The 72089-nt window shown below is 36.7% G+C and overlaps 1 long non-coding RNA gene and 1 pseudogene across 3 annotated transcripts; both read right to left on the reverse strand.

The window, feature by feature from the left end:
* Positions 1 to 5756: 5756 nt before the first annotated feature.
* LOC112655604 (60S ribosomal protein L26-like) lies at positions 5757 to 6195 on the reverse strand (annotated as a pseudogene).
* A 1689-nt stretch (positions 6196 to 7884) lies between these two features.
* Positions 7885 to 38005, reverse strand: LOC112655611 (uncharacterized). Of its 3 annotated transcripts, none has more exons than XR_003133811.2 (3): positions 37896 to 38005; positions 8273 to 8356; positions 7885 to 8085 (listed from the first exon to the last, which is right to left on the reverse strand). It is a non-coding gene; the product is annotated as an uncharacterized LOC112655611 (long non-coding RNA). The 3 variants fall into 3 exon arrangements; XR_007409358.1 differs by lacking the exon at positions 37896 to 38005 and adding an exon at positions 18436 to 18541; XR_004812944.1 differs by lacking the exon at positions 37896 to 38005 and adding an exon at positions 15841 to 15894.
* Positions 38006 to 72089: the final 34084 nt, after the last annotated feature.

The following is a 72089-nucleotide window of genomic DNA, read 5'->3' on the forward strand; positions in this document are numbered from 1 at the left end:
ACAACCATATCAAGCCCTATCAAACTGTTAACATTATATCTTCTATTCTGAGTGTTATTAAAATGTTCTACTTTGAGTGGTATTTCAGTGCCACTAGGACTAATTTTTATTGATATTTCAGTCTAGGTTCTAATTTTGAATGGATATACAGATTTCTTTACTCAATTTCCCTAAAGTAAAGCATTGTCACTGATGAAATGATTATGACAACAGGGGGCATTTTCTTGATTTTCTCCAGAGGGTGTTTCCTATTTGTGATTTGTTTTCTCTGAAGATAATCCTTGAAATATATCTTGAAGAAGAGATTGCTTCTTTCTTTCCACAAACTTATCTATATGGGTAACTAAATCCCAATGACACTGAAGTTTCCTAGTGTCCTCGTCTGTATAGGCTTGTTTGTTTTTCTTTGGTTATTATTATTTTTTCCTATGGAGCTAGTAAAACCAGATTTAGAGCTCTATTTCAAGACTACCTGGGAATTCCACAGGGAACATTTTGATCTGAAGGAAAAGCAAAGTTTGCCTCTTACTTCAAATGGCTCAAACAGAACTGGGATTCTAGTTAAAAGAAGCAATGCATTCACAAATCCATCAACGTGATACATCACATTAATAAAGAAAAGGACAAGAACCATTTGATCCTCTCAATAGATACAGAAAAAGCATTTGACAAAATACAGCATGCACCCTTTCTTGATTAAAACTCTCCATAGTGTAGGGATAGAGGGAACACATCTCAATATCATAAAAGCCATCTACAAAAAGCCCACAGGGAATATTATTCTCAATGGGGAAAAACTAAGCTTTTCCCCTAAGGTCAGGAATACGACAGGGATGCCCACTTTCACCACTGCTATTCAACCTAGTACTAGAAGTCCTAGCCTCAGCAATCAGACAACAAAGAGAAATAAAAGGCATCCAAATTGGCAAAGAAGAAGTCAAACTCTCACTCTTCACAGATGGCATGATACTCTATGTAGAAAACCCAAAAGACTCCACCCCAAAGTTGCTAGAACTCACAGAGCAATTCAGCAAAGTAGCAGGATATAAATAAAATCAGTGCACAGAAATCAGTGGCATTTCTATACACTAACAATGAGACAGAAGAAAGAGAAATTAAGGAATCCATCTCATTGACAATTGCACCCCAAACCATAAGATACCCAGGAATAAACCTAACCAAAGAGGTAAAGGATCTGTACTCTGAAAACCATAAAACACTGATGACAGAAATTGAGGAAGACACAATGAAATGGGAAAATGTTCCATGCTCATGGATTGGAAGAATAAATATTGTTAAAATGTCTACGCTACCCAAAACAATCTACACATTCAATGCGATCCCTATCAAAATACCATTGACATTTTTCACAGGGCTGGAACATATAATCCTAAAATTTGTATGGAATCAGAAAAGACCTCGAATAGCCAGAGGAATGTTGAGAAAGAAAACCAAAGCTGGTGGCATCACAATGCCAGACATCGAGCTATATTACAAAGCTGTGATCATCAAGACAGTATGGTACTGACTCAAACTGGTACAGTATGGTACAGACACATAGATCAATGGAACAGAGTAGAGAACCCAGAAATGGACCCTCACCTCTATGGCCAACTAATCTTCAACAAAGCATGAAAGAATATCCAATGGAAAAAGGACAGTCTCTTCAACAAATGGTGCTGGGAAAATTGGACAGTCACATGTAGAAGAATGGAATTGGACCATTTTCTTACACCACATACAAAGGTAAACTCAAAATGGATGAAAGGCCTAAATGTGAGACAGGAACCCATCAAAATCCTGGAGGAGAACACAGGCAGCAATCTATTCGAACTTGGCTGCAGAAACTTCTTGCTTGACACATCTCCAAAGGCAAGGGAAACAAAAGCAAAAAAGGAACTATTTGGACTTCATCAAGATTAAAAGTGTCTGCACAGCAAAGGAAACAGTCAACAAACTATAAGGCAACCTACAGAATGGGAGAAGATATTTGCAAATGACATATCAGATAAAGGGCTAGTATCCAAGATCTACAAAGAACTTATTAAACTCAATACCCAAAAAACAATCCAGTCAAGAAATGGGCAGAGAACATGAACAGACATTTCTCCAAAGAAGACATAGAAATGGCCAACAGACACATGAAAAAATGCTCCACATCACTTGGCATCAGGGAAATACAAGTCAAAACCACAATGAGATGTCACCACATGCCAGTCAGAATGGCTAAAATTAACAAGTCAGGAAACAACAAATATTGGGGAGGATATGGAGAAAGGAGAATGCTTTTTAAAAATTTTATTTATGTATTTATTTTTTAAATGAAAATAGTTTTTATTTTATTGTTTTTTATGCATTTTTTATTGGAGTTCGATTTGCCAACATATAGTATAACACCCAGTGCTTATCCCGCCAAGTGCCCTCCTCAGTGCCTGTCACCCAGTCACCCCATCCTCCCGCCCACCTCCCCTTCCACTATCCCTTGTTCATTTCCCAGAGTTAGGAGTCTCTCATGTTTTGTCACCCTCTCTGATTTTTCCCACTCATTTTCTCTGCTTTCCCCTATAAAAAAATAAATTTTTAAAAATTCAGTTTGCCAACATGTAGTATAACACCCAGTGCTTATTGAATCCTTTTACACTGCTGGTGGGAATGCAAGCTGGTACAGCCACTCTGGAAAACAGTATGGAGTTTCCTCAAGAAGTTAAATTGAGCTATCCTACGACCCAGTAATTGTACTATTAGGTATTTACCCCTATAATACAAATGTAGTGATCCGAAGGGGCACGTGCACCCCAACGTTCATAGCAGTAATGTCCGCAATAGCTAAAATGTGAAAGGAACTGAGATACTCATCGACAGATGAATGGATAAAGAAGATGGCATATTAGCCATCAAAAAGAACAAATACTTACCACATACATTGACATGGATGGAACTGGAGGGTATTATGCTGACTGAAATAAGTCAATCAGAGAAAGACAATTATATGGTTTCACTCATATGTGGAACATAAGAAACAGATCAGAGGATCAAAGGGTAAAGGACAGAAAACTGAATGGGAAGTCATCAGAGAGGGAGAAAAACCATGAGAGACTCTTAACTATAGGAAACAAACTGAAGATTGAAAGAGGAGAGGTGGGTGGGTGGATGGGATAATTGGGTGATGGGCATTAAGGAGGGCACATGATGTGATGAGCGCTGGATGTTATAATATGCAATTGATAAATCATTCTATATGACATCTGAAACTAAGTATGTACTTTATGTTGGCTAATCGAATTTAAGTAGAAAAAAAAAAGAAGCCAATGCAGACATACATTCCATTTGGGATAAGATTCACTGTTAAGGAATTTGTCTTATGGTAAAGATTGGAAATAGCAGCTGTTTATAATTAAACAGGTGACTTGTAATTTCATTTGCAAGTGAGTCATGACACATGGATTTTATGGAAGCTACATGAGAAACAAGTCTTGTGCTTAGCATTTCCTTTATTGTACCTCTTGGGTTTGTCATTCTATTTTTGTTGCTGTTTAACAAATAAGATTATAACAAATGAAAATTCAAATTTTGTTTCAAAAGCCAAAAACCAGTTAACATTTTTAGAAGGGCAACACAGACAGCGACTCTAACCTAAAATGATATTTTGTGTTCACAAGCTAGGTAAATTTTATTTTTTCAGTGATAGGAAGAGCTAGAAAACCTAGTTTCTGCATTTAATTGAATTCTTCCTGAGGATGTTTATTGTGTCTTTTATGGTTGAGCCTTCCTGATTAGACCAGGTGACTATTGTACTGAGGAGAAATGTAAAGAATATAACAGTAAAGGATTTAGGATTATCTCAGCAGGGCCATAATACTAAAGAAGGAGTTCACCTGAAGAAATAGTTTCACAACTAGCCAATATGAAGAGAAATGAATGTTTAATATTTCAAGGTCTGATTTCTTTTTATTACAAATATGAAAAAACGTATTATAAACTTAAAACTCTCAACCTCAACTCTTCTATTTTGGTTTTCTAACATTTTACTTTAAGACATGTACTTTTTATTTTTATTTTTTTTATTTTTTATTTTTTATTTTTTTTAAGACATGTACTTTTTAAAGGAAAGTATTAATTTGATGTGATATGTAGGGGAAAAGGATCCATTTTAATACATTCCTTTATAAACAGAGTCATAAAATGACAATGTCTTTCCTACTTCCTTATTTCATCATTTATGAAAATACTGTTTTTATTTTTTTCCAGATCCTTTTGTAGTCCCAGTCCCATGCCTATATGTAGGTACTTTGTTTTAGGATGCACATCAAAGAAGATACAGTTTGTAATCTGCTTTCTCCATCTAATACTATATCATAATTGCCACAATCATTTTAAGTAGCAGTCTCACTATCTGGTAATTTGCATTAATAGTTTGATTATCTGTTAGACATTTATGATTTTAACTATTTTTAGTGTTGTAAGAAAAACTCATATGTAAAGGGTTTTTTTCTATTTAATTTTTTTTGTTATTTGGCAGCTATATTAGTCAGGATAGGCTGGGTTATGTTTCAGTGATAAGTTGACCTCCAAATATGGCTTAATACAATAAGTACTTGTTTCTCATTCATACTGCATGTTCATCATGAGTCAATGAGGTCAGGGCACACAGTCCTCAGAGACCTAGTATAATAGAGATTTCACAATATTGTAGCTGCCATCTGCAACATGTGTCAAGGTCAATTATCATGGCAAAGGAAGAGATGCTGGAAATGTATGCCCAGACTTTTCACTGCATCTACCTGGAAGTGACACATGTCCCTCTATTCACAACAGATTCTAAATAGCAGGGGTGTTGGAAAGGGAAGAAAGATTATTTTCTTAGAACGAATTCTTGATCTGTTGAAATTCCTTGGTCAAAGGAGACATATATGTACTTTTGGAAACTTCTTTGCAGAGTGCATCACAAAGAAAAATGTTTTTGTTTGTGGGGCTGGTGGTATAGAGTGATGGCAAAGAGCATGTGCTGGGGTCTGCGGCATAGCTGTTTCTGTCCTGACATTTAGTGGCTACATGTTCTTGGGCAAATTAGTCTTTCTAACCCTCAGTTTCCTAATTTGCAATAAGGGTGTGATTTTATCTATTGCACTTGTTTAGGATTAAATGAAAAATTATGTAAAATGTTGGCACAGTGTGTCAAGCCTATGTTAACTGTTCAATAAATGGTAAATATTACGGTTTACCACTTTTCATTTTGTTTTTCATTATGAATACATCTTTTCTAATTTTATATGTATCAAATATGAAACATTTTAAGTTTAGATTATTTAGTGGGTTCAATAATTGATGGGTTTAGATGTGGTAATTATCAATGCTTTTAAAGCAATGAGGTGAGGGATCAGATCTTTTCCCTAGTCATAGTGGATCTGACAAGGAGACTCTGGTTTCTGATCACCACACTCAGAATTACCTCTTCTTTAATCCTAATGGATGGTGAGAACATAGAAAGAAGAGGGTGTACCGTGTTATCAAGATTCTAGCTCTTATTTATAAGACTAAGCCCTTATGTATGTATGGATGCAGGTTTTGAGAATCCCATTCTTGAGATCTAGAGGCAAAATTGGGTGTCATGATGCAGATGGGAATAGATGGATAGTGTTTTATAGACTGTAGTATTAAAAACATGAAATCATTCATTTTATATTTTTCACAAAGGCATCAAACAATTTTTTTTCATTTTAACAGTTTTTATTTAAAGTCATATAAAAGATTAGACTTTATTCCTGCATCTTCTCCATTGTTTCTTCCTTATATTTGCCCTCTTCCTTTCCTACTTGATGAGATTTGGTTTTACCTTCAAGGATTTTTTTTGTGGTCTTTGTCCAGATTCAGTCTAGTGATAACCACCTTGTTAGGATGAATGCCCACATGGACAGTTATGTCAGTCACCTTTCTTGCTGTACTGTTTCAGAGTAGATGACACATTTCTTTCTGATAAACCTAGACTACTTTGCCAATTTGCTGACCTTTGTAGTGTCCTTGCACAACCTATACTTCATCATCCTTTCAAATGGGTATTGATTGAACGTTTTACTTCTGTCTCAGCTCTTTGGAAAGAGGGAAAGACATAATCTTCCTGTGAATGCAGGAAGGTACATTGAAATAGATTTTGTGGTTCTTGCTCTGGTCAGAAGTCACAAAGGGATCGAACTTCATTTCGGTTGCTGGCATTGCAGGGATGGTTGCCAACAATTTCTTACTTAAATGTTTCCTTGTAATTTTATCAAATAGGTTTTATTTATATGATATGCCATCTGATACTGAACAAATGTTAGTGTTCTTTTTATTTGATGGTACTAATAAACATGTTTAAAAATATTTTTGAGGGCTTTTTATGTAGTCTTGTACCAGGTGCTCTGGTATATAAAACTTATGATTCTTACCAAAAATAAATATATCATAGAGCTCTGGAGATAAATATCTATGGATACAGATAACTCTTATTAACAGTGTGATAGGATAAGGGCCAAAGTAAAGAAGAAATGTATGGCCCTGAGCACAAAGAATTGGCTGATTTTACCTGGATGTTTTGGAGAATCTTCAGGAAGGAGAGACTTTTGAATTGGGCCTTGAAACATGAAGAATGCTTCAACGGTGAAGCAGGAAAAAGTACATAACAGAAAAAGAGAACAAAAGGAGCAAAGACACAGAGGGGAAAAGACCTATTGTTTGTATCCTTTTCTATAGGCATTTGGAAGTCAAGAGAAGATTTTGAGTAGGAAACTGACATAATTTGATCAATGTTCCAGCCATATGGAGGCTGAATTAGATGGGAGAAAAAGAGGTAAGAGAACACCGTTCAGAGGCTCTTGTAACAGTCCAGGAAAGAAGAGTGAGAGAAAGACAGGTTTCTAAAAATTAAATTCTTAAACTTTAATTCCAGTATAGTTAACATAGTGTTATGTTAGTTTCAGGATAGTAATTCAGCACTTCCATACATCACCCTGTGCTCAGCACGACAAATGCCCTCCTTAATCCCCACCACTTATTTCATCCATCACCCTTACCTCTGGTAACCATCAGTTTGTTTTCTATACTTAAGAGTCTGTTTCTTGGTTTGTCTGTCTGACTCTCTTTCCTTTTGTTAATCTGTTTTGTTTCTTAAATGCCACATATGAGAGAAATAATAAATTTGTCTTTCTCTGACTTATTTTGCTTTGCATTATATTCTTTAGCTGATAGGACAGGTTTGCCAGCACTGGTGAAAGCATTGGCTTTGGCAAGGTAAAAGGCATGGCTCTATGATTTGGTATAACAAGCAGAAGATGGATGAAGATAGAGAGAGATGAATTCATAAGGCAGAGCTCTATTTTACAAGAAGCAAGTATTAATTTTTCAATTTAAAATACTAATTATAACATAAATTAATTTTAGACAACGAGGTTCCTACAGAAGTATACAGAACTTGTGGCTCAGATCTAAAAGTAACATATTCTTTTGGAGTTTAGAAAGTCTAGATTTACAGTAGACCCTATTGATACAATGACATATATTTCCTCTAGCTGTGCTTGGCAGCCTAGAAGCTGGGATGGAGAAACGATTGGGGGAATTTATCTGAAGTTGAGATTCCATAGAGTAGATGCAGCAGAAACTCAGATGCATTGATTAATCTAGATAGTTGATAAGGGCAAAACTGAGGTTTTTGCACATGACATCCAAGTTGGGTAACCTGCAGTTCCTTTAAGCTGTCACACAATAGGGAATTCCTACACCACATGCCTTACTTTTTAACGTTGTTCTATCCTGTCCTCTCTTCTTTGAAGAGTTCTTTGACTCTTCATCTTTTTTCATTCTCACTACTTTTTAAGAATACACTGATGTGAGTAACAGAAAATTCTCACTCAATTGGGTAAAGAAAAAGGAAATGTATTATCTCATATGAAAGGAAATGTATTCTCCTATAAGAAGAAATGTATTAAATCACATAACTGGAAGTGCCAGGATAGGGAGGCTCCAGGGTTGCTTGATTTGGCACCTTTGTTATCATTAATTCAAATTCTTAACACCTTCTTTTCCTGAGTCTTCAATGTTGACATTATCACCAGGCTGAGAAAAATGAGAGGAAAGAGACTATGTCATCCTGTGGCACTTTCTAAAGAGTAAGAAACCTTTTCAGTGGTGCCCAAGCAGGCCTCCCCTCAAGAATCATTGACCAAAATTAGGTCACATGTCTGTTTTTGAACCAATCTCTGTCAAAGGGAATAGGATTATCCTGAGATCACACAGATCTTACTTTGGAGTCGGTCAGTAGTGCTCACTTCCCCTGAAGAACATGGCTGCATGGGGGCAGGGTGGATCCCAGAACAAAATTGAAGTTCTACAATGAAAGAAGATGGGAGAAAAGAATCTTGTATACAAAAGCAATATTTATTACTCTTTCATTTTCAATTTGAAGCTTTGCATATTTGCCCTGAGAAAAAACAGTAGTCCCTGTCATCTGGCAGCTGGTCTGATACGATACCATCAGCTGGGCCTTGGTGTTATTGTAAGCTGGCTGGGCACTCACAACTGAGCTATCGTGTTTTCTTATTGAATATAAAATATTACCTGAACAACAACATAAGATGAGGCTGCTCAGTGGTCACAGTTAGTCAAAACATAAACAAGATCACTCTATAATCAGGTTTGAACACAGATAAAACATGATCATCGCCCAAGCCACAAAAATGAACCAACATGTTCCTCTTTCTGCTGATCTGAATGACTATTGCTTCTTTACCAATCACAGCTTTAGTTTTATTCTAATCCTCCCTCTTTCTGCATAAGATTTATTAAAATAGTAAGTTTATTTTCATGTGTGGTGTAAGAAAATGGTCCATTCTTCTACATGTGGCTGTCTAATTTTCCCAGCACCATTTGTTGAAGAGACTGTCCTTTTTCCATTGGATATTCTTTCATGCTCTGTTGAAGATTAGTTGGCCATAGAGGTGAGGGTCCATTTCTGGGTTCTCTACTCTGTTCCATTGATCTATGTGTCTGTTTTTGAGTCAGTACCATACTGTCTTGATGATCACAGCTTTGTAATATAGCTCGATGTCTGGCATTGTGATGCCACCAGCTTTGGTTTTCTTTTTCAACATTCCTCTGGCTATTCGAGGTCTTTTCTGGTTCCATACAAATTTTAGGATTATATGTTCCAGCCCTGTGAAAAATGTCAATGGTATTTTGATAGGGATCGCATTGAATGTGTAGATTGTTTTGGGTAGCATAGACATTTTAACAATATTTATTCTTCCAATCCATGAGCATGGAACATTTTCCCATTTCATTGTGTCTTCCTCAATTTCTCTCATCAGTGTTTTATGGTTTTCAGAGTACAGATCCTTTACCTCTTTGGTTAGGTTTATTCCTGGGTATCTTATGGTTTGGGGTGCAATTGTCAATGAGATGGATTCCTTAATTTCTCTTTCTTCTGTCTCATTGTTAGTGTATAGAAATGCCACTGATTTCTGTGCACTGATTTTATTTATATCCTGCTACTTTGCTGAATTGCTCTGTGAGTTCTAGCAACTTTGGGGTGGAGTCTTTTGGGTTTTCTACATAGAGTATCATGCCATCTGTGAAGAGTGAGAGTTTGACTTCTTCTTTGCCAATTTGGATGCCTTTTATTTCTCTTTGTTGTCTGATTGCTGAGGCTAGGACTTCTAGTACTAGGTTGAATAGCAGTGGTGAAAGTGGGCATCCCTGTCGTATTCCTGACCTTAGGGGAAAAGCTTAGTTTTTCCCCATTGAGAATAATATTCCCTGTGGGCTTTTTGTAGATGGCTTTTATGATATTGAGATGTGTTCCCTCTATCCCTACACTATGGAGAGTTTTAATCAAGAAAGAATGCATGCTGTATTTTGTCAAATGCTTTTTCTGTATCTATTGAGAGGATCATATAGTTCTTGTACTTTCTTTTATTAATGTAGTGTATCATACTGATTGATTTGTGGATGTTGAACCACCCTTGCAGCCCAGGAAAAATACTTGCATCCCAGGAATAATCACAATATACTGGTGATAATCCAAGCTGGAATAACCACTATAGAAAACAATATGGACTTTCCTCAAAAAGTTAAAAATAGAGATACCTATGCCCCAGCACTTGTACCACTAGATATTTACCCCAAGGATACAAACATAGTTATCTAAAAGGGCACCTGCACCCCAATGTTATAGGAACAATGTTATAGGAGCAAAATATATAATTAATTAATTAAATTTAAATAAAATAAAACATTAAATCATAGAATTACTCCTGCTTCCTGAAAGCAATCAATCTAGAGCAAAGCCCTGCTTCTTCAAACCCTCCTTCAAAGCACCTGTCACAGGCCAATTCCTATGATAAATCTTTTCTAGTATCCTCTCACTGACATTCCCCATGGTGATTTTTCTCACTGCAATGAGTACTAAACTGAGCTTGTTTAATTTTATGTGTGTTCCTGGTGGTCTTTGTCTGGAATGAAGCCTAATTTCATTCTGGTCTAGACTTCTTTTGGCCATAATTCTCATGTGGACCTCAGCTGTGCTACCATAGGGTGGTTTTGAGGAATCATTGCTCTGTATTGTGGACTCTAAGTTTATCCTATCACTCTGCTTGCCATGGCCCCAAGAATTGACTGGTCATATAGAGAGACAAAGGAGGTCAGGATACATTTGACATAATGGAGGAATCATGGGTAGGATTGAGGGCATAGGATTCTTGAATGAATTCACATGATCACTTATAATAGTGTCTAGCACACAGAAAATGCTCTAGAAAATTTATGCCTCATTATTATATTTGTTACTATTATTACCACTATAATGATAATGTCAAATGCTAATTCAGTTTTTATTAAAAAGTGAAATAAGTTGAAGGTAATTGGTTATGGCCACAGATGGAGATTGTAAATAAATCACCGTCCCAGGGCCAGATGATGAGATATGGTGTTTTATGCTTGTGGATTGCTAAACTGTATTTGAAGAATAGTCAAGGAACTGGGTGAGCAGCTAAGTTAGGTTATCTCAGAATCAAACCTTGAAAATAATTTTAGTGTAACAGTTTATGTGGGAGATAATCCCAGGAAACACTGATAAGGAAATGACACAGAGAAGAAAACCTTTAAATAAAGGCTGTATTAATAAACAAGTTATTGGTGTGGGTAAATGGGGCCCAGTCCTGCTGGAGACCTCTGGGAGACTGCAATGAGTATGCCTCAGAGATATTTTGCTTGAGGGGAAGGAAAGCTGGAGTATTTATCCATCAAACCCCATTCTTCCTCAGTTGAGGATTGCTCCCAGAGAGGCATTAACTCCTTGGCATTTCTACATTTTGGCATGTTCCTGCAGCCAGAGGAATCCCTTAGACAGAGTCACATAGTTGGTACTTGTAGTGAAGTTTGGTAGAATATGAGTAGAGAGTGTCTACTATGGCATTTCATGAGCTAGATGAGTCATTACTACTTTTTGAGGTAGTACAAGATTACAGCAGAGAAAAGTTGCTGCTTATATTATTAATGAGAAGCATTGATTTTAATTATATCCCTAAAGGTAAAGCTTTTTCTTCAGTAACTCATTTATATGTTTGTTCAATGTTTCAGAGACTGTGCTAGATGCTATGGATAGGGTGATGAACAAGACATGGTCTTTGACCTCATGAAGCCTATAGTCTAGCAGAGGTAGTAGCAAGGAATAGTTTTTTACATTACTGGGTGAAACCTCGCACAATATGGTAAGTTCAAGGTGTTATAGGAAAGCTAGAAGCAAGATGGTCAGACAGGTGTTCTGGAGGAAGAAACAACTAAAGACTCTAGAAATGACAGTTATGCAGGTGAAGAGAGGGAGGGAAGGAGACAGTATTCCAGGCAGAGAGAACAAAGTATGCAGAGTCTGAGAGAGAAGAAGGGAGACAAGAGAGGGACAGGGTGAGAGAGAGCTAGAGAGCGAGAGAGCGAGAGAGAGAGAGAGAGAGAGCTGCCAGGGACCATGACACATAGTTGAAACATGGCTAGAACATAAAAAGGGGTGTATTGGGGGGTGAGATGTGGTAAGAGGTAAGCTCTGGGACATATAAAATTAGGAAGGACTTTCCAACCAGATAAAGAATTTAGACTTTATCCTGAGAGTGGTGAGAAGTCATAGGAGAGTTTTAATTGGGGGGAACCCCATGGCTAGATTTGCATTTTAGAAAAGTCACTATAGCTGATATTGGAGAATAAGACTAGAGGTAAGGAGGCTGGTATGGAGTCTGTTGAGAGGATACAGAGTAAAGAGTGGAGTAGATGGATGGAATAGATGGAATAAAGAAATAATAATATTGGCAAGACAGTGGCCGAATTGCTGGCTAGTAAAGGAGCAAATAACTGATAGAGTCAAAATAGGAGTTGTGGATAATGAAGAACAAGCATAGCAAGAGTAACTGGAGATGAGACAAAAAAGGATAAGGCATTCTGATTAAAGTCTGAATTTAGGATGAGAAATAGAGGGAGAGATTGAGAGAGTTATAGGAGGGAGAGATGGAGGGGAGAGGGGGAGGGAGATAGAGAGTGGGAGAGCAAGCAAGCAGTTCCTAGTGGTTACAATGTGTAAGGTGTGGCCATGGCAGTTAATTGATATGATTAGTAGAGAGAAGGTTTTTGGAGAGGAATATATGCAGGAAGCTGGGGATATTGGATATTTGATGGATGAACCCCTGAACTCTGAAATGACACAGGACAGAGGCAGGACTAGGGGTAGAGGGGAAAAAAACTGTGATCAGGGGATAATGGCTAAAATAAATGGTGGATGGGATGGAAGAGCTGAGAAAGTTGGTATATAAGTGCAATGAGGGGAATAAGAGGGTATTATAAACAGATGACAGTAACAGTGGATTGGGACAAGTTGCTCATAATTTCTACTATTTTTGTAATAAGGTGGAAGACTAGTGATGTGGGAAAAGCATAAGGAATGGAGAAACTCCTCATTGTATATAAGGTGAAAGAGAACTACTAGCCTCTAAGTAGATGTGTCCTCTAGGGCAGAGTCTGAGTAGAGAAGAAGGTGGAGGAGTAAGGGAAATTTGTTTACAATGGAAGGAAGTGTAGAGATTTTGGAATGAAGGGGAGCCATGGGTGGTCATACCTGGGAAAGGAATATTTAGAGCATTAAGAGATGAAAATGCTGAGTTCAGATGACCAGAAGGGCTTCTGTTTTGAGTGATGCCCTTGGATAACAGGAATGTGAGGCAGATTCATCTGTCCTCTGGGTACATGGTGAGAGAAGGACATTGTACTTGTCCCCAGGAGCCAGCCAAGATTCTCTTTGGAGGAAGGCCTGCTCCAGGCAAGCAACCTGCAGTCTTGTGCACTGCACATGAATTAATTCATTAATTCATTCAACATCATTCAACATTTAGAAAATGTTGGCTATGTGCAAAACTGGGTTAGGGAGTACCATTTTCCCAGCAACAAATGGGTGACCTACTTCAAGGAAAGCAAAAGCTAACATATGAAAATGAAATTCAACATTGATTGCATTAGCACAGAATTCTTTATGTGAGGAACCGATTCATGGTAGGGTTCCTTCCCCAAATTGTGTTTTGGATGACTTTTTGAACCTATTGTGAAGGGATGCCTTTACATGAACTAGGCTCCAGTATTGCCCCCCTACCCCACAAAACATTAAAACACAATTGGCAAAGGAGCATCGCACGGCAGTTGACAAGCACAGATTGGAGCTAGGCAGAGTTTGACTCTGCCTTTGCCACTCATCAGCTGTTGGCTTGGACAGGTTACTTTTTCTGTCTATGCCTCAGTTTCCTCATCTATAAAATAGAGATAGTAATATTACCTACTTCACAGAATTGTTATGAGGATTAAATTAGTTTCAAATTATTTGAAAAATGTTAAAATGATCTTTAAATAGTTAAAATTATTTGCAAAGGCTCAGAGCAGTAAATGCTTATATGTATGTTAAAATTGGGACATAAAGGAAATTTGCGAGCAAGAGCAACCAACTCACTGTTACTGAAATTTAAAAAAGAAGTCCTTACAGTCATTTATTTGTCAACTGTTTTCCAGACTTTGGGGTAAATAGTGGGGACTAATGGAGGCACAGAACCTGACCACAGGGTGCGGTGGATGGTGGGTGGTGGCAGTGGCCATCCTTTTCTTTTTACAGTAAAGAGCCTCCCCACTCACCCAGTGCTCTTTGAGAGTAAGAGAAGGCACTACGCTCTGTGGAGGCTGAATAGCAAGATTCTGATTTCAGGAGTGATGTGAGGATACCAGACAGATATGAGCATGTTCATCGGGAGCATTCCCTGGGGCCTGCTGTGTATCCATTCACTGACACTGATGTACAGTGACTGCTCTCTCTTCTCCTCCCTAACTAACTGGTGGTAACTGTTTTGGTCTGAGTGTTTTGGTTCCTGTGAAGGCCTTGACCTCAATGCATTTCTACAAAGAATCCAAGTATCACAAGGAAAAAAGAAAGAAAAAGCAACTCAATAGTAAAAACTAATTTAAAAATGGAAAAAGAATTTGAACAGATATTTCTCCAAAGAAAATAAACAAATGACCAATGAGCACTAGACAAGATGCTTAACATCATTGCCATCAAGGAAATGCAAATTAAAGCCACAATACGATACCACCTCCTACTCACTAGGATGTCTATAATCAAGAAGACAGATGGTAAGTGGTGGTGAGAATGTGGAGAAATTGGAACCCTCATACACTGCTGTTGGGAATGTAAAATGGTGCAGCCACTTGGGAAAATAGTTTGAGTTTTCCTCAAAATGTTGAACACATATGACCCAGCAATTCCACTCCTAGGTGTATTTCCAAGGCAAAGGAAACATGTCTACACAAAAACTGGTACACAAATGTTCATAACAGCCTTATTTACAGTAGCTAAAAAGTGGAAATAACCCAAATGTTTGTTGATGGATGAATGGATAAGCAGATTGTGGTATATCCATATAAGGGAATAATATTTGGCAATAAAAAGGAATGAAGTACTGAGAGATGCTATAGTATGGATGACTTTTAAAAACATTATGCTTAGGCAGCCCGGGTGGTGCAGCGGTTTGGTGCTGCCTGCAGCCCGGGGTGTGATCCTGGAGACCCAGGATCGAGTCCCACATCGGGCTCCTGCATGGAGCCTGCTTCTCCCTCTGCCTTTCTCTCTCTCTCTCTGTGTTTCTATGAATAAAATCTTAAAAAAAACATTATGCTAAATGAAAGAAGCCAGATGCAAAAAGCCAGATACAAAAATCATACATATTATATGATTCCCTTTATATAAGATGTCCAGAATAGGCAAATCCATAGAGACAGAAAATTGGTGATTGCTTGGAGCTGGGAGAAGGATTGGGGGGAAATGGGGAGTGACTGCTAATGGGTATGGGTTTTCTTTTTAGGTGATAGAAATGTTCTTTTTTTTTAAGAAATGTTCTAAAAATGTGGTGATGGTTACACAACTGTGCAAATAAGTAGGCTAAAAACCACTTTAAAAGGATGAGTTTTATAGTAAATTACATATTATATCTCAAAAAACTCTTCATAATAAAAAAGGGAAACATTATATCTGACTGGAGCCAGGTCAAGCTACCATTCATAAAGATTAGAAATCAAAGTTTTCACCATTTCCCTTCCCTATTCTTATCTGGGGAATACTAGAGACTGGAAAAGAATCTAGAAAAGCCCCTTGCTCCATTCTCCTCTTCCAGACAGAAGGCAGAACATTCAGGGATGTGGATTTTAAAATGCAGCTCTTTAAACTTTAGTATCTTTGTATGATTACTATGAAATTCCCCCAATCAATGGAATATGACAACAAGGTAATAAAAGGTATACTTAAGGTAGGAGATTCCTCATCGGATACTTCATAGGTTGCTGCTACTGAGGAATTTCACTGCAGAAAAGTTAACCTGTTGCTAGGCAACACTGCAGCTTGAATTGAATTCATAGTGATCAGAATGCATCACTGAAACTCACAATTCATATTTCTATCTCCAGTAAGAAGAGTGCAGATAACAAGCACTCTAAATTAAAAAGAGAATATAATCACAGAATTAAAGAAAATTTAAAAAAGACTCACATACTTCTCATTTAAACAGAGCTATTAAAGATTCTGTATATTTTATTAGATTCCTATTGTTCACAAGCATACATTTTTCATGATTATAATTGTAATGTGCATATCACCTAACAATCTTCTTTTGCATTTAATGTATTATAAGAAGGTCCCCATATAGTCATAAAGTCTTCCTAATGATTATTTTAAATGATCACATTGCAGTCCTTTCAGTTTCAGTTCATGTCCCATAGTGCTAAACCTTTGCTTTTTCACCGGACGTTTAGGTTTTTTTTTTTTTTTTTTCATTTTCTCTCCTTTGTAGAAAATTCCAGAGCATAGCTTCGTTGAGAAGAATGTATAATGTATAGCTTGACAAGTTAAGTACTGCTCTTCAATGACTATGTTTAATTAGCCTTCTTTTTTTATAGCCATTTGGAAATCACTTCGGAAGCACATTTAATCCATCCAATCAGTCATTTCTCCAGAGTGGGAACACTGTCTCAATGCTTGGTTGAGTCTTAAAGCTCCTGTGTGCCTGGCAAAGGACTCTGAGGGAAGCTTTACATTTTTGAGATTGCCAATTTTGTGGAATGTGGCTGGGGGAATTAACAAAATCATTTGAAAAGCATTCCACGGGAATGAAATGGAATTCTTTCAACTGAAAGGAATGGTGCTCCCTCAACACATGAAATTGACATGCAGAAAACTGGTCACATGCAGATCCTACCAATTTTTAAGAAATTAAAAATGTCTAAGGAAAAGGATTAAGAAAAAAAGAGGAATTTTATTGTCTCCAGTTTCAGGATTGTCACAGTTGCTAATGAGAGATCTCAAAAGGTTTGTTCAAGATTGGGGCTTTTTCTTATAAATATTTTATGATATAACTGCCTCATCTCCTTGCTGCATTTAAAAAAGGTAAAGATTAGACATCTAATAAAAATGTCAACTCTTTCACTTAAGAATGTTTGATGGTTGGGGATTTCAAGTATATAACTTCAATTACAGCCATTATCAAGGCTTTCAGAAATAAGTATTTGAAAACCATGTAGCAAAGGTTGAAATCGTTTTCCTCAAGTTAAAACAAAAATGGAAATCCTCAATCCAAATATGTGTTGTTATTCTAAAAATCTACTTTAGATCAAAAAGGTAATGTAGTTCTGCTGTCAAAAAAAAAAAAAACAAAAAAAAAAAAACAAAAAAACCAAGCTCTTATCCCTTTGGCCTTTACCTTTCAAAAGTGAAATGTTGCAAATTGATTTTGAGATGGGAAGCCCTGCTCATGTCAGTTAAATGCTTACCCTGGAAATTTTTGCCATTTCAAATAGAAAAACCTCTACAGGCTTTCTTCTGATTCAGCAGCAGTCTGCTTAGCATTAAGAAAGGGCAAGCATGACTCTAGAGTTGGGTAATTATGGCTGAGCTCTTGGATATTCTCTTTGGGAGATAACAAGGTCGGGTCTTCCCATATTACAAGATGTCAGGAAGAGCTTGCTGGCTGGCTGCGTCCTGCATTTTGAAAGCAATTCAGCTTGGAACACTTCGGAAGCATCCAATAAAGATACATCCCTTGCCAAATGGAGATTGCTTTAAAAAGAAACTGACCGGGAAATACAGCTCTCAGCAAGAGATCTGCAGAGATCTTTGACCAGGAGGCCATATTAATCATTCATGATCTCGAAGATACTCTCTAACTCAGAGCAAACATTTATTCCAAAAGTACTAAAGCATCTTGTGTATCAAGAGGCAAATGTCTTCCCAAAATAATTGAATGAGAATTTTATGACTAGTTAGAATTAAGTATCTGGTACCTTCATTTTAATTTTTTAAAAAATTAGGATTATTGAGGTATAATTCACCCTTTTTATGCGTACAATTCCATATTTTGACAAACACATACAGTCCTGTAGCCACCACCACAATCAAGACATAGAATATTTCCATCACTCTGGAAAGTTTCCTCATGCCCCTTTGTAGTCAGCCCCCTCCACTTCCTCCTGTCCCTGGCAAACACTGATCTGTTTTCTGTCTTGACAGCTTTGCTTTTTCCATGTCATATAAATGAATTCCTACAAGATGTAGCCTTTAGAGATTCACTTATTTCATTTAGCACAATGCATTTGAGATTTATCTCTGTAGTTTGTTTCTTTTTTTTTTTATTTATTTACTCATGAGAGACACACACACACACACAGAGGCAGGGACACAGGCAGAGGGAGAAGCAGGCTCCATGCAGGGAGCCCGACATGGATCATGCCCTGGGCCCAAGGCAGGCGCTAAACTCTGAGCCACCCAGGGATCCCGCTGTTTGTTTCTTTCAATTGCTTAACAGTGTCTCATTGTATGGATATACTACAGTTTGTTTATCCACTTACCAGTTGATGGACATTTGAGTTGTTTCCCTCACTTTACTTTCATATTATTTTCCTTTTCCATGATGGTGTACAGCTTACAAAGCTCTTTTACCTTCACTTAGGTCCTGTTATGAAAATATTGTTATTTAATTTTTTCTGACAATAATTAATTGAAGCCACGGGGAGCTTAAATGGCATTCGATATTTACCAGCTAGAGATAACAACTTCTTTCCACTATACATTGCTACCTCTCTGGTCTGAGATGAATATTGCCACTTGAAGATCTTTATCCATTGGGATATTACAATGCACTCACTACATGTTTAACAGAGTCTTGGGAAAAGAGGGACTCTAATTTTTCAGAGAAATGAGAATCCTAATGGTATCAGTGTGGTGTGGTAGGCAGAAAATCAGTTTTGGAATCAGTCTTGGATACTTATCCTAGTTCTGTGGCCTGGAGAAAGTTTCTGAGCCACAGTTTCTTTATCTGAGCAATGCTTTATACCAAAGTGGCCTCTAAACATTTTGATAATGAAGTGAAGTTACGTGTAGAAGATACGTCTCACACAGTTAGCTTTCTTCTTATATGTTAGCTTCCTTCTCCTTCTGCCACATGCACACACACACATGCACACGCCTGCCCACTAGTGTGAAAACAAAATTCTGGCAGAATGTGGTGCAGTATCAGGAAAGAATTGGACAGAGACAAAGCTTATAGTTGGAGACAAGAAGGAATGAGCCTGGAGAAAGGCTCCCAATCTTTGTCCTCAAGCTGAAGTACTGGTTGATGTGAAAGCCTTCTCCACCACAGACTACTTCAGTGTCCTCTAGTAGCAGACCTGATCTGGGAGGAGGCCCCTATGACTGCCATCTCTGGCTCCTTCTCATCTTCTCTTAGTTCTCTATCAAATAAGGCTCAGGGCTGATCTTAGATGAAATTGTGGGAAAGACTCAGTTTACTGTGGCTCTTTTTTCATCCACAGACTGCCCTCTCTTAGTTCTGGGAGGGACGTATTTAGGGTTCCCTGACATCCCAGTGTACTTCTCTTCCCTGAGTCTTATACCTGGGATGCCTCTGGCTTTGTGCTCAGACTTTCCTTCTCCACCATCAAAAACTGCCCAGTTCTATCACTGGAAAAGACCCAATAAGGTAATTTACAGGATGTCCTTGACTTCCTATATATTACTTCCTCTACAACTAATACTGATTTAAGTTACTATTCTTCTTAGGAATATTTGTATTTTACCAGTAGACATTTCTAAAGGAAAGGAATGCTAATGGTAGAATTTCAGGCAGTTTTTCGTAGTAGGAAGAGCACTAAATTAGACATCAGGAGACCTATGCTCTTGTCTTTGCGTTTTGACCAGCTCAATCTTGGATCTGAAACAAGTGTCACTCCCTATTTAAAATGGTCACATAATATCTGTCTTGTCTCCTTCCTGGTTCTTTCTGGAGCATTTCACACAATCCTATATGTCAGCCACTTATTCAACCCATCCACAAGACCAACTCTATTTAAGTACCTAAGTACTCCTAAGATGTGATACTTTTTTTTTTTATGTGATACTTTTTAATTTATGATTATCCATTTCCAGGCATCATGCTCTGTTCCTTCGTTCTATGTGGCAGCTTGACCCTAAGTGCCATGGTTACCACAGTTTTTGGTCTCTTCTCATCAGTGGCCATGGACACTCTACAATGCCACTGGCCACAGTGAGGAACCACTGGTCTTTCCACTTTTAGAGCTGTGACTCAGCACTCCATGTCTCAACAGGGTCTGGGGCATTTCTACCCTCTACCCTGCCAAAGAAGCAAGGGTTTTTAACCAACAAAGAATAGTGACTCCTTGAAAAAGGAAAATAAAAATTAAAAGGTGACATAGCAGAGAAACTTTTATTTTTTATTTTTATTTTTTTAAGAGAGAGAGCATGCATATGCACATGGGGGGCAGGGAGGGGCAGAGGGAGAGAATCTTAAGCAGGCTCCATGCCTAGTGAGGAGCCTACCAGGCGGCTTGTTCCCATGGTTCTAAGATCACGACCTGAGCCAAAATCAAGAATCGGACACTTAATCAACTGAACCATCCAGATGGCCCAAACTTTGATTTTTTTAAATGGAGGATTAGAGGACTAAATTTTTCCATAAATGTGTGATAATAGTTTTAAGATTAATGTTAGAAAAATAGACTTTTGGAAGAAAGATCAGTGTACTCTTAGTACATTTTTCTGTATAATAAATCCTGTCCTTTTGAATAGAATGTAATCTAATACATTAGAAAAAAGGTCCTGAGGCTTTTATTTTAAAGGCAGTGATATTGCTACAGGCAAAGTAATTATAACCATTAACTCTTCAAAATGTCAGTGGAGACTTTGGCATCAAAATCCCAGAGGAATCCCAAACTGCCTAACCAGTTTTAAAATTTTAAGAATTGCATTCTTGGAGGGAAAAAGTACTTAAGAGAGAAGGTATTCAGAAGTCTAATGCAAAAAGTAACAGTAATTTAAACTTCTTTTTAAGAATAAATTCTTATGTTGCTCTGGAGCTTTGTCTTTAGATATGTTTTATGTATTTTGCAAACAATTAATGTAACCCTTAAACTTTAGGAGCAAACCACCATTAAGGCTTATTATTGAGAATACCACTTTCTGTTAACAATCTTTCATCACAAAGATTACCTCTTTAGCAAAATAAAGCAAATATATTATGAACAAAAACTGAATCTTTCTTGAATAGAAAATAACTATAACTTGATTATTAGTGTGATTAATTATACTTCTCTATGATTTGTTGTTTTATTTATATAATGATAAACAAATGAAAGCAGTGATTAAAATTGAAGTGATGAAGAAAAGCTTATCCACTTTATATTAGTTATTTAACTAAATATGAAGGCGGATATAAAATAGGATTAATTACTAATTACTTTACCTGGGCTTTTCCTGGTTTTAACACTGAAAGTGCCGTATATGGGACCTTCTTTTGTCCCAGGCAAACTAAAATGGCTGGTTGTCCTAAATAAAGTAAAAAATAAAGTAAAATCTTACTCTCAGTAAATCTAGTCTACCGGGAGAGATGAGATATGTGCAATGAAAAGTTTAATAACAAGGTAATAATTAAATGTACTGGGAACAGTATACTATCAAAATTAGTACAAATTACTGTTTTATAAAATAATACAATTTTAAAACATATTGAATCTTAAGGATACAATTTAAGAATTGAACACTTACCATGTAGTAATTACTGTCTTCCCCAGAAAAATTATATGTTGCCCAGAAAACTGGACTTCAGAGGAATTTAGTAAATTGCACAAGATTATAGTGTCAGTAAAGGGCTGAGCTGGGATTTGAATTCAGGTCTTTTGATTTTTAAATTCATAGGCTTCTCACTGTCCCAGGAGAAGTTGGAGATCACATTTTTACCTTTTTTTTAAAATACAGGAAGCAGCTGATGCCTGAACTAGTGGCCTGCACAGCACCCCAGAGCACTGCAGTGACAGAGCCTGGATAAAAACCCACATTTCTTGGCTTACAGACCAGGGCTAATGACACCATGAAGTGACAGATCACATGGTCTGGAGTGAAGACATGAGTAACAGAATAATATTTGGACTATATCCCTTTGTTTTTATTTCCCCTCTAAGACTCTTATTTGGCATCCTCATCTATCTGGTGTGCAGCACAGTTGGAGGGTGAGGTCTGTCCACTTGCTGGACAGGTCGTAGGGTACACCAGTTGGAGTCTTTCTGGTTCTAACCATCATCCTATTTAGAGGTCTGTTCCTTACTTTAGGCTAGTGTTTGCCAAATATGAAATCTGTGACATCCTGAACCAGCACCATCTGGGATGTACATTAAAAATGCTGAATCTTGGGCCAAGTATCTATTTCATCTCACAAATGTGTGGAGTAGTGACTGAAGCAGCAATTCAGTAACTGACAAGGTTAAGAAACTATTTCTGCCCCAAAATTTCAGACATTTAATATTAGACTTTGCCTTTATACTGGAATACTAATTCTATTTTATTTGAAGCACTTAAGATTTAATTCTTGTGTTCCAAAAGTCCTTTCTATGATGATTGATTTTAAGTTTTGCCCAAATATTGGTTTAAATACTTGGCCATTCTGCCTAATACAATGCAACTATGGAAGCTGAAAGAGTCTGAAAATATGAGCTCCAGGGCTCTCGGGCATTGAACATAACTCCTGAGGGAAAAACGTCAGAAAAGGAATAAATGCCTCTTAACAAAGTCACCGAGTGAACTACTGCTTGAATACTATTGGAAAGGTGATAGGAAGGCATTGATGCAGTTTTGATCAGAAATGTGATCCTTGAAACTTCTGAGAGATTTATTATTTTTATTTTTTGCATTTGTTCATAGCAAGTAGACATCAGCTCGGATAGTCTTTGCAAACCCTTCTGATATAAGTGGATGTTAGGAAAGAATAGTGGGCACAAAAGAGGCTGCCATGGCTTTAATTTCTGAGCATGTGTAGTTTGGGTCCACAGGGCTGCTGCTTCTAGACTAAGGCAATTATCAGAGGGAGCAGTGGGAGGGAGCTCAGGTCATTAGCTCCCATGAAACCCACACTTTACTGCCTCTCTTCATAAATAATGATGTCCACAGAGGTTCCCTAACTTTTTCAATTCACACCACCCTTAGAGTCTCAGTAATTTATTCAGGGCACATAGGCCAAAACAAATACCTAATAGTTCCATTTATTAAGTAGTTAGGTCTAAATAACTTAATAAGTATTTATAGTCTAACAACTTAGCACCTGTTGGACACTGAATACTTCTCAACCTAGGAGTCACATTGAACACTACAACCCTCGTTTCTTATTTCATATTGATTTTCGGGCAGTGCTTGCTTTTTCTTATAGCAACAAAATATGATGTCATCAAAAGGAATGTAGTAATCTAATGATGAAACTAAACTATCTCAAATTAGAAATTCACATGGAGCCCTGTGGTTAAGCACCCAGCTCTTGGCTTCAGCTCAGGTCATGATTTCAGGGTTGTGAGACTGAGCCATATGTTGAGCTCCACCAACACTCAGTACAGAGTCTGCTTAAGATTCTCTCTTTCTTTCCCTTTACCCCTCCCCCAGCTCTCTCTCTCTCTCTCTCCTTGTCACTCTCTCTCAAATAAATAAACAAATCTTAAAAAAATAAAGCAGTGATATTTTGGGGATGCATTAGACATGCCTGTCTTTAGATAACATTAGATTTTCCAGCCTTCTTTGCAGGTCATGTGACTAGCTTAGTCAATGCAATGTGAGTAGAATGGCCTATAAATAATTTCCATACACACTTTTCCATAATCTTTCTCCTTCTTCAGGCATCGTACTAGAAACAACCACAGAAACCTTGAGAGCCATGTATAAGGATGACAGAGCCATAAGATAGAAGGGGCCTTGGTGCCTGAATCACACCTTGTAGGATGTGATTATTATTCAGGGAGAGAGAGAGACAGAGAGAGAGAAATTGATTTTAAGGAATTCATTCACACAGTGGTGGAGGCTACTGCAGGATAGGTAGGCAGGCTGGAACCCCAAGGAAGAGCTGATGTTGCAGCTCAAATCCCAAGGCAATCTGTTGGCAGAGTTTCCCTGAATTCCTTGGGAATATCAGTCTTTTTCTCTGAAGGCCTTTGACTACTTTGATGAGGTTCACCCATATTATGGAGGATAAATCTGCTTTACTCAAAGTTTCTGATTTAAATGTTAATCTCATCTAAGAAATACTTCCACAGTGACATCCACAGTAGAGTTCGACCAAATATCTGGGTATTGTGGCCCAGCCAAGTTGACAAAATTAACCTTCACTGAGGACAATCGCCTGTTAATTAGGGGTAGCTCTTTTAAAACATAGGTTTTGGAGAAACAATTTCTATAGGATTTGAGCCATTATAAGTCACCCTTATTACAAGCAGCTAGCATTATCTTAGCTAATAGACTACAAAAAATACCCATCAATTACTTCTGGTAATTCCAGTTTATTTATTTGCAAATGCTTTCACTTTTGTACTGGCTCCCTGATGTAGAGGGCTAGGAAAGGGGCACTTTTATAAATCTAATAAATAGCAATGACAATGATTATTATATCCGGACCTAGGATTGTATCAAACATCTCAGGGTGGCATTATATGCAGTGGGTCACCAGTAAGCACAAAGAGGCAATCTGTTACTAATTGGTAGCCTAGTGGTTCAGGGAAGTTAATGCACCGTCTCAAGTGATTTGCTCCTATAGAGTAATTGATTTATTGGCATTCCACTGAACATTTGTGAAGCCCTTTGTGCTAATCAGAATAAATGCACTGAACTAATCTTTCCTAAACTGTTAATGACATTTACATGCCCCCTTCTTAGATGGAGGGTCTAAATTCAGTAATTTAGAGCATGTTTTCCAGTGGACAAAAGCATTTATTTTTTCTGAAGTGAGCTGTTGTGAAGGGTAGTATTTTCCACAGGAAGGTGATGAGATACATAACAAAATCAGTGACTAAATGGCCCATTATTTAAAGAGAAATAAGGAGACATAACAGAGAGGATGAGGGCTAAGATGGGTACCATATTTGTAAGATTGTGATGTTTTCTATCATCTGGTTTGTGCAGGGATGAGATGATAACAGTAAGGTTTTATATCATTTAAATTAAGTTGTCAACTCAACTCCTTAGACACAGGCTTCTTCTGAACCATTCAGTGTGCTGTTAAGATTGTCCACAGATTTCCATAGTGACATGGTAACCACTACTTGCCAGCCACTGAATTTGTGTAAACATATTAATCCTGATATAAATCCTTTTTTTCTTTTTCTCAGTCTGTTGAGTCAGATTTCACTCCTGAACCTGAAAGTTACATGGACCTCATAAGTGGTAATGCAGAAACTGAAGACAGTTGGAGATGGAGCTTGCTTTCCTGGTGGGGAAATCACTTAAATAATAGGTTGATTCAAAGGACTTTCTGTTCTTTGGTGTCTTTGGAGGAACAAATGGGAAAACCAAATTCACATTCCTCTTTTAGCCAAAAAGACAATAGCTAAAGTACTGTGGTCAAAACTCATGACACATTAAAAATAATTCTTTTTCCAAATTTTTGACCTCAAAAATGGGGGCTTTGGTGCAGTGTGCGGTTCTTACAGTGTGATTCCTGGACCAACAGCATCACCATCACCTGGAAACTGATTAGGAAAGCAAATTATTGGGTCCCATCATGGAACTACTGACTCAACAATTCTAGGGTTGGGGGCATACCGGGGTGGCTCAGTGGTTGAACATCTGCCTTTGGCTCAGGTTGTGATCCTAGGGTCTTGGGATCAAGTCCAGCGCGAAGCCTATATCTCTTCCTCTCTTTCTGTGTCTCTCATAAATAAATAAGTAAAATATTGAAAAAAGAAAAAGAAATTCCAGGGGTGGGGCCCAAAAAGCTGTGTTTTAAAAAGCCTTCCAGGAGATTCTGATGCAGGCTCAAGTGTAAACCAGACTTTGCATTTAGATGAATCTGGGCTAGAATGTAGCTCCATCATTTAATATATGTATGATTTTGAGCAAGTTACTCCCTCTCCCCACTCCTTTCTTTTTATCTTTTGTATGTTAAAAAAGAGAGATGGAGAGTTCTGGGGAAGATGGTGGATTAGAAGGACCCTAGGCTCACATCATCCCACAGCTATAACTAGTTAACACGTCAGTGAAATAACCCAGAAAATGACCTGAAGTCTGGTGAATAAACTCCACAACTAAATGTAGAGAAGAAGCCACATTGAAGAGGATAGGAAGGGCAGAGACATGGACCAGAACTAAACAGAATCTCTGGACTATCTGTGGGAGGCAGAGACACCACAGGCATGGAGAAGCAAGAGAAATAGACCCCCTGGAGAGCTTGCATGGGGAATATGAATCCCTATAACATTTGGCTTTGAAAACCAGAGGGGCCAAATTCCCTGAGTTCTTACAACCAGTGGGACTTAAACCTGGAATTTCAAAAAATCAGTGGGCTCAGCATTAAGAGGGCCAGGAAACCAAGATGAAACTGAGTCCTCACTCTTAAAGAGCACAACAAATGGCTCAAAGAAATAACAGCATAGAAGCAGCAGTTTGAAAAGCACTGGGAGAGTTATTTACTAATTTCAGAGTGAGTCTAGAAGGACAGAAATCCCTGAGAAACTCTTCCAAATTAAAGAGAACTGGCAGGCACCATTTCTCTCCATTGCTCCCCAGCATGAACACATGGCCACCTGCAAGACTTGCCACCTAACTTGGTAGCACTGCTGCCCCCCCTCCCACAACCAACCCCTGGTGCTTGGTGGATGTGCTCTATCCAAAATGCTCTTGGCCAGAGCCCATATAGCAGCAGTGCTACAGGCTTGGCAGTGTGCAAGCAGCTCCTACAGTGGCCAGCACCATTCCAATATGACTCTTGCTACAGAAGAAAGGGAAAGATAACCACACACACACCAGACAGATGGAGACCCATCAGAGAACTGGAGGCAGACAACTGGTCTGATTACAGACCCTACTAACCAATGAAAGCTTCTCAGGGGATGACACAGGGAAAATGCCCTATAGTTTGGTGCTACTGCAACTTTGGTAAACACCTGCTCTGACTCAACTGAAACCTAAGGCATCCCCAGACTAGCCCACTAACACCAACACCAGGGGCCAAACACTGCCTACAACAGGTAAAAAAGCCATTGCAGATGACTAGACTGAAGGAAAAAGCAACTCATTCCCAACATCAAGGCACATGCAACACACTTAGGGGACACCCCTGAAGCAATAGGTTCTGGTGAACTGGACACTGCACTGCAGGTCACTATAGGGCCTCTTCTTCATAAGGCCATTATTTTCAAGTGCAGGAGATATAGCTTTCTTTCCTAAAATAGACAGACACAGAGAGACAAAATGAGAAGACAGAGGAGGGGGTGCCTGGATGGCTCAGTCAGTTGAGTATCTGACTCTTGATGTTGGGTCAGGTCATTATCTCAGGGTCACAGGGCTCCATGCTCAGGTGGGAGTCTGCTTTTCTCCCTCTTGCTATCCCTCTGTCCCTCCCCTTATTCATACACACTCTCTAAAATACATACATACATCTTTTAAAAAGGAAGACAGAAGGATATATCATAAATGAAAGAACAGGACAAAATCACAGCAAGAGACCTAAGCAAAATGGAAGTAAGTAATATGTCTGATAGAGAATTTAAAGTAATGGTCATAAAGATACTCACTGGATTTCAGAAAAAAGTAGAGGACCTCAGTGAGACCCTCAGCAATGAGATAAAAAAAGAACCAATCAGAGATGAAGAATACAGTAAATGAAGTTAAAAATATACTAGATGGAATACATAGTAGACTAGACGAAGCAAAAGAATGAATCAGTGACCTAGAGGACAGAGCAATGGAAAGTAATCAAGTTGAGCAGGTGAGAGTAAAAAATGCAAATGAAGCTAGATTTAGGGAACACATCAATACCATCAAGTGTGATAACATTTGTAATATAGGGATCCCAGGAAGAGAAGAGAGACAAACGGGTTAGAAAATTTATTTGAAAGAATAATAGCTGAAAACTTCCAAGTCTAGAGAAAGTAAATAGAAATCCAGATCTAGGAAGCATAGAAAGCTCCCAACAAAATCAACCCAAGGAGGGCCACACCAAGACACATAGTAATTAAAATGGCAAAAAGTTGTGATAGAGAATTTTAAAAGCAGCAAGAGAAAAGAAAGTAGTTACATACAAAGAAAACCCCATAAGATTATCAGCTGATGTTTCAGCATAAACTTTGCAGGCTAGAAGAGAATGACATCCTATATTCCAAATGTTGAAAGGAAAAAACCCGTAGCCAAGAATACTTTATCCAGCCAGGCTATCATTCAAGATAGAAGGAGAGATAGAGTTTCTCAGACCAACGAAAGTTAAAGATATTCACAACCACTAAACTAGACTTACAAGAAATATTAAAGAGAACTCTTTGAATGGAAAGGAGATACCATAAACAAGAGTAAGGAAAGTAAAGAAGCGCAAAAGCAGTAAAAATACGTATATCTGTAAAAGTCAGTCAAGGGACTCACGAAATAAAAGGATGTAAAGTATGATGCCATATACATAAAATATGGGTGAAGAATAAAAAAAATGGGTTCAAACTTAAGTGACCACCAACTTAATATAGAGTGCTATATGCAGAAAATGTTATATACAAACTAAGTTGTAAACACAAATCAAAAACCAGTAATAAATATGCAAAAAGTAAAGAGAAAGGAATCTAAGCATATTACTAAAGGAAGCCAGCAAACCAATAGATAGTTATGTAATTATTCCCATTTTGTTACTTGTTTTATGGTTGTTTTCATAGTTCTCTGTTCCTTTTTTCTCTTGCTCTCTTCTTTATTGGTTTATATAATACCCCACTTACATTAATAGATAGGTCATCCAAACAGAACATCAACAAGGAAACAGTGTTTTTGAATGACACACTGGACTGTGTCATTAAATCCATAAATGGATTTAACAGATATATTCAGAACATTCCACTCTAAAAACGCAGAATACACATTCTTTTTAAGTGCCTATGGAGCACTCTTCAGAATAGATCATGTATTAGGCCAGAAAACAAGTCTCAACAAATTCAAAAAGATCAAAGTCATATCACACATTTTTTCTGACCATAATTCTATGAAAACAGAAATCAACCATAAGGAAAAAATCTGGAAAGAGCACAAAAATATGGAGGTTAAATAACATGCTACTAAACAGTGAATGGGCCAACCAAGAAATCAAAGAAGGAATCAAAAAGTATATGGCAACAAATGAAATGAAAACATAAGGTCTAGAAGGTTTGAGAGGCAGCAAAAGCTCTTCTAAGAGGGAAGTTTATAGGAATACAGGCTTATCCGAAGAAGCAAGAAAAATCTCAAATAAATAACTTTACCCTGCACCTATGGGAGCTAGAAAAAGAACAAACAAAGTTCCCAACCATCAGAAGGAAGGAAATAATCAAGGTTAGTGCAGAAATAAATGACATAGAAACTAAAGAAACAATAAAATAGGCCAATGAAACCAGGAGCTGATTCTTTGAAAAGATCAACAAAATTGATAAACCTTTAGTGAGATTCATCAAAAAAAGAGAGAAGACTCAAAATCACAAATAAAAGGGATAAGTAACAACCAACACCACAGAAATACAAAGGATTGTAAGAGTTTATTATGATAAATTAAATGCCAATGAACTGGACAACCTAGAAGATAGATTCCTAGAAACACATAACCTCCCAAAAACTCAAGAAGAAATGAAAAATTTTAACAGACTGATTAGTAGCAATGAAATTTAATCAGTAATCAAGTAACTCCCAAAAAACAAAAGTCCAGGACCACACGGCTTCACAGTTGAATTCTACCAAACATTTATTTATTTTTAAAAATATTTTATTTATTTATTTTATAGAGAGGAGGGGGAGAGGCAGAGGGAGAGAGGGTGAGAATATCAAGCAGATTTCCCACTAGTGAGGAGCCCAATGTGGGGCTCAATCTCAGGACCCTAAGATCATGACCTGAGCCAAAATCAGGAGTCAGATGCTTAACCAACTGAGCCACCCAGGCATCCCTTCACCAACATTTAAAGACAAGTTAATATCTATTCTTCTCAAACTATTCCAAAAGATAGAAGAGGAAGGAAAACTTCCAAATTTATTCTATGAGGTAAGCATTACACTGATACCAAAACCAGATAAAAACACTACAAAAAAAAAAAGAGAATTACAGACCAATATATCTCGTGAATATAGTTGCAAAAGTCCTCAACAAAATATTAACAAGCCAAATCTAACAATACATTAAAAAATAATTCACCACGACTAAGTGAGATTTGTTTCCAGGACACAAGGTTTCAATATTCACAAAACAACCAGTGTGGTACATCACATCATTGAGAGAAAGGGTAAAAATCATAGGATCATTTCAACAGATGCAGAAAAACCATTTGACAAAGTACAGCATCCATTCCTGATAAAAAACCTTCAATAAAGTTGGTTGAGAGGAAACATATCTCAACATAATAAAGGCCATGTATGAAAAACCCACTGCTAACATCCTACTCACTGGTGAAAACCTGAGAACTTTCCTCCTAAGACCAGGAAAAAGACAAGAGTCTCACTCTCACTTTTATTCAACATAATACTGGAAATCCTAGCCACAGCAACTAGACAACAAAAAGGAATAAAAGGCAACCAAATTGGTAAGAAAGAAGTAAAACTTTCATTATTTGCAGATGACAAGACATTGTATATAGAAAACCCTAAAGACTCTTCCCAAAAATTACTAGAACTATTAAATGAATTCAGCAGGTCACAGGATACAAAATAAATGTACAGAAACCTGTTGCACTTCTACACACTAATAATGAAGCAGTAGGAAGGGAAATGAAGAAAGCAATCCCATTTACAATTGCACCAAAAATGATAAAGTACTTAGGAATAAACTTAACCAAGTAGGTGAAAGACTTGTACTCTGGAAACTATAAATCACTAATAAAAGAAATTGAAGAGCTAGAGGTATCACAAATCCAGATTCCAAGTTATACTATGAAGCTAGTTATCAAAACAGTATGGTATTGGCACAAAAATAGACACATAGATCAATAGAACAGAATAGAAATCTTGGAAACAAACCCATGATTATACAGTTAATTAATCTTCAACAAAAGAGGGAAGAATATATAAGAAAAAAAGCAGTCTCTTCAACAAATGGTGTTGGGATAGCTGGACAGCTACATGCCAAAGAATGAAACTTGACCACTTTCTTACACCATACACAAAAATCAATTCAAAATGGATTGAAGACTTAAATATGAGACCTGAAGCCATAAAATTCCCAGAGAGAGCACAAGCAGTACTCTCTCTGACATCAGTTGTAACATTTTTCTGGATATGTTTCCTGAGGCAAGGGAAACAAAAGCAAAACTAAGCTATTATGACTACATCAAAATAAAAAGCTTTTGCACAGTAAAGGAAACAATCAACAAAACAAAAAGACAACCTACTGAATGGGAGAAGATATTTGTAAATGACATGTCTGATAAAGGGTTAGTATCCAAAACATAAAAAGAACTGATACAAGTTAACACACAAAACCCCCCAAATAATCCAGTTAAAAGTGGGCAGAAGACATGAACAGACGTTTTTCCAAGGAAGACAGACAGATGGTCAACAGACATGAAAAGATGCTCAACATCGCTTATCATCATGGAAATGCAAATGAAAACCACTATGAGATATCACTTCACACTTGTCAGAATGGCTGAAACAAAAAACTCAAGAAACGACAAGTGTTGATGAGGATGTGGTGAGAAAAGAACCCTTGTGCACTGTTGGTGGGAATGCAAACTGGTGTAGCTACTGTGGAAAATGGTATAGAGGTTCCCAAGAAATAAAAAATAGAACTTTCCTATGATTCAGTAATCACATTACTGGGTATTTACTCAAAGAATATAAAAACACTAATTCAAAAGAATATGTGCATACCTATGCTTTTTGCACTATTGTTTACAATAGCCAAATTGTGGAAGAATTTTAAGTGTCCATCACTTGATAAATGGATAAAGAAGTGGTATATATATATTCCACTTACATATATATGAAATATTATTCAGCTATAAAAAAGAATGAAATCTTGCCATTTGCAACAACATGGATGGAGCTAGGGAGAATAATACTAAGCAGTAAGTCAGAGAAAGAAGAAACACCATATCATTTCACTCCTATGCGAAATTTAAGAAACAAAACAAATGAACAAAGGAAAAAAAGAGATACAAACCAAGAGAAGACTTAACTATAGAGAACAAACTGATAGCTATGAGAGGGGAGGTGGGGTGGGTGAATGAGTGAAATAGGTGCTGGGGATTAAAAAGTACACTTACCATGATGAGCACTGAGTAATGTATAGAATTATTGAATCACTATATTGTTACACCTGAAACTAATGTAATACTGCATGTTAACTATACTGGAATTAAAATAAAAAACAATATATACATATGTAATATATACAAATAAAAATATAGAAGTAATTGGGTCATCCAAAAAAATTAACTGTGCATGGTAAAAATTAAACCACATAAAAGTTTTCAGAATGAAAAATAACTTTCCCTTCCCCCAGCTCCTCTGCCCAGAGATAAACACTTTAAACCAATTGCTTTTTAAATATGCTTCTCTGGTATTTAATAGTATTATTTTAGAAAATAAACATATAATTGTATGCCTTACATATACTCTGTTAATGTCCCACTCTGAAGAATGAGGAATTTGGCTTGCACCCACCTGATATCATCTGATTTTGTTATATTATTATTTTCACATAATCCAGGTTTATGTGATTTCATTTTGCAACTTTGACTTTGTCTTTCAATTAATTATATAATATTAAAGCAAATAAAATTAAACTATTAGGTTTATGTAAATTTATGTAAATATTATTCACTACAGGAGAGTCTTCCTATAGAAATATCTATGTCACCAAACCTGAGAGAGGATTTTAAAACCATCAAATTCTAGTGCTTTTTTCAGATCATAGTCAACTGCTATTGTTCCTTGTATCTTAAGCTTTCATGTATAACATTGCTTTTTTTCTATAATAACTTTTGTAAGGCATTTTTCATGCAGATGTGTAGGTGGCAAATTATCTGCATTTTTGCATATCTGAAAATGTATTTTATTCTTAAACTTGTAGAGTGGCTAAGCATAAATTATAAGTTCCTAATCATCTCCCCTCCAAGTTTTAAAAGCATCATTCCACTGTTTCTCAGTTATTTTAATTTCTTTTCTCCATGGAATTCTGAAATTATGCTAATTCACCTCTCTCACCATGGTTCCTGTTGCCCAATTTCTCTCCTACTGATAACTGTTACCTCTCTCGTTTACATTGTTCCAGAGTTATTTTGTGAATACACTACTGTTGGAGGAGAGCATCAATAAGATGTGACCACCAGTTGACCCCAGAGCTGGATACGGGCAATTGGAGGCTCCCTGCCCCTCCCCTGTCCTTAGGATGCATGTTCCTCTTGCATTCCCCACTCCCAGATGCTGCTCTAAGGATACAACCTTGAGATAGAAAGGTGGTGTTGAGGGTATTTGGATTGCTAAGTGACTGAACCCAATGAAGGCCTCTATATAAATTTAAAATTCTGGCAGGTGCATGTGGAAATGTAAGCACCCAAGACAAGCCTTGTAAATAAGTTCTCCTGCTTATTAAACCTGCCACCTACCAATGTGCAGTGGCCTGCCTCTTTCTTTGGTCTCTTCCTGCCTTCCCTCTGTATATCAACGTCAGTTTCAGATTATACCTGAGAAGCTCCCGAGGTTGGGAACCAATAACTATTACTTACATATGTGCTAGTAAGTAATATTTTCTATACTCTTTCCCTCTTTTTTATTTTTTACAAATGCTAGTGTACTATTTTCTTATTTAACATGATAATCATGATAATCTTTTCAGATCATTACCCGAAAGATTTCCACATTTTTTGACAATTGTCAAAAAAATTTTTTGTATGGATATGCCTTATTTAACCAGTGCCTCTTTGAACATTTTTAATGTTTTCCAATCTTTGCAATCACAAACAATTCCACGATGAATAAGCATGTACAAATGTCTGTAGGATAAATTTCCAAGTCATGCTGTTGGTTCAGCAGACATGTAAATTTGTAATTTTGATATATATTGCCAGTTTACCTCCATGAAGGTTTATCAGTTCATACTCAGCAACAACATACAAGAGAGATTCTTTCCTCTCATTTGTCCAACAGAGCATGTTATTAAACATTTCATGGTCACCAGTCTCATAGAAGTATTGTATGTCAGCATAATTTTTCTTTATTTTTCTTTTTATGAGTGAAGATGAGCCTTTAAAATAAGTTTAAAGAATCATTTTCATTTCCTTTTCTGTGAACTGTATGTTCATAGTCTTTCCTACTTTTCTATTGGGTTCTTGATCTGATCTTAATTTGTAGGAACTTTTTACATATTGGGGAAAGTAACACTTTATGGTATGAATTGTAAATATTTTTCTAAGTTGATGTTTGTCTTTTGGCTTTAGGTCATAGATTTTTCCTAGTATTTTCCTTTATGGCTTCAGGATTTTTAATATTTAAGGCCACTCCCCCTAAGGTTATAAAAGTATTCTTCCAGTTATTTTCAGTTTTATTTTATTTTAAAATAACAAAACCTTTTCAAGTTGGAATTTACCTTGGCATGAGATGTTAGGAATGAATCAAATTTTTAGTTTTAGAGGGCTACTCAGTTGTCTAATTAAAATTCAGAATAATCCATCTCTCTCCCATGGATATAAAACATTAGTTTTATCAGAAATAAAATTTCATATGTAGTTTACTTTTATTGTTATCTATTTATTTTTTAATTGTCTTATCTCTAAAATATATTTTAATGTCTGGTAGTGCTAGCTCCTTCTTATTTGTATCTGTTTTCTGGGTTTTTATATGTAATCTTGCTTTATTTTTTCCAAATGAAATTTAAAATCTTTTTATGAGTAGCAAATACAATTTCTTTCATTATTATTCTTAATGAGACTGCATTACTTAGGGAGAGTTGACATTTTTATTACAACAAAACTACTTACTAATCATGAAGTATAGTTTGTCTTTAGATTTCTCACACTTCCTTCTGCACTTTCCACTGGCATTTTAGTTTTCCCTTACATCTCCTGTTATGTTCATTCCTAGGTATTTTGCATGTGTGTATAACTACTGGAAATTGAGATATTTTCCTCTTTCTTTTAATTGCTTGTGGCTTGTGAATGTGATTATTTGTGTACATTTTTTATATTCAGCCACATTATTGCATTGTTATTATTTATAGATGTTTTTCAGTTGTTCTCTTATATTTCACAAGTACATCCTGATATTAGCTGTAAATAGGATAATATTAACTGTTTTGTAAATTTAATACCTTTAATTTAACTCTCTTGTCTATTTTTGTGTTATCAGTTCTTCCAGAGCAATAGTAAATAAGAATAGGCACTCTTGTTTTGTTTGTGATTCGAATGGCAATCCTTCTATTCTGCATGTATGAGATACATATGTTTAATCCGGTTAAAAAATTTCCCATTTATTCCTATGATTAAGAGTCTTTAAAAATTCTTAGCAAAATTTCTAGAGATAGATGGTGGTGGTGGCTGCCAAAAATGTGAATGTACTTATGACATTGGCTTGTACACTTAAAAATAGTTAAAATGGTATAGTTTATGTTATGTATATTTTTGCAACAATATAATATTAGCCAAGAAAGAATAATTCTTGATGGAGGTTGAATTTTACCAAATGCATCTAAGCGGATGATAAAATGACATTTTTCCATATTCCTTTAACAAGATGCAATATAGCATTGCAGGAAAGAACACAGGTTCTGAGCCACCTTGCTTATGTTCAAATTCTAGCCCTGCTGCTCTCTAGCTGTGTAACCTTGGGAAAATCACTTAAGCCTCTGTGTCTCTGTTTTGTTCTTTCTAACTCATGATAATAATAGTGCCTACTTCCTAATGGTTTTACTGAGGATGGAATAAATTGATGTATGTAAAGCACTTAGAACAATACCTAGCACATAGAAAGTATTATGTGAGTTAATATGGTGGATTATTTTAATATATTTTCCATATCCCAGGTATAAAATCCCAATTAGTAATGGAGAATTGTCCTGCTGGATTCCATAAACTAAGATTTCATTTAGAATTTTTCATTATAAATCGTATGTGAGATTGGGTTATAGTTTTATTTTTTGTTAATCTTTGTTGGGTTTTGATATCTATATTTGGCTTTGTTTATAAAAAGAATACAGGAAATTTCCTTGTTTTTCTATGCAATAGGTTATTTAAATAGTACTAGAATTGTTATTTAGATCTTTATTCTTCTGTAACATCAATTAAATCTAGTGCTCAGTTGACAAATTAAAATTATTTTCTACTTAGATTTTTCTATAACTTCTGTTATTAGCTTGGGGAAAATTATATTATCTTAGAAAACCATCATTACATACAGTTTTCACATGCACTTATGGGCATTGTTCAGGTGGCCTGGTCTGTGGGAGGATTTACTTGGGCAGTGAAGGGATTTAATTACTTCCCTTCTGGGAACCAATGCCTTGATTGCCTTTATTGTCTCCATGCCTGTTTTGGGGAATCTAGATTTTCCTCACACCTAATTTTGCTTTTTTTTCTTAGGTCCTCATACTTAAAACCAGGGGCCAGTATAGACAACTCTTCATTTAGAGTTCAGTTCTGAGTGTTGACTGGGTGCTAGAAATCTCTAATGTCTCTTCCTGGTGGCAGTATCACTAACCAGCTATGGTCATCTTTCCAGGCCCATTCTTGATCTTTCCAGGCCCCCTCTAGATTTGAGTTCCTTTGAATCACTCTTGCAAAGGGTTGCTCCTCCTGCTGATGTTTTGAGTTATAGCTCCCCCTGCTCAGTCTTTCTCAATGACCTGGTTCTAACTCATTTCAATTTTCTAATATTTCCTCAAAGTTTCTGGTTTATTCTTGGTTTCTTTTCTCATTTATACCATAGCTTTGCCATCCTCTTTGAAAAACATTCCTTTTCCTCTGATCTTCAGGATAATGGTCCATAATAATTATAACTAACACATAATATGCTGTTTACCCTTCTAAGCCTTCTAAGTACTTTCATATATTAGCTAACTTAATCCTCACAAAACCCTATGAAGAAGAAACTTATTATCTCTAAATAGTATTTTCAAAATGAATTAGTAATATCTACCTTCTGGGTATGTTGCGGGAATAAAATGTTTCACATAGCACTTTGCACACGCTTTTGCATGCTCCTTAAAATTTAGCCCTTATACTCTGAAATTTGGCTTTGGCTTATGGTAACTCTAGACTTAGAATTCCTAGGCTCTGAGCCATAGTGATACAGCATAGAAGCAGAAGTTTGAAAAAAGCCTGGGATATACAAGAGGGATATTTGCTTACTAACTTAAGAGTGTGTGCTGGAGGGGCAGAGACTATTGGGAAACTTCTGGATAAACAAAGGAGCTAGTTGGAGCCATTTCTCTCTTCCACTCCCCAGCCTAAACACATGGCCACCTGGAGGAACTACTGTGGCAATAACACTCACTGCCTAACTTGCTAAAGGTGTCCCCACCCACACATTCTCCTGAGGATATGCCCCCTGCAGCTAGGCCTCCACTCCAGGTCTCCTCCCATAGCAGACTGTGTGAACCTTGATAACTCTGTATCCTACCACCATATCCCTTTGCAGATCTTCCTCTCCAATAGGCTCTTGGCCAGAGCCCATCCAAAGCAGTGCCACAAATGTAGAATTGTGCAAACAGCCCCCAGAGGAGCCAGCACCATTCCAAAATGACTGCTGGCCAGACAGAGGAAAAGATAATCACACACACCAGTCAGACTGCAGCCCAAGCAGTGGGCTGGGGGAAGATAGCTGGTCTGACTATAGTCCTACTTACCAACAAAAGCTTCTCAGTGTACAAAACAGAGAAAGCACCCTGAAGTTTGGTGCTACTGCATCTCTGGCAAATGCCTGGTTTGATTCAACTCAAGCCCCAAGGCATCCCCTTGGCAACAGGCAAAGAGAGATATTGCAGATAACAGGACTGCAGGCAAATGTGGCTAAGTCACAATAGTAGAGTGCATGCAATACACAAAAGAGACACCTCTGAAGAGCAAGGCTCTGTTGACCAGGGAACATTGTACTAAAGGGAACTACGGGACCTCTTCTTCATAAAGACACTACTTTCTACAGCAGGAGATGTAGCTGACTTTCCTAACATAAAACAGTCACGGAGAGTTATCAAAGTGAAGACACAGAGGAATATGTCCCAGATGAAAGAATCAGACAAAATCATGGAAAGGGAGCTAAACAAGATTGAGATAAATAATATACCTGATAGAAAATTTAAAGTAATGGGGATAAAAGTACTCACTGGACTTGAGAAAAGAGTGGCAGAACTCACTTTGCCCTCAACAAAGAGATAGAAAACCTACAAGATAAACATTCAGAGATGAAGAACTCAATAAATGAAATATAAAATACAAGAGAGAATGAATAGTATACTAGAGGAAGCAGCAGAATACATCAATGACCTGAAAGACAGAGTAAAGGAAAGCAATCAAGCTGAACAGGTGAGCAAAAAAGGTAATATACTTAGATAACTCAGCTATACCATCAAGTGTAATAACATTCACACTATAGGGATCCATAAGGAGAAGAGAGACATAGAGGACAGAAAATTTATTTGAAGAAATAATAGTTGAAAATCTCCTGAACCTGAGAAGGAAACAGAAATCCAGATACAGAAGGCATAAAGTTTCCCCCAACAAAATCAACTCAAGGAAGTTCACACCAAGACATATAGTAATTAAAATGGCAGAAGTAGTAATGAAGATACAATTTTAAGAGCAACAAAAGAAAACAGTTATGTATGAAGGAAATCCCAAAAGACTATTAACTGAATTTTCATCAGCTATTAGAAATGACAAATACCCACCATTTGCTTCAACGTGGATGGAACTGGAGGGTATTATGCTGAGTGAAGTAAGTCAATCAGAGAAGGACAAACATTATATGTTCTCATTCATTTGGGGAATATAAATAATAGTGAAAGGGAATATAAGGGAAGGGAGAAGAAATGTGTGGGAAATATCAGAAAAGGAGACAGAACGTAAAGACTGCTAACTCTGGGAAATGAACTAGGGGTGGTAGAAGGGGAGGAGGGCGGGGGGTGGGAGTGAATGGGTGACGGGCACTGGGGGTTATTCTGTATGTTAGTAAATTGAACACCAATAAAAAATAAATTAAAAAAAAACAAAGAAACTTTGCAGGCTAGAAGAAAGTGGCATGATATACTCAAACTACTGAAAAGAAAAAACCTGCAGCCAAGAATACTTTATCCAGCTTGTTTATCATTCAGAGTAGAAGAGATGAAGAGTTTCCCAGAAAAACAAAAGTGAAAGGAATTCAAAACCATTAAGTTAGCCTTACAAAAAAATGTTAAAGGAGACCCTTGAATGGAAAGGAAAGACCATAAGAAGAAGTAACAAAAATAGAACACACAAAAGCAATAAAAATAAGTATATTTGTAAAAGTCAGTCAGGGTACTCACAAAATAAAAAGATGTAAAGTATGACACCATATACCTAAAATGTAGGGAGAAAGGAGTAAAGAATAGGTTAAAACTTAAGTGACAATCAACTTGATCTGCAGAAAGCATTCTGCAGATGATGTTATATACAAACTGAGTCGTAGCCACAAATCAAAAATTGGTAATAGAGAGCAAAAAAATAAATAAATAAATAGAAATGAATCCAAGTATATCACTAAAGGAAGTCAATAACTGAGAGAAGAGAGCAAGAGAACAACTTAACAGAGAAGAACCAGAAAAACAACCACAAAAGAAGTAACAAAATGGAAATAAGTACATACCTATCAATAATTACTTTGAATAAAAATGGACTAGATGTTCCAATCATAAGACATAGGGTGATGAATGGGTAAAAAAGCAAAACCCATGTATATGCTGACTATAAGAGACTCATTTCAGACCTAAGGACACATACAAATTGAAAGTGAAGGGATGGAGTAGCATTTATCATGCAAATGGAAGTGAAAAGAAAGCCAGGGTAGCAATACTTATATCAGGCAAAATAGCCTTTAAAACAAAGCCTGTAACAAGAGACAAAGAAGGACACTAAATAATCATAAAGGGAACAATCCAACAAGAAGATATAACAATTGTCAATATTTATGCACCCAACACAGAAGCACCCAAATACATAAAACAGTTAATAATAGGGATTCCTGGGTGGCTCAGTAGTTGAGCATCTGTCTTTGGCTCAGGGCATGATCCTGGCATCTGGGATAGAGTTCCACATCGGGCTCCTTGTGGGGAGCCTGTTTCTTGCTCTGCCTATGTCTCGGCCTCTCTCTCTGTGTGTCTCTCATGAATCAATAAATAAAATCTCAAAAAAAACCCCAGTTAATAACAAACTTCAAGGAAATAATCAATTGTAATACAATAATAGTGGGGGGCTTTAACCCTTCACTTACATTGATGGATAGATCATCCAACAGAAAATCAACAAAGAAACACTGAATGAATGAAATACTGGACCAGATGGCACTAACAGATATATTCAGAACATTCCATTCTAAATGAGCAGAATACACATCCTCTTTAAGGGCATACGGAACATTCTCCAGAAGAAATCACATATTAGGCCAAAAAACAAGTCTCAACAAATTCAGAAAGACTGAAGTCATGTCATGCATCTTTTCTGACCACAATATTATGAAACTAGAAATAAACCACAAGAAAAAATCTGGAAAGAGTACAAAAACATGGAGGTTAAACAACATGCTACTAACAGTGAATGGACCAATCAAGAAATCAAAGAAGAAATCAAAAACTACATGGCAACAGATGAAAATGAAAATGCAAGGTCTAGAAAGCTTGGGATGCAGCAAAAGCTCTTCTTAGAGGGAAGTTTATAGGAATACAGACCTATCTCAAGAAGCAAGAAAATATCAAAAAAAAATTTAACTATTCACCTAAAGGAGCTAGAAAAACGAGCAAAAACAAAATCCCAAAGCAGCAAAAGGAAGGAGATAATAAAGATAGAACAGGAATGAATGATATAGAACCAAAGAAACAATAGAACAGATCAATGAACCCAGGATCTTTTTCTTTGAAAAGATAAAGAAAATTAATAAACCTTTAGCTAGGTTCATCAAAAAGAAAAAATAAATAAAGAGGACCCAGATAAACAAATTCACAAATGAAAGAGGAGAAAAAAAACCAACATCACAGAAATACAATTATAAAAGAATAATATGAAAAACTGCCAACAAACTGGACAACTTAGAAGAAATGGATAATTCCTAGAAACATATAAACTCCCAAAACCGAAGCAAAAAGAAATAAAAAATTTGAAAAGACTGGTTACAAGCAATGAAATGGAATCAATCATCATCACCATCATCATCATCATCATCATCATCATCATCATCATCATCTCCTAACAAACAAGAGTCCAGGACAAGATGGTTTCACAGGCAAATTCTACCAAACATTTAAAGAAGAGTTGATAGCTATCCCTAGAAAACTATTCCAAAAAATAAAAGATAAAGGAAAATTTCCAAATTCATTTTATGAGGCATTACCCTGAGACCAAAACCAGATAAAATACCACAGAAACAGAGAACTACAGTCCAATATCTCTGATTAACACAGGTGCAAAAATCCTCAACAAAGCACTAGAAAATAGAATCTAACAATATATTTTAAAAAATCATTCACCAAGACCAAGTGGGATTTATTCCTGGGATACAAGGGTTGTTCGATATTTGCAAATCAAGCAATGTGATACATTACATCAATAAGAGAAATGATAAAAACCATATGATCATTTCAATAGATATAGGAAAAGCATTTGACAAAGTACAACATCGATTCATTATAAAAACCTTCATCAAAGTAGGTCTAGAGGGAAGATATCTCAATATAATAAAGGCTTTATGGAAAACCCACACCTTATATCATATTCATTGTTGAAAAAGTGAGAGCTTTTCCCTGAAGGTAAGGAACAAGACAACGATGTCCACTCTCACCACTTTTATTCAACATAGTACTGAAAGTCCTAGTTGGACACAGCAATTGGACAACAAAAAGGAATAAAAGGCATCCAAATTGGTAAGGAAGAAGCAAAACTTTCACTAAATGCAGATAACATGATATTATTTATAGAAAATCCTAAAGACTCCCCCCCAAAAAAATCACTAGAACTGATAAATGAATTCAGTAACATCATAGGATCCAAGAACAATATACAACAATCCATTGCATTACTATACCCTAATGTGACACAGCAAAAAGAGAAATGAAGAAAGCAATCCCATTTATAATCGCACCCAAAACAACAAAATATCTAGGAACACACTTAAACAAAGAGATGAAAGACCTGTACTCTGGAACTTGCCTTTAAAGTAGGTGAAGCCTGGGGTGCCTGGGTGGCTCAGTAAATTAAGTGTCTGCCTTTGGCTTAGGTCATAATCCTGGTGTCCTGGGGTCAAGCCCCTCATTGGGCTCCCTGCTCAGCATGGAGTCTGCCTCTCCCTTGGCTCCTCACTTCACTTGTGCTCTCACTGTCTCTCTCAAATAAATAAATAAAATCTTTTTAAAAAAGTAGGTCAAGGTTTATGTGGATGAAAGCTCCTATTTTCTAAAAGTTATTTCACTTTCCAACTGTAATACCAGAATAAACTCTCCATCGTGGCTATAACTTTGGAGTCTGTGCCTGGGTTAACAGATGTTCATTAATCTGGATAATTAAGACTAAAGGAAAGAAAACTGACAATATGCCACATATTTCAAGTTTCTTCAGATTTCCCCAATTCTAAGCCCACTCACTGGATTTTGTCTCTTTTCCATAAACAGTAATCACAGTGGCTTGAGCCACATTCATTGTACATGGAGAGGACAGGCATTCATATTTTTGCCCAGAGGCAAAAATGAGAACAGAAGCCACCTCCTGTGGGGAGAGATAAAGAGGACAAAGCATGATTCATGGCTATGGGAAGATGAATTTAATTATTTGGTTAAGGAGTTATCCTGTATTGTCTGTGTCATTGGCTCCACCACCATTCCTATCTAAGGTGGGGAACTATATTTTCCAGTTCATAGAAACTGATACATACAATCATACAAGAATGATTCTTGTATGATTCTAAGTTAGAATTTGTTAAAGGAGAGGTACTCCTGTGACATTTGGAAGGTGGAAATGAAAGAAGCTATAATTATTTGGCTGTTGTGGATCACAGATACAGCAGTTTTGTGATATGCAGTGGATTTTATGGACTTGGTAGCTTCACAGATCTTTCCATGAGCTCCCACTTTGGTGACCAGAATGATGACTTCTTGGATGTCCTCCCTTCTTGTTTCTCATCCCCCTTCACCTACTTCAATGCTTTAAGCAAAGTCCTTAAACCTTCTGTCCCCTGTCTACAACCTCTTCCAGATTTTCACTCCCTCAACAAATCTCACATTTGTATAAATCTTGATTTCCATGTCCAATTCCATAATTTTGTAATAAATATGGTGACTCTGTTTTCCTAACAAAGACTGGCACAGGAGTTCTTGAATTTACTGAATTTTAGTGGATTAGAAGGATATTTAATGGCTTTTCAATTAATTGTTAATTCACTGGTGGTGAATGCTTGGTATGGAGCTGTAGTTAAGTGTGAGGAAAAGAGAATAGAATTTGTGGTAAAGGGAGCAACATGCCTAAAGGCCTGAATGACAGAGAATGGTTGACATTTTGATAAACAACAGAGTCCATCTTACTAAAGCATGAGAGATTTGACCACGTTCTGGAAAGATGAGATGACTCTTGGGAACTCAGAGTTCTAGATGTACACAATGAGCATATCAGTGGCCAACCTGCTCTTGAGACACTGGTGTAATAATTAAGGCTTACTGGAGGCAAGCACAAAAAATCATCAGGGCCATCTTTGTCAACTCCAAGCTCTTTATATTTCCCAGCTCTCTCTGCCAGGGTTATGAAGTAGGCACAGAACCAGTACTCTTGGTTAATTCCTCCAAAATCAATGTGTTTCTTCATCGGCCTGATCATCTGCTTATCTCTGATGTCATACTTCCCAATGGACACCATTCTGGGATGTGGCTCTTATGTGGCACTTCGCATTGCTTGCTGGGCTTCTTTTTTTCATCACCTGCAGGCCTCTTTTTTCTCTTATACACTTTGCTGCAGCTTTTGATAGCAACCACTCTTACTTTTAATTAATGTTTTACCTTGATGCAATGCAAGTGGTCTAACCTCCTTGCTTGGTCTATGCCTTTTCTGCTTTCTCTTTTCCTCATTTATTTCCTTAGACATATACATTGTGTGATGCAGTGGAAAGAACAGAGGCTTTAGATTCTGGCAGACCTGAACCAGAATCCAAGAACTCTCACTTTCTATTGATGTGACCTTGGGCAATTATTCTAATCTCTCTGAGTGTAAGTTTACTTACTTGCCAAATTGGGAAAGATGTTGCCAAGATGAAATAAAGCCATGTGTGCAAGCATTTGGCATAAGGTAGACACAGGATAGGTTATTGCCCTTTCCTTTTTTATCTGGGGTTTTAGAAATTAATTGTGAACTTCAGCTAGGTGAGGAGGGGGTTTTCTTTTTTGAGTTATTGGCCCAGCTGATTTTGTCTCCCAATGGCTATTGGCAGAGATCAGTTCTTTTTCCCCACTGGAGTTCATATTTCTAGTTTTTTTGACATTAACCTTAGCTGCATCACTGAGCTGGCTCTTATTTCCTGGTCCAGTTCTGCTAATAGGATTACTTTAGGCATTTCCTAATCTGGATGTGTGATCAGTACCTCTGGACACAAGCAGCACTAACCCTCCAAATGAGACAAGCACTACCCAAGTAGCACTTCAGGTTTCATGGAAGGAGAGAGAATATGTTTGTATTCTATGGGCAGATAGGCCATGATGGTTATAATTGGCCCTCCTGGGTGTTCTTGCAAGCTAATGTTCTTCAGAGTGCTGCAGAATTACAGTCTAATTTAATTTCCCCTCTGATCAGTTTACAGATCTTTATAAACGCAGTCTGGACAGATCAATGTTAATAGCCGCTGGTGTTTTGAAGCTAGACAAGTGGGGAAAACAAACTGGAGCTTTACTTTTCAAGGGCATGGTTTAGATTTCCCAAGTGACTTTCAAAGGCTGCTACAGCTCCAAATGAACCTTACCCCTTGCTGCCTATATTAGTTAGGATTTTTTAGAACCAATAGGATATACATAAAATAAGGAATTGGCTCATGTAATTATAGAGGCTGAGAAATTCTAAGATCTGCAGTTGGCAAGCTGGAGACCCAGGAGAGCTGAGGGTATAAGTTCCAGTCTGAAAGTTGGTAGGCTCAAGACCCAAGAAAAACCATTTTTGTTGTTCGAGATCAAAGGCAAGAAAAGATTGATGTCCCAGCTCAGTGGGCTGGCATGCGGAGTTCTTTCTTATTCTGTCTTTCTTGTTCTATTCAGTAATCCATTCAATTGGATGAGATCTGCATGCATTAGGGAAAGCAATCAGCTTTACTCAGTCTACAGATTTAAATATTAATCTCATCTAGAAACACCCTCATAGACATATAGAATAATGTTTGATGAAATGTCTGGGCAATCTGTGGTACAACCTAGTTGACACATAAAATTAATTATCATGCTGTCCCTCTCCCACTCCCCAGTAATGACAATTGCTTATGGAAACTGGTACCATGGAGAACAGTCTTTCCCTTAAGTCATGAGTGGCTTAAAATTAAGCTTATATTTCAAATGTTCTTTTCTAATTTGAAAGGAACCACCAACATCATTTGTACAATAACTTATGTTAGAAGAGATGACTAATACTTGCCAGTATATAGGCAGCTTGGACTCCACCAGCCAGTGTTGTTTTCCTGTTTACATGTCTACTATGGAGACTGCTTATTAGGAGTGATTAGAATTCAATTTACTCATTCTCATCATAAACATAAGCATCAAAAATATATTTAAAGCCAATGGTAACCAAAAAAGCCCAGGGGTAGCTATACTTTTATCAGACAAAACAAGTTTTAAACTAAATATGTTTAAAAAACACCAAGAAGGTCATTATATGATGATAAAGGGGTCAATCCATCAAGAAGATAATAACAATTGTAAATATGCACCCTAAATCAGAGCACCTAAATATATAAAGCCAAAGAGTAACAGCTAAAAAGAGAAATAAACAGCAATACAATAATATTTGGGGAATTTAATATCCTTCTCTCAACAATGGATAAATCATCCAGACAGAGAATCAATAAGGAAACAGTGGATTTGAACACTGTAAGCCAAATGGACCTAACAGACATATAGAGAGCATCCTATCCAACAGCAGCATAATACACATTCTTTTCAAGTGCACATGAAACATTTCCTAGGATAAACCACATGTTAGGCCACAAAACAAATTTTAGCGATTCAAGAAGGTTGAAATCCTACCAAGTGTCTCTTCTGACCACAATGGAATGAAAGTAGAAACCAGTAACAGGAGGAATATTGGAAAATTCATTAATTCATGAAAATAAAACAACACTCTCTTGAACAACCAGTGGATTAAAGAAGAAATTAAAGGGAAAATAAAAGTCTCTTGAAACAAATGAAAATAAAAACATGACATACCCAAACTTATGGGATGCAACAAAAGTAATTCTGAGAGGGAAGTTCATGGCAATAAACACCTAACATTAAAAAACAAGAGAGGGGTACCTGGCTAGCTCAATTGGAAGAGCGTGCAACTCTTGATCTCCAGGTTGTGAGTTCAAGCCCCATGCTGGGTGTAGAGATTACTAAAAAAAATAAAAACAAACAAAAAAACTCCCCAAAACAAAAAACCTCTCCCAAAACAAAAACAAAAAATACTGAGAGATCTCAAATAGACAACCTAGCTCTATGCCTGAAGGAACTAGAAAAAGAAGAACAAAATGAGCCTAAAGTTAGCAGAAGGAAGAAAATTATAAACTTATGAGCAAAGATAAAGAAAATACAGGACAGAAGATAATAGAAATGATTTTAAAAACTAAGAGTTGGTTCTTTGAAAAGATAAACAAAATTGACAAACTTTTACGTGAGGCTACCAAGGCAAAAAGAGACAGGACCCAAGTCAACAAAATTATAAATAGAAGAGAAGACATTACAGCTGAAACCCCTGTAATACAAAGAATCATAAAAAGCTACTCTGAAAAACTATATGCCATCAAACTGGACAATGTAGAAGAAATGGGAAAATTCCTAAAAACATACAACCTACCAAGACTGAGTCATAAAGAAATAGAAAATCTGAACAGATAAATTATTATTATAGATATTGAATCAGTAATCAAAAATTTCCCAACAAAGAAAAGCCCAGGACCAGATGGCTTTACTGATGAATTCTATCAAATATTTAAAGAATTGACACTAATCCTGTCTGAAGTCTTCCAAAAAATCAAAGAAGAGGGAACACTCTCAAACTCATTTTGAGGCCAGCATCACCCTAATAGCAGTCATAAAATGACACTAGAAGAAAAGAAAACTACAGGTGAATATCCCTAATGGATAAAGATACATAATTTTTCAATAAAATACTAGTAAACCAAATTCAGCAGCATATTAAAAGGATCATTTACCATGATGGAGTGGAATTTATCACTGAGATACAAGATTGTTTCAACATCTGCAAAACAATAAATGTGATACATCACATTAATGAAATGAAAGAAAAAGATTACATGATCATCTCAATAGATGAAGAAAAAGCATTTGACAAAATTCAACAACAATTCATGATAAAAACTCTTAACAAATTAGATATAGAAGGAATGTACCTCAACATAAAATAGTTCCATATACAAAAAGCTTATTGTACTCGATGGTATATGGTTGAAAGCTTTCCCCTTACAATTAGGAACAAGACAAGGGTTCCTACTGTGACCACTTCTATCCAACGAAGTACTAAAGTTCTAGCCAGAAAAATCAGACAAGAAAAGAAATAAAAGATATGAGAATTGGAAAGAAAGAAGTAAAATTGTCTTCATTTGCAGATGACATGATTTTATATACAGAAAATCCTAGAGATCCTACCAAAAATCTGTTAGATCTTATCAGTGAATTCAATGAAGTTGCAGGATACAGAATTAACATACAAAAATTATCAGTGTTCCTATACACTAACAACAAATTATCTGAAAGAGAAATAAAGAAAATGATCCCATGTACAACAGCATGAAAAAATTTAAGTAAAATATTTAGGAATAAATTTAACCAAGGAGGTGAAAGATCTCTACACTGAAAACTATGAGACATTGATGAAAAAAATAGAAAAAGACAAAAATACATGGAAAAGTACCCCATGTTCATGGATTGGAAGAACTAATATTGTTAAAATGCCCAGACTATCCAAAGCCATCTATAGATTCAATGCACTCACTGTCAAGATTCTAATGGCATTTCTTACAGAAGTGGTAAAACAATCCTAAAATTTATATGGAACCACAAAAGATCCCTAATAGCCAAAGCAATTCTGAGAAAGAAGAATAGAGCAAGTGGTATCACACTTCCTGATTTCAAGCTATATTATAAAGCTATAGTAATCAAAACAGTGTGGTACTGGCATAAAAACAGAAACATAGATTAATGGAACAGAATCAAGAGCCCCAAAATAACTCATGCATTTTTGGTCAATAATATTTGGGAAGGGAGCCAAGAATACTTAATGGCAAAAAGACAATCTCTTCAATAAATGGTGCTGGAAAAATTTGATATTCACATGTAAAAGAATGAAACTAGAACTTTATCTTACACCACTGACAAAATTAACTTGAAATGAATTAAAGACTTTAATGTAAGACCAGTAGCCATAAAACTCCTAGAAGAAAACATACACACAAAAAGCTCTTTGATGTGGGTCTTAGCAATGATTTTTTTGATATGACACCTAAAGCATAAGCAACAGAATAAAAAAATAAACAAGTAGGGCTACATCAAACTGAAAAGCCTCTGCACATCAAAAAAAAAATAATCAACAAAATGAAAAGAAAACCTATAGAATGGGAAGGATATCCTTAAACCATGTATCTGATAAGCGGTTAATATTTAAGCTATATAAAGAATTCATACAACTCTCTAGCAAAAAAAAAGGCCAAACAAATAATCCAATTAAAAAATAGTCATATGGAGAATATAAAAAATAGTGAAAGGGATTATAGGGGAAAGGAGGAAAGGAGAGAAAACGAGTGGGAAAAATCAGAGAGGGTGACAGAACAGGAGAGACTCCTAACTCTGGGAAATGAACAAGGGGTAGTGGAAGGAGAGGTGGGTGGAGGGATGAGGTGACTGGGTGACAAGCACTGAGGGGGGGGCACTGGATGGGATGAGCACTGGGTGTTATACTATATGTTCGCAAATCCAACTTCAATAAAAAAATATACAAAAAAAAAAGATAAAAGGAAAAAAATAAAAAAGTTAAAGGACCTGAACAGACATTTTTCCCAAAGAAGGTATACAAATGGCCAACATGTGCATAAAGAAAATGTTCAGCATGACCAAGTGTAAGGGAAATACAAATCAAAGCCATCTATGAAAAGCCCACAGCAAATATCATTCTCAATGGGGAAAAACTAAGAGCCTTTCCCCTAAGATCCGGATCACGACAGGGATGTCTAGTCTCACCACTGCTATTCAATACAGTACTGGAAGTCCTAGCCTCAGCAATAAGACAACAAAAAGAAATAAAAGGCATTCAAATTGGCAAAGAAGAAGTCAAACTCTCCCTCTTTGCAGATGACATGATACTCTACATAGAAAGCCCAAAAGACTCCACCCCAAGATTGCTATAGCTCATACAGCAATTCGGCAGTGTGGCAGGATATAAAATCAATGCCCAGAAATCAGTGGCATTTCTATACACTAACAATGAGACTGAAGAAAGAGAAATTAAGGAATCAATCTCATTTACAATTGTACCCAAAAGCTTGGCAGCCCGAGTGGCTCAGCGGTTTAGCGCTGCCTTCAGCCCAGAGCCTGGTCCTGGAGACCTGGGATTGAGTCCCACGTCAGGCTCCCTGCATGGAGCCTGCTTCTCCTTCTGCCAGTGTCTCTGCATCTCTCTTCCTCTCTCTGTGTCTCTCATGAATAAATCAATAAAATCTTATAAAAAATTAAAAAAAACAAAAACAATTGTACCCAAAAGCACATGATATCTAGGAATAAACCTAACCAAAGAGGTAAAGGATCTATACCCTAAAAACTACAGAACACTTCTGAAAGAAATTGAGGAAGACACAAAGAAATGGAAAAATATTCCCTGCTCATGGATTGGAAGAATTAATTTTGTGAAAATGTCAATATTACCCAGGGAAATTTACACATTTAATGCAATCCCTATCAAAATACCATGGACTTTCTTCAGAGAGTTGGAACAAATAAGATTTGTGTGGAATCAGAAAAGACCCCAAATAGCCAGGGGAATAATGAAAAAGAAAACCAGAGCTGGGGGCATCACAATGCTGAATTTCAAGTTGTACTACAAAACTGTGATCATCAAGACAGTATGGTACTGGCCCAAAAACAGACATAAGATCAATGGAACAGAGTAGAGAATCCAGAAATGGCCCTTCAACTCTATGGTCAACTAATATTCGACAAAGCAGGAAAGACTATCCACTGGAAAAATGGTGCTGGGGAAATTGGACAGCCATGTGCAGAAGAATGAAACTAGATCATTCTCTTACAGCATACACAAAGATAAACTCAAAATGGATGAAACATCTAAATGTGAGACAAGAATCCATTAAAATCCTAGAGGAGAACACAGGCAACACCCTTTTTGAACTTGGCCGCAGTAACTTCTTGCTAGACACATCTATGAAGGCAAGGGAAACAAAAGCAAAAATGAATTACTGGGACTTAATCAAGATAAAAAGCTTCTGCACAGCAAAAGAAATAGTCCACAAAACTAAAAGACAACCTACAGAATGGGAGAAGATATTTGCAAATGACACATCAGATAAAGGGCTGGTATCCAAGATCTATAAAGAACTTATTCAACTCAACAGCAAAGAAACAAACAATCCAATCATGAAATGGGCAAAAGACAGGAACAGAAATTTCACCAAAGAAGACAGACATGGCCAACAAGCACATGAGAAAATGCTCCGCCTCACTGGCCATCAGGGAAATACAAATCAAAACCTCAATGAGATACCACCTCACACCAGTGAGAATGGGGAAAATTAACAAGACGGGACACAACAAATGTTGGAGAGGATGTGGAGAAAGGGGAACCCTCTTGCACTGTTGGTGAGAATGTGAACTGGTGCAGCCACTCTGGAAAACTGCGTGGAGGTTCCTCAAAGAGTTAAAAATAGACCTGCCCTACGACCCAGCAATTGCACTGCTGGGGATTTACCCCAAAGATACAGATGCAGTGAATATCTGGGACACTTGCACCCCAATGTTCATAGCAGCAATATCCAGAATAGCCAAACTGTGGATGGGGCCTCAGTGTCCATTGACAGATGAATGGATAAAGAAGATGTGGTCTAATGTATATAATGCAATATTACTCAGCCATTAGAAAGGATGAATATCCACCATTTGCTTTGATGTGGATGGAACTGGAGGGTATTATGCTGAGTGAAGTAAGTCAATTGGAGCAGGACAATCATTATATGGTTTCACTCATACGGGGAATATAAGAAATAGTGAAAGGGATTATAGGGGAAAGGAGGGAAAATGAGTGGATAAAATCAGAGAGGGTGACAGAACATGAGAGTCTTCTAACTCTGGGAAATGAACAAGGGGTAGTGGAAGGTGAGGCGGGTGGAGGGATGGGGTGACTGGGGCACTGAGGGGAGTACTTGACAGGATGAGCACTGGGTGTTATACTATATGTTGGCAAATAGAACTTTAATAAAAAATATTTTTAAAAAAAGCCACAATGAGATATCATCCCATGCCTATTAGGACAGCAATCATAAAAAAGATAAGAGATAACAAATACTAGCAAGTTTGTGGAGAAAAGAGATTTTTTGTGCACTGTTGATAGGATTGTGAATTGGTACAGCCACTATGGAAAAATGAATGGATGTTCCTCAAAAACTTAGAATTAATATATGATTTAGCAATTCCACTTCTGGGAATATGTCTTAAGGAAACCACAACACCATGTCAAAGAGATAATCTGCACCCCAATTTCATAGCAGTGTTATTTGCAATAGCCAACATGGAAAAACCTAGGTATCCATTGACATATGAATGTATAAAGAAGTTGTGGGATGGGATATGAAAATGACATAATATTCAGCCGTAAAAAGAAAAATATTCTCCCATTTATGACAACATGGATATACCCTGAGGGCATTATTGTAAGTGAAATAAGTCAGAGACAGACAAATACTATATAATCTCACTTATGTGTATAATCTAAAAACAAAACAAAAAACCTTCCACCAAACTCATAGAAAAAGTGATCAGATATATGGTTAGCAGAGGTTGGAGGAGGGAGAAGGGGGAATTGGTGGAAGATGATCAAAAGGTACAAACCTTTAGTTATAAGATAAATAGGTTCTAAGGCATACAACATAATGGCTATAAGCGTTAACACTGCTGTATGGTATATGTATTTGAAAATTGTTAAGAGAGTAGATCCTAAGAGTTCTCATCACAAGGAAAACATTTTTTTGTATCTATAGGAGATGATGGATACTAACTCAACTTATTGTGGTAATCATTCAAAGTATATGCTAACCATTATGCCATACATCTTAATCTTAAACAGTGCAATATGTCAATTATGTCTCAATAAAATTGAGGCAAAAAGAAATATAACCATCAGTGTTTCCTTTGAGTTTAATCTTTGTTAGAGTAGCTTCAATTGGAGTTGGGGATATGCTAGATTACATTAATAGCCCTATTCTTCACCCTTTTCTGTATTCATGTCCTTTGCCATGCACCTTTGCTATTCCTATCATTAGAGTCAGAATTTATTTCCCCACCCTTTGAATTTGAGTTCACTTATGTGACTTGCTTTGGCTCGTAGAATGAAGTAGAATTGATGATGCCCTAGTTTTGAACCCAGGCTTCGAAGCTTTGTTTGTTTCTAGTAGCTCTCTTGCACCTCTGTCTTCACTGTGAGAAAGACACACTTAGGCCATCTCATAGACTCAGGAGGCAGAGGAGAGACATGTGGAGCAGACCTGCCACCTAAGATGCTTAGCCTAGTGCACTCTAGTCCAGAGCTCCCAAATGACCTGCAGACAATTGAATAAGCCAGCCAACTTGCAGATGTGAAGGCATGAACAAGTCCAACCCAGGTCAGATAAACCCTGACCTACCCATTACCATGTGAGCTGTAATAGTAAGTGAATATTATTTCAAGACAGTCAATTTCAGGGTGGTATATTTTGCAGCATTAGCTAGCTATATAGGAGGACTATTTTAAACTCTGCTTTAGGAGTGGGGATTTTAAGTCAGTGTGCAGTGGTCTATTTTCCTTCCTTTTGCTTCCCTGGATTAGACACATGTCTATCATCCTGCATTTTTTAAAAAATCATTTATTTGAGAGAGGGAGAGAATGTACACACAAATGGAGGAAGGGGCAGAGGGAGGCAGACTCCCCACTAAGTGCAGAGCCTCATAAGAATACTAATCCTATTCGTGAGGGCTCTAACCTCATAACCTAAATACCTCCCAAAGGTCCCACATCCAAGTATCATCACATTGGGGATTAGGGTTTCAACATCTGAGTTTTGAGCAGATACAAACATTTGGTCCATAGCAGACATCAAGAGCTCATGAGCAGACTAGAAGAGAATTTAGGGAACAAGCATCTCTGAATTAGGGGGTGGTCAGTAAATTGACATCTTTCCTAATGATCCTGTTGCCCTGGGGTTTAGGGGGAGGATGGAACTAAGGGATTCAAATCATAGCAATATGAGAAAAGGTATTTTTTTGTTCAAGATATACTCCTTTGAATAAGGTTGCAAGTATTCCTAATCTTAATCCTTTAATGTGTCCAATAAAATAGTACCAATGCACTTTTCTAAGTTGTGCATTGTAAGCCAGACTGGATTCTCCCTTTTCTCTACCTCTGTAAGATTTCAAGGTGCTTCTCAAAGGGGACTCTGTTTCTAGTCAACCACAACCTTGGCATACACTGGATTGTCACAAACAGGTGCATTTGGAAGATAAGCCCAGTAGTAGTTCATTGTTCTCTCTCCTGTTTGGCTGCTGCTCATTGGCTCTTGAATGAAAACAGAAAACTTCCTCTGCCTTTAACAAAAGGCCTATTTTCCTTGCCTTTCTCTCTTCATTAGAAAACACCAGATGTGTATGAGTCAGTGGGAGGTCCAATTCAGTTCTAGGCTGGCTGGTCATTGGAAAGTAGTAAAAAGGAGTATGAAAACCTAGCTTTCCAAAGAATCTCAAACACAGCCTTTGATTTCTTAACTGCAAAGCTAAGAGAGTAGTATCCGTTTCCCAATAGAACTACAAGCTAGGACACTCAAGGCCAAGTGCATATGTAGAAGATGGTGGTGGAGCTACCATGACTTTGTAATTGTAGTAACTATACCCCACTAGAAATGGCAAGACTCACATGCTATGTGAAGTAAGAATAATATATGGATAATTTTCACATCATTGAAAATAATTCGTACTTTTTCCTATCAGTATATTGCTATCATTTTCACTTTGTTATGTTCTTTAAGGGTAGATGCAACTTAGTCAAATTCTAGTTATGTTTGACCACCACTGCATGATTTTCAAAGTGCATTCTTACATATTTTACATAATTCTCACAACTGTAGAAAGTTTTCACCACCTGTCACATATGAGGAAACAGAGGCTGGGTGCACAAAAAATCAGTGTGCAAAAAGTTAATGTTGGTGCTGACACTTGAAATTCACAACTCCTCAGTCTACATCTGGTGTTCAAAACATCACAGTTCTTTTACAGTGATCAGGGATTCAACAATTAAGGTCTAGACTTCCTGTGTATGTGTATGTGTGTGTTATGTGATGTATCTACAAAAATATTTTATCGCTGTTAATTCAAGATACGGTCAGGGAATTACTCAGCTATTACTATCACCATTTCTTCAATATAATCTTCCTTTATCACCACTGTCATATTGAATGGTAAGTGGCAAGAGTGGTCACACAATCTCTTAAAACTCAGGGTTTTTAAAAAATTTATTTATTTATTTTTATTTTATCGAAGTTCGATTTGCCAACATATAGTATAACACCCAGTGTTCATCCCATCAAGTACCCTCCTCAGTGCCTATCCCATCCTCCCGCCCACCTCCCCTTCTACCACCCTTTGTTCGTTTCCCAGAGTTAGGAGTCTCTCATGTTTTGTCACCCTCTCTAATTTTTCCCACTCATCTTCCCTACTTTCCCTTATAATTCCCTTCACTATTTCTTATATTTCCCATATGAGTGAAACCATATGATGATTGTCCTTCTCTGATTGACTTACTTCATTCAGCATGATGCCCTCCAGTTCCATCCATGTCGAAGCAAATGGTGGGTATTCATCCTTTCTAATGGCTGAGTAATATTCCATTGTATACATAGACCACATCTTTTTTATCCATTCATTTTTCGATGGACATCGAGGCTCCTTCCACAGTTTGGCTATTGTGGACATTGCTGCTATAAACATCAGGGTGCAGGTGTCCTGGTGTAAGACTCAGGTTTTGATCCATGTTACTAGCTATCACTTATTTTTCTCATCCATAAAATAGGGATAATCATAATATATTAGTTTGCTAGGGCTGCTGTAACCAAGTACCATAAACAGAATGGCTTAAATAGTAGAAATGCATTGTCTCACAGTTTTGAAATCTAAATGTCCAAGATGAAGGTGTTGGCAGGATCACACTCCCTCAGATGCTGCTAGAGGAAGATCTATTTTAGGCTTCTCTCTTAGCTTCTGGTAGTTCTTTGGCTTGTGGCAGTATAGCCTAATCTATATGGTGTTTTCTCTGTGCCTGTGTATCTGTCTCTTCATATGGTGTTCTTTTAATAAGGGTGTGAATCATATTGTATTAGGGGCCCACCACATTCCAGCATGACCCATCCAAACTAATCATAGCTGCAACATCTCTATTTTCAAATAAGGTCACATTCTTAAGTACTAGAAGTTAGGCTTTCCACATGTAAATATTTGAGGGGGAGGCACAACACAATCTGTAAAAAATAGTATCTGTATCATTGGGTTATTGTGAAGATTAAATGAAATGATGTCTGAAAAATTCTTATCATGGAAATGTCAATGGAGTAGTAAAGTTCAGAAATAGTTATTCTTATTATTTTTGTTTTTGAGAGTTTGCATTTCTTTGAAGATGGCAGAAAGTATAAAGTTTTAGTCATTTTGAGAAAAATAAGCTAGTTGGCATCTTTCTCCTCAACCTTAACTGCCTACCCTTTCTGTTGCTCCAAGTCAGTGAGAATAGTAAGGAGCTATGGACAGTTCTTTCTAGGTGGGAATCACAAGATGTCCAAGAGACTACACTCTTTCTGTTCATTATTTCTTTGAAGGGAAGAGATACAGCACAACCGTTGGAAATAAAACCCACATCAGACTTGGCAAACTGTTTTTGATTTGCCTCTCGCTGTATGTAACCTTGAGTGAATTAACTAACCATTAAAAGTCTTAGGCAATCATTAGGATGGAAGGGAAATCAAATAATAAATTATATTCCAATAAGTTTATGCAGGCCCACAGTCATACCACCATAAACAAATAAGAATCAATGTTATTTTTTAAAAAGTCTAGAGAATGAGATTTTGTAACCTCTCTCGTTGTCAGCAAATAGTGGATTTGATCTGAATCCCTCAAGCTCTAGTTTAAAACCATTTTTGTTTGTTTATTCCCACTCTACAAGCAGAATGACTGGTTATTGTAAATTATATTAAAAATCCTCTAGGTACATGGGTTGTTTCTTCTGCCTTTGGAGTCCCCTCTCTTTTTCACACTAATGACTATCCATTCAGTCACAATTTATATGCATATATGGGTTATACAGCTTTATTTCCAGGCCTGAAATTTTCTCTTTTCTTTTAGTAATCATTTTCCCTTTCTGCCCAGAGGCAATATCCATTTGGACATTCCCCAAATCCTATGCAGCTCTTCTTTCTCAGATTCATAACACTGGAGTGATAGCTTTTTCTCTTTTCCTTTGTCATTAAATTGATCTTCAGGTACTGTAGCTTCTTCCTTCTACTCTTCCCTTTTTCCAATTCCTTACCATTTTTGTCAACAATGCTAAAGTTCAGAGGTTGTTTCTGCATGTAAGCAATAGTTCCTGGTTGTCTACAAACTTTCCATCCTCCTACCATACTTCCTAGGTATCTTCTTCCTGGCTACTACTACTGTGAATTTGCTATCATTCTGAATTGCCATGCATAAGTAAGACTTCCAAGAGTAAGATAATATCTCTACACCAGCAAAGCAAAACAATTCAATTATTGAGTTGATAATTAAGCAAATATTTATTGAACATCTCTGATGTTCCAGGCTCTGTGCTGGGAAGGAGATTGATGATGGAAGACTGTCCTAGTTTCCTTGTACTTGTGACTCATTTGTTTTCCCATTCAAACCTATGCAAATAACATTGCCCATACCACAATGACCTTCCTCCTCTCTGAGAGATGGTGTTATTCATCCCTAAAATTCATTTCCTTCTTGAAGTTTTCTTGAACTAACTACATTGCTTAGATTACTCCAGCCACAGCTGGTCCCAATTACAAAAACATCTGTATAGCTGCCCTTAGTAATAGGTATGTTTTATAAATACACATGGTTGCATTTATGTGTCGCATTTCCTCAATTAGAAGCCCAACTGTTAGAACAAAAGAAAGTAGCCTAGTATGTCCTATTAATGTGCCCCTCACCTTTTTCAAGACAGAATTATCTGACTGAATCTGTCAGTTTCAGTCGGGAGACAAAACCACATTAGCTAGTTCAACAGAGAATTTACTATAACAAATTGTTAACCAGATATTGGAAATCCAGAAAGGCAAAAGGGAAACACTGAAATCTTGCAAGGTTCCAAATGTAGTAAGCTGCTCTTACCCCTGGGACTGGGGACTACAGAGAAAGAGGTTGAGATTAAAATTTAGTAGCTTATGGGGGAGGGTGTTGTTCAGCTGGTGCTGATATCTTTGAGGGAACAAAAGTCCCTGCCAGGGTGAGGATACCTTACTGGGGTGATGTTGATAAAAACAGTGAACAAATGGGGATAAGTCCCTTCTCCTGTCACCATCCTCACAGCCTCTCTCCTGTGCTCCCTATTGGCAGAGTCTAATAGGGCAAAGATGGCCAAACAGAGAAGTGGCTAGCTGACTCCCAGCCTCTGCCTCAGAGAGAAGAATAGAGAAAGGGAGGGTGGGTTTGGAACTGAGAGAGAAAAGCTTTATAACCAAGAGAATCACTTGGGAAAATTCTTTAGTGTGCAGTTGATCATGGAAATCTAAACTTTCCAGACACTTAAACTGAATCCCACCCCTTTACCCATGTTCTTAAATCATGTTCTATGCATTTTACTCCTCCAAAGCAATCCATCATGTTTGCATTTTAAGAGAATGAAAGCAATGTGCAAAATCAGCACACAGTAGCAAACTTTGAGAATTTGTTAATGGGGTTTTCATGTGTTCTCAGGAACAGAGTCAGTGGGGGTGGGGGGTGTCCTGCAAAGCTTAGCCTTACCTGCTACACTGCACTACACAGATAACCATGTACTGGATGAGCTTGGGAGAGGCGGGCTGGTATCACCTCGTTCCAGTGAGCCTGTGACCAGACATCTTAAGCCCAGCAACAAAGAAAAAAAATGTATACTTTCTTGCTGAGCCGCAAGTGGCTGTTGGAGATTTTCACTGAGACTTAATTTGTTGGAAGGCCTTTTCATTTTTATGCTATGTGTTGAGGAGAGGTGATGATTGTTTATTCTTTGTAATTTCTTCCATTTCTAGTTATGCTTTGCTCAGAAGACTGTAGCTTTCAATTACATAGGTAGGAGGTCTTCAGATTATTTTTTTAAAGATTTTTTTTTCTCAGAACAAAGGTTACATATTCATTGTAGATAATTTATAAAACACAGTCAAGTAAAATAAAAGAATAAAGATCACCTGTAGTTCTGTTTCCCAGAGATAATCATTATTGATATTGTGAAGATTGTGTTATATATCATTCCATATGTATATATGTATATGTTTTCATATATACACACATACTTTAAAATATATACCTTAAATGTATTTATAGTTAAGAGTGGTATATGTGTATTATAAAAATAATTATTTGCTGCTTCTTTTGTAATCTTCCACTTAACAATCAGATTATCTCTTGTACTAAAATTTCTAAATTGTTCTCTGTAGTAAGTATTATTCCTGTTCAGTTACTCTGGTTACATCTGCAAAATGTAAATGATTTCACATACTAGTCATGTGTATTAGTTGCTTATATAGATTTGCTTCAAAAATCATCTGTATATCCCAAGTATGAAGCGATATCCTACAGAATGAAGGAATATGTAGATGGACAAAAATTTTCAAAAGTACCAAAGCACCACAACTTAAATTGGTCTCAAAGCTTTAAACCCCACGGTCAAGATTCTACCCACTTTTGATCTTCACAAAGACTTCTCATTTTGGAGGTGCACTGGGCCTAAACAACAGTGAATCAGCAGATAAGTTCCAGTTTGGGCAACTTAATTTCATGATTATATAACTGCTCTCCTATTTCAGTTCATTGTATTTATTTTTATGCAGAATTTTGCTCTCAGTATTCCCCTTAACAATATATATTTCAAACACTGAAATTAATCATTACAAAGAGGAAAAGGAAATAGGTCAGATGATTTTAAATGACATAACTTATTTAACCCAAAATGCAAATATCATTTCTACATATAATCAAGATGAAAAATACATTGTTAAGATATTTTTATATTATTTTTTTATATTAGTCATTGAAAATTGGAGTGTGCTTTGTACTTACAGTATGTCTCAATTTGTGAGCTAAATTTTCATTGGGAATACTTGAACTGGATTTAGATTTAATATAATTTTCAGTTGAAAAAAATAGATTCACATACCTAATTTCTTCCAAACATATTTAAGTGTTTTAATAATTTGAATCAAGTAAGTACCAAAAAAAGTCATGTGCCTTTACTATTTGCATCCACATTGACAAAACTGGTTTATTGTTTTTAGAAGCAATAATTTGATTTGAATAAAAAGCATATCTGTTTCAAAACTACATCTATTCAAATTAACTAAATTCACCAAATCTTGTGTCAGCTCAATGTGATTAATAGGTTCAAAGAGATACTTTATAAACTGAAAAACAACTCAATTAATAAAAATAAAAAAGAATTAAAAAAATTTCCTGTAGTATTTTTGTAGCCAACTCATATAATGCTATTAATTATAAGTACATTCTCTACATATTGTTTCATATTAGAAAACAGAGGGAAAGTGCCCTGCAGTTTGGTGCTACTGCATCTCTGGCTAATGCTTGGTCTGACTCCACTCAAGCCCAAGGTAGGCCCAGACTTGCCCAATAACAGGATGGGAACAAAATACTGCCCACAAAAGGCAAAAAGAGCCACTGAAGGTAAGTGGACTGAGAAAAGCAGCTAAGACACAATAGCAGGGCACATGCAACACACATAGGAGATACCCCTGAAGAACCACTACTTCATAAAGCCATTACTTTCAACAGCAGAAGACATAGCTGGCTTTCCTAACACAGGGAGGGCAGAGACTTAGAAAAAATGCCAAGATAGAGGAATTTATCCCTAATGAAAGAACAAGATAAGATTGGCCAAAGGTCTAAGAGAAACACATATAAGTAACATGACTGATGGAGAATTTAAAGCAACAATCCTAAGGATACTCACTGGGCTTGAGAAAAGAATAGAAGAAATCAGTGAAACCCTTAGCACAGAGATAAAAGAGTTAAAAAAAGAATCAGATGAAGAATGCAATAAATGAGATTAAAAACAGGCTTCATTAAAAAAAAGAAAAAAAAGAAACACGCTTCATGCAATGAACAGTAGGTAGGAAGAAGCAGAGGAATGAATCAGTGACCTAGAAGACAAAAATAATGGACACTAATGAAGCTGAACAAAAGAGAGAAGGAATTATGTGACACAAGAACAGATTTAGGGAACTCAGTGACTCCATCAAACATAATAACATTTGTATTCTAGGAATCTCAGAAAAAGAAAAAAGAGAAAAGGGTGTAGAAAATTCATTTCAAGAAATAGTAGCAGAAAACTTTCTTAATCTGAGGAAGGAAACAGACATCCTAATCCAGGAGGCACAGAGAACTCCCATCAAAATCAACCAAAGCAGGCCAACACTAAGACTAAATCTGTAAAATATAGTGACAAAGAAAAAAATCTTAAAAGCAGAAAGATAAAAGAAGTCCTTAACTTACAAGAGAAAACCCATAGGCTAGCTGGAGATTACTCAACAGAAACTTGGCAGGCCAGCAGGGAATGACATGATATATTCAAAGTGCTGAATGGGAAAAATCTGCAGCCAAGAATACACTATCCAGCAAGGCTATCATTCAGAGTAGAAGGAGAGATAAAGAGCTTCCCAGACAAAAACAAACAAACAAACAAAAAAAACAACTAAAGGAGTTCTTGACCACTACATCAGCCCTGCAAGAAATATTAAAGGGGACTCTTTGAGTGCAAAAGAGAGACCAAAAGTGACAAAGACAAGAAAGGATCAGAGAAAATCTCCAGAAATAACAACAAAAGAAGTAATAAAATGGCAATAAATACATATCAATAATTACTTTGAATGTAAAAAGACTAAATGCTCCCTCTAGGCAAAAGACATAGGGTGTCACAATGGATTAAAAAACAATAAGACCCATCTATATACTTTCTACAAGAGACTCATTTTAGACCTAAAGACACCTGTAGATTGAAATTGAGGGGATGGAGAAACAATGATCTTACAAATGGATGTCAAAAGATATGGAAGAAAAAGAAAGCTGGAGTAGCAGGAAAAACTAGACTTTAAAACAAAGACTGTAAAAGGAAACAAAGATAGGCATTATATAATCATAAAGGGGACAATCCAACAAGAAGATATAACATTGTAAATATTTATTCATCCAACACGGAAGCACACAGATACATAAAAAAGATTAATAACATTACTGATGATCAGGAAAATATAAATCAAACAAAAGTACAGGGCCAGATGGCTTCACAGGGGAATTCTACCAAACATTTAAAGAAGAGTTAATACCTATCCTTTGCAAACTAATTCCAAAAAGTAGAAATGGAAGGAAAACATCTAAAGTCATTCTATGAGGCCAGAATTACCTGATTCCAAAACCAGATAAGAACACCACACAAAAAGAGAACTACAGTCCAATATCTCTGACAAACATAGGTACAAAAATCCTCAATAAAATACTAGCACACTGAATCCAAAAATACTTTAAAGAAAATCATTCACCATGATCAAATGGGATTTATTTCTTGGTTGCAAGAGTGATTCAATATTTGCAAATCAATCAACATGATACAACACATTAATAGAAGAAAGGAGAAGAACCATAGGATCATTCCAATAGATGCATAAAAAGCATTTTACAAAGTACAACATTCCTTCATGATAAAAACCCTCCACAAAGTAGGGATAGAGGGAACATACCTCAACATCATAAAGGACATCTATGAAAAACCCATGGTGAATATCATCCTCAACAGGGAAAAACTTAGAGGTTATCCTCTAAGGTCAGAAACAAGCAGGGATGTCCACTCTCACCACTCCTATTTAACATAGTACTGGAAGTCCGAGACCCAGCAATCAGGCAAGAAAAACAAAATAAAAGGCATCAGTAAGGAGGAAGTCAAACTTTCACTATTTGCAGATGACATGAGACTCCATAATACATAATTCAAAAGACTTCACCAAAGCTTGCTGGGACTGATAACATGAACTCAGCAAAGTCGCAGGATACCAAGTCAACAGATAGAAATCTGTTGCATTTCTATACACCAATAACGAAGCTGCAGGAAGAGAAATTAAGGAATTGATCCCATTTACAAGTACAGAAAAAGCCATAAGGTGTCTAGGAGTAAACCTAAGAGGTAAAATCTCTCTACTCTGAAAACTATAAAACACTAATGACAGAAATTGAATTTATGTCATCACATAAAGAAATTGGAAAGCATTCCATGCTCAAAGATTAGAAGAATAAATACTGTTCAAATGTCTTTACTACCAAAAGTAATCTTTACATTCAATGTAATCCCTATCAAAATACCACCAGCAGGGCACCTGGGTGGCTTAATGGTTGAGCATCTGCCTTTGGCTCAGGGTGTGACCCCAGGATCCTGGGATCAAGTCCCACATCAGGCTTCCTGTTGGGAGCCTGCTTCTCTCTCTGCCTATGTCTCTGCCTCTCTCTCTCTCTCTCTCTCTGTGTGTCCCTCATGAATAAATAAATTTAACAAATACCACCAGCATTTTTCACAGAGCTAGAGCAAACAATCCTGAAATTTGTATGGAACCACAAAAGACCCTGAAAAGCCAAAGCAATCTTGAAAAAGAAAAGCGAAACTGGAAGCGCCAATATTCCAAACTTCACATTATATTAAAAGCTGTCCTGATCAAGACAGTATGGTACTGGCACAAAAACAGACACATGGATCAATGAACAGAATAGAAAACCCAGAAATGAACCCACAGCTGTATGATCAATTAATCTACAACAAAGTAGTAAAGAATATCCGATGGAAAAATGATAATGTCTTCAACAAATGGTGCTGGGAAAACTGGACAGCAACATGCAACAGAATGAAACTGGACCATTTACTTATACCATACACAAAAGTATATTCAAAAGTGATTAAAGACCTATGTGTGAGATCTGAAACCTTAAAAATCCTAGAAGACAGAACATGCAGTAATTTTTCTGATATTGGCTATAACAAACAACTTTCTAGATATGTCTCCTGAGACAAGGGGGAAGAAAAACAAAAATAAACTATTGGGATTTCATCAAAATAAAAAGCTTCTGCACAGTGAAGGAAACAACGAAGAAAACTAAAAGATAATCTATGGAATGAGAGAAGATATTTGCAAATGACATATCTGATAAAGGGTTAGGATCCAAAACATATAAAGAACAGCTCAACACCCCCCAAACAAATAATCCAATTAATAAATGGGCAGAACACATGAATAGACATTTTTCCAAAGAAGTCATACAGAGAGTCAACAGGCACATGAAAAGATGCTCAACATTACTGATGATCAGGAAAATATAAATCAAAACTACAAGGAGATACTACCTCATACCAGTCAGAATGCCTCCAATAAAAAAACTCAAGAAACAACAGGTGTTGGTGAGGGTGTAGAGAAAAAGAAACACTCTTGCACCAACATTCTTGCACTGTTGGTGGGAAGACAGACTGGTGAAGCCTTTCTGGAAAACAGTACTTTGCTCGAAAAGTTAAAAATAGAATGACCTTATGATCCAGCAATTGCACTACTAGGTATTTACCCAAAGGATACAAAAAAATACTGATTTGAAGGGATACAGGAACCCCTATGTTTATAGCAGCATTATCTACAAGAGACAAATTATGGAAACAGTCCAAGTGTCCATCAACTGATGAATGGATAAAGAAGAGGTGGTATATTTATACAAAGGAATATTACTTAGCCATCAAAAGAATGAAATCTTGCCATTCACAACAATGTGGGTGGAGCTAGATAGTTTTACACTAAGTGAGATAAGCCAGTCAAAGAAAGACAAATATTCATATGTGGAGTTTAAGAAACAAAACAAATGAGCAAAAGGAAAAAGGGAAAACCAAGAAACAGACTCTTAACTTTAGGGAAGAAACTGATGATTTCCAGAATGGGGCTGGGTGGGGGATGGGTTAAATAGGTGATGGGGAATAAGGAGTATACTTGTTTTGATAAGCACTGGGTGTGTATGGAAGTGTCGAATCAGTGTATTGTATGCCTGAAACTAGTATTGTTGTATGGAAGTGTTGAATGAGTATAGTGTGCACTTGAATCTAATATTACACTGTATGTTAACTAACTGGAATTTAAATGAAAACTTAAAAGAAAACAATGTTGGCAACAACATGGAGAAATTAGACCCTCATATACTGTTAAGAACTTAAAACAGAAAAGAGTTTTGCAGTTCCTCACAAAGTTAAACATAAGGTTACTATATGGCCTAGCAATTCCACTTCTAGGTATATATGCAAGAGAAATGAAAACATATGTCTACACAAAAACTCGTACATGAATGTCTATTGCAGCATTATTTATAATAGCTGTAATGTAGAAATAATACAAATATTGCCAACTGAGGAATGGATCAATATTGCATATTTATAAAATGGAAAATTATTCAGCAATAAAAAGAAATGAAGTGCTTGATGCATGTTACCCCATGCATGAAAGTTGAACATTATGATGATTGAAAGAAGTATGTCATAAAGGACCACATGTTGTATGATTCCATTTATATGAATTTTCCAAAATAAGCAGATCCATAAAGACAGAAAGTAAACTAGTGGCTGCCAGCAGCAAAGGAAAGGGAGAAACTGGAAGGGAAGTGGGCAATAACGAACTGCTAATAGATACGAGATTTCTTTTGAAATCTTTTGGGGTGATGAAAATGTTCTAAAATTGTGATGATAGCAACACAATTCTGTGAATATGCTAAAGAAATCATTGAATGCTACCCTTTATATGGGTGAATTGTATGGTATATGAATTATATTTCAATAAAGCTGGTATAAAAACTAGTTTTTTCATGTGCAGTTTGATGTCAGCAAAGAAATGTAAGCCCCACTGCCATTTTTGTCTTTGGTTATTGACTATTTGGCAAGTATTCCTTTTACTTTAAGAAAATATTGAATTTTATTTAAAAGTACTGTACAATAATCTTTTCAAAGCTCTCCTGCTACCCAGCCAATAAGTATTGGCAAAGACCAGACAGTCATTGTCTTCTATTTCTGTCAACACTTCCATAAACTGGCAATGATTCATAGCATTTGCATGTGTACCAAACAATTTTAATAACTGTATCCATGACACTTTTCTTAGGTTTGCTTCAGAAAACAGCACAAATATTTTCAATGTGTATTATACAGTGGGACAAAGCAATAAGAGAAACATCAGTCTTTTGTTTAAAAATTCAATAAATCTGTATTTTTTAAACTAATGTATTTGAAGCATCATTTGTTATGGCAGAAATGAATTTTTTTATATCTAACTGAAATTCTTCTTTGACAGATGTAAAAGAGTAAAAAATAGCTACACCATGAATATGATTTTTAGGCTGCTAATTGACATAATTTCTTTATAAATTTATAAATCCTTTGAAACAAAACCTTTCCAGAGTATTATTGGACAGTGTCACTTATATTGCATAACTCATCTCAAGATATAGAAAAATTCATGCAATTTTTCAAATTTTGAATCAACTAATCTTTGAAATTGTTAGAAAGTTCTTGTAATGTCACAGGTAATTGTTTAGTGGCATAACTGACATCTTTCACATTCTGTAAAATATCATTTAAGATATTTTCCTTATAATTTTCTTTTTTTCTTGAAGGGGATAGAGGAGCAGAGGGAGAGAGAGAGAGAGAGGGAATCTTAAGCAGGCTCCATGTCCAGCATGTAGCCCAACCAGGGGCTCCAGCTCATGACCCTGAGAACCTGACCTGAACTGAAATCAAGAGTCCGATGCTTAACCAACTGAGCCACTTGGGTGCCCCTCCTTCTAATTTTCTAACACAATTTCCACAACTAGAATGATAAATCTTTTACTGTTTCTCTATCTAAATATGGTTTTCTTTTTTTGTGCAGGAATCTAAGCCATTCATTTTATAGCCAGACAAAGTGATGAATTATTCTTAAAAAATTTCTTGGACATTTCATTCTGATTTCAAGTGACTGATTTCATTTTTTTTTTGACTATTGGTACAAAATTTCTTATCAAAATTGTTTTTATCAAATTCACTATGTGTTTGCTGAAAATGTCTTTTAATATTTTCCCTTTATTTTTTTCTAAAGTGTTTTACACACAAATAGCTCTTTTGCTCTGCTGTCTCAAATTATAATTACCATTCATTGTAAAATTTGTGGCATATCTTCTTCCAATTTATTTCTTTCCTGTTTGGGTCATAGTACTAGTTTTTACATTCTCAATTTTGTATCAGTTTTATGCCTTCATTTAAAAATTTTTTTAATAAAGATTTTATTTATTTATTTATGAGAGACACAGAGAGAGGCAGAAACCGGAGAAGCAGGCTCCATGGAAAGAGTCTGATATGGGACTAGATCCTGGGACTCTGGGATCACGCCGTGAGCTGAAGGCAGATGTTCAACCACTGAGCCACCCAGGCATCCTGCCTTCATTTTAAGTTAAAAAATTCTTGCCCATAATGTTTTTTGAAACTAGAAGAATAATTTCATTGTATTATAATTAGTATTTCAATTTAATTACCAATTATGATTTTCATAAGTGTTACTGCAATTTGTGGTGTCTGCATAAAATATTCAAATGAGCATCACCATGATACATTAGTGTGTTCAAATTGTATCATTCCGTTGACACTGACTAGATCAGTGATATGTTAATGTGTAAAACTAGAAACCGGACACACATCCATCCACCATGTGCATTACATAAAAATGATAATAGCTTATATGATGGAATGTTAAAGTGAAACAGAATACTTTGCTTATTCTACTTCATTGCTGACATTATCATTCCTCATCTTTACTTGGGATACTCTTGATTCATCTGTTAACTGTGTGTGACTTCCTATAGGATGGTTTCTCTTTTTTCTACTAGGCTGCACCCATCAAGCTGCTTAAATATTATAAGAATAGCAAGGGTTCCAGCTGAGTCTTAGAACTTTGTACATATGGTTGATCGTAACTTCCCATATGGTGAAGAGGCCCTTTTGTGAGCCGGATCACCCTGAAAAAAGAAAGAGGCCCAATAAAGGTAGTTTAATAAGTCATAGCTTAGAAATTCCCAGGACATGGGAATTTTGAGTACAACAAGGTATTTGTCATTCAGATTTGTCCCTTGTACTAGTATAGGTCCATAGGGAGAAGAGGGATAATACAGCAATTGAGAAATAGATTCCTTAAACATCTGTAAGATATTTGGAAACTCAGAATCAAACTCAACAGAATGTTAACCCAAAGGGATGTACTATTGAAAACCTCCCATGGGTACTCCAGTCCACTGGACCAGGACACAGTGGGTCTTGGTGAGAGTGCATATCTTCACAAATATACATGAGATACACTATGGTGACTTCCAGAGATCTTCAAGGCATACTTTTAAAAGGTCTGAAGGGGGCAGCCCCAGCGTCTCAATGGTTTAGCGCCGCCTTCAGCCCGGGGCGTGATCCTGGAGACCCGGGATCAAGTCCCACATCAGCCTCCCTGCATGGAGCCTGCTTCTTCCTCTGCCTGTGTCTCTGCCTCTCTCTCTCTCTCTCTCTCTCTCTCTCTCTCTCTCTCTGTGTCTTTCATGAATGAATAAATAAAATCTTTAAAAAATAAATTAAAAAAAGGTCTGAGGTCTTCCACAATGAGATACCACCTCCCACCAGCCAGAATGGCTAAAATTAACAAGTCAGGAGACAACAAATGTTGGCAACAATGCAGATAAAGGGGAACACTGTTGGTGGGAATGCAAGCTAGTACAGACACTCTGGAAAACAGTACGGAGGTTCTTCAAAAGGTTAAAAAAACAGAGCTACCCTATGACCCAGTAATTGCACTATTAGGTATTTATTGAAAGGATACAAATGTAATGATCCAAAGATCCAATGACCTGAACCTCAATATTGATAGCAGCAATGTCCACAATAGCCAAACTATGGAAAGAGCTCAGGTGTCCATCGACTGATGAATGGATAAAGAAGAGGTGGTATATACGTATACAATGGAATATTACTAAGCCATCAAAAAGGAAATCTTACTATTTGCAACAGTGTGAATGGAACTAGAGGGTATTATGCTAAGTGAAATAAGTCAGTCAGAGAAAGACAATTATCATATGATTTCACTCATACATGGAATTTAAGAAACAAAATAGAGGATCATAGGGGAAGGTAGGGAAAAATAAAGTAAGATAAAATCAGAGAGGGGGATGAACCATAAGAGATTCTTAACTACAGGAAACAAACTGAGGATTGCTGGAGGGGAGGTGAGTGGGCAAATGGGGTAACTGGGTGAGCACTAATGAGGACACGTGATGTAATGAGCACTGGGTGTTATATGCAACTGATGAATAACTGAACTCTACTTCTGAAACTAATGAGACACTATGTTAATTGAATTTAAATAAAAACATAAAAAAATAAAGCAAATGCCAGTTATATAGCAAAAAAAATTCTGAGGTTTTCTTTTTTTTAAGAGTTTATTTATTTCTTCATGACAGACACAGAGAGGCAGAGACATAGGCAGAGGGAGAGGCAGGCTCTCTGTGGGAAGCCCAATATGGGACTCAATCCTGGGACTCCAACCTGAGCCAAAGGCAGCCACTCAACCACTGAGCCACCCAGGCGCTCCAGAGTCTGAGGTTTTCAATGAGTATGTGGGAGAAAGATCCAGTGGAATCTATACCACTGTTAATATGGCTTCACTCTTTAATAACAAGTTTTCAATGTATGTGTCTTTTCAGACATAGGGACACCTAAGCTCCCAAATACTTATATACCTTTTCTCTGCTTGACTCTTAGCTCCTTAAAAATAGGGACTTTTTTCTCTTTTTAAAATTAATTTTGGTATACTTAGTGTCAAATACTGTGTCAGGAGCACAGTAGGTATACAATAAGTGGTTAATTGAATGAATAAATGCACATTTTAATTGGCACCATTTGAATGAATGTCCATCTTATTGTTTAATTCAGAGTAGCTACTTAAATGGTGGGCACTTTATGCTATGCACAAAGGGAAATTTTTGACATGGCACACCAAGGAAGGGATATATATTTTCACAGGACAGATTTGACTCACTCTATAAAGAATATTGTCTAGATCTGTAAGTTTTCTCCCTACACATATAAAGTTATTCCTGACTCTTAATTAACAAAGGGAAGATGGCCCTTGTGTGTATTTTATAAACCAAGGCTCTGTTATCTGTACCAAAGATGCTTTGTTTGAAAGAAAAAGGACTCTATCTGCTTTTCATTTTTTATAAATTTATAAATTTCATATTCCTCCTAGTATGCAAGAGCTTTAGAAAAGACCAAAAGCAATAAACATGAAAGTCTTATTTTTTATTTCATAAACACTACAATAGGGGACAGCAACAATGCCTATATACTTTCTCACCCTACCTAAGAATGTGTTTGAATCACAAACTCTAAAAAGTGACTCAGTAACAACCTCAATTTCAAGCAGAATTCAACTCTGTGCTTTTGCATTGAGGTCGGGAGAGAGCCTCACTCACAGGAATGAGTCTGATGATAGGATTGCAAAAGGTATTTCCGCAGGAACCCAGTCTGGTTCTACCAGTTTGAATCCCAGGTCTTGACAGCTGCCAGGTGGTAACATCTGTGGCTTCCTCCTGACAATACAAATGGAGAATTTCTGCAAAACTGCTTTGGATTATGAAGCAGACTCATTTTCCACTGCTTCTGTCATTGAGGGCTTCCAAATTCTCGGTGGGTGTTAGAGCTTCTGTCTTCTAATGGTAGAGGAGAGAATGTTTTGTCTTGTCAGAATTAGCTTTTGTGGGAGTTTTCAAATACTCATCTCTGAATAGGTTAGGAAGACAAAACTTCTCACCCACTGCACATGCTCAGAACTCTTGTGCTCTCTGGGTTAAAGTTATGGCTCCTTGGAATTCTTAATTGGCCTATTTCTTTCAGATGACATTGTTCTGCCAGAACATCATCTGCCCAATTAAATCTAAGTAATATCTTAAATCTTTTTATGTGATTCATTCATTCATTCATTCATTCATCCATTTACGCAGTAGGTGGTTATTAATACCTATTGTGTGCAAAGTGCAGCAGGATCTCAAAATGTATTGGATACAATTGTTATCTTCTAGTACTTTGAAACCAAGTGGGCATATGTCTATATGCACAATATGTATTCCAGAAAAATGAATGAAAAAAACACAAAGATGTTGCTATGAAAATGCCAAGGAGGTAGGAATTACTTCTCATTAGGAAAACAGAAAAGCTTAAAAAATGGCATTTGAGAGGGGGAGGCATTTCACTTAGAATGGCATGGGACATTGTTCAAGGAGGAATATGTAATGACTGGTTTGATCGATATTTAGATTTAATGTTATATTGGAGCTGACTGGTACTGGAAATAAGAGCATAGTAAGTGCATATCTTCACAGCTTGATGTTCTGTGATGTCATGTTGGTAGTTAAATCAACCATGGTGGGAATATTTACACCATGGAAATAAGCAAATCAGGATTTTTTTTGTTTATTTTGTTCCTGTTTTTTGAGGCTGGTCTACCAGCACCCTACTGGGTATACTGTGTTATTATTATTACTTCAACTCTCTCTAAATCTATGCCCTTTGCTTTAAGACTTTGAAGTTCTTCCCACTAGAGGCAGGTGATATGGCCTTGCTGATCTATGGTTTGGTCAGATATGCTATTATGACCAATGGAATGTCAGGAGATGTTACATGATCAAATGCTTGAAATGTAGTTGCCTACTTAGACTTGTGCTTTTGCATCCCTTTCTTTCAACATGAAAAGGATATTTTCTGGGCAACTTAATGTTTCTGGAACAATGAGAGATAAATGGAGTAGAGGTGAACTGAATCAATAGTGGGGAGCCAGCAGAAACCATCTAAGATCTGCAGAATTCAGCTGACCTGTAGGCATGTGAGCCAGAAATAAATGTTTATGTTTGTATACAACTGAGACTTTGTAGCTGTCATTTATGGAGCAATTGCTATTCAGTTGTGTTAGATTTGTATTACTGCTATAATAAATTACCACAATTTTAGTAGCTTAAAACAATACAGATTTATTCTTACACAGTTCTGGAGATCAG

Source organism: Canis lupus, chromosome X (assembly GCF_003254725.2).
Source record: "Canis lupus dingo isolate Sandy chromosome X, ASM325472v2, whole genome shotgun sequence".
Taxonomy (NCBI): Eukaryota; Metazoa; Chordata; class Mammalia; order Carnivora; family Canidae; genus Canis; species Canis lupus.